This window comes from Emiliania huxleyi (genome assembly GCF_000372725.1).
Source record: "Emiliania huxleyi CCMP1516 unplaced genomic scaffold EMIHUscaffold_27, whole genome shotgun sequence".
NCBI lineage: Eukaryota > Haptophyta > Isochrysidales > Noelaerhabdaceae > Emiliania > Emiliania huxleyi.
The window spans coordinates 712,270-776,918 of NW_005200011.1; the positions used below are offsets into that span (position 1 = coordinate 712,270).

General features: G+C 65.2%; 14 protein-coding genes across 14 annotated transcripts; 8 read left to right on the forward strand and 6 right to left on the reverse strand.

The window, feature by feature from the left end:
• Positions 1-10,933: 10,933 nt before the first annotated feature.
• Positions 10,934-12,780, forward strand: EMIHUDRAFT_206767 (hypothetical protein; the record flags this gene model as incomplete). The annotated part of the gene is made up of 7 exons (XM_005777056.1): positions 10,934-10,985; positions 11,057-11,165; positions 11,461-11,554; positions 11,835-11,914; positions 12,119-12,150; positions 12,491-12,558; positions 12,685-12,780. The coding sequence occupies 7 exons, from the start codon at positions 10,934-10,936 to the stop codon at positions 12,778-12,780; spliced, it is 531 nt and encodes a 176-aa protein (XP_005777113.1).
• Positions 12,781-17,722: 4,942 nt separating this feature from the next.
• Positions 17,723-18,133, reverse strand: EMIHUDRAFT_58485 (hypothetical protein; the record flags this gene model as incomplete). The annotated part of the gene is made up of 1 exon (XM_005777057.1): positions 17,723-18,133. A coding segment is annotated over one exon (411 nt), but the record flags the coding sequence as incomplete, so codon positions are not given.
• Positions 18,134-21,775: 3,642 nt separating this feature from the next.
• Positions 21,776-23,182, reverse strand: EMIHUDRAFT_206771 (hypothetical protein; the record flags this gene model as incomplete). The annotated part of the gene is made up of 3 exons (XM_005777058.1): positions 21,776-21,790; positions 22,143-22,643; positions 22,772-23,182. The coding sequence occupies 3 exons, from the start codon at positions 23,180-23,182 to the stop codon at positions 21,776-21,778; spliced, it is 927 nt and encodes a 308-aa protein (XP_005777115.1).
• A 3,410-nt stretch (positions 23,183-26,592) lies between these two features.
• CRY1 (Deoxyribodipyrimidine photolyase/cryptochrome) lies at positions 26,593-29,618 on the forward strand (the record flags this gene model as incomplete). The annotated part of the gene is made up of 2 exons (XM_005777059.1): positions 26,593-28,922; positions 28,992-29,618. The coding sequence occupies 2 exons, from the start codon at positions 26,593-26,595 to the stop codon at positions 29,485-29,487; spliced, it is 2,826 nt and encodes a 941-aa protein (XP_005777116.1). The 3' UTR covers positions 29,488-29,618.
• A 386-nt stretch (positions 29,619-30,004) lies between these two features.
• EMIHUDRAFT_206773 (hypothetical protein) lies at positions 30,005-31,135 on the forward strand (the record flags this gene model as incomplete). Its single annotated transcript, XM_005777060.1, has 1 exon — positions 30,005-31,135. One exon carries the CDS (start codon positions 30,005-30,007, stop codon positions 31,133-31,135), a length of 1,131 nt encoding a protein of 376 aa, XP_005777117.1.
• Positions 31,136-32,411: 1,276 nt separating this feature from the next.
• On the forward strand, positions 32,412-33,596 carry EMIHUDRAFT_101082 (hypothetical protein; the record flags this gene model as incomplete). Its single annotated transcript, XM_005777061.1, has 1 exon — positions 32,412-33,596. The coding sequence occupies one exon, from the start codon at positions 32,412-32,414 to the stop codon at positions 33,594-33,596; it is 1,185 nt and encodes a 394-aa protein (XP_005777118.1).
• Positions 33,597-35,582: 1,986 nt separating this feature from the next.
• EMIHUDRAFT_354478 (hypothetical protein) lies at positions 35,583-36,791 on the reverse strand (the record flags this gene model as incomplete). Its single annotated transcript, XM_005777062.1, has 3 exons — positions 36,239-36,791; positions 35,898-36,007; positions 35,583-35,660 (listed from the first exon to the last, which is right to left on the reverse strand). Coding segments are annotated over exons 1-2 (647 nt in total), but the record flags the coding sequence as incomplete, so codon positions are not given.
• A 10,355-nt stretch (positions 36,792-47,146) lies between these two features.
• On the reverse strand, positions 47,147-51,150 carry EMIHUDRAFT_450583 (hypothetical protein; the record flags this gene model as incomplete). The annotated part of the gene is made up of 12 exons (XM_005777063.1): positions 51,067-51,150; positions 50,348-50,999; positions 49,863-50,030; positions 49,550-49,730; positions 49,321-49,375; positions 49,105-49,283; positions 48,800-49,038; positions 48,471-48,620; positions 48,215-48,319; positions 47,827-48,067; positions 47,547-47,653; positions 47,147-47,245 (listed from the first exon to the last, which is right to left on the reverse strand). Exons 1-12 carry the CDS (start codon positions 51,144-51,146, stop codon positions 47,147-47,149), a joined length of 2,256 nt encoding a protein of 751 aa, XP_005777120.1. The 5' UTR covers positions 51,147-51,150.
• A 2,323-nt stretch (positions 51,151-53,473) lies between these two features.
• On the forward strand, positions 53,474-54,435 carry EMIHUDRAFT_354481 (hypothetical protein). Its single transcript, XM_005777064.1, is given in 2 exon segments — positions 53,474-53,805; positions 53,807-54,435. 1 exon segment carries the CDS (start codon positions 54,024-54,026, stop codon positions 54,267-54,269), a length of 246 nt encoding a protein of 81 aa, XP_005777121.1. The 5' UTR covers positions 53,474-53,805; positions 53,807-54,023; the 3' UTR covers positions 54,270-54,435.
• Positions 54,436-54,489: 54 nt separating this feature from the next.
• Positions 54,490-56,734, forward strand: ARPC2 (actin-related protein 2/3 complex, subunit 2). Its single transcript, XM_005777065.1, has 8 exons — positions 54,490-54,978; positions 55,301-55,351; positions 55,457-55,545; positions 55,801-55,853; positions 55,928-55,998; positions 56,104-56,155; positions 56,303-56,358; positions 56,485-56,734. Exons 1-8 carry the CDS (start codon positions 54,502-54,504, stop codon positions 56,563-56,565), a joined length of 930 nt encoding a protein of 309 aa, XP_005777122.1. The 5' UTR covers positions 54,490-54,501; the 3' UTR covers positions 56,566-56,734.
• A 338-nt stretch (positions 56,735-57,072) lies between these two features.
• Positions 57,073-57,414, forward strand: EMIHUDRAFT_206781 (hypothetical protein; the record flags this gene model as incomplete). The annotated part of the gene is made up of 2 exons (XM_005777066.1): positions 57,073-57,209; positions 57,279-57,414. 2 exons carry the CDS (start codon positions 57,073-57,075, stop codon positions 57,412-57,414), a joined length of 273 nt encoding a protein of 90 aa, XP_005777123.1.
• Positions 57,415-57,672: 258 nt separating this feature from the next.
• Positions 57,673-59,770, reverse strand: EMIHUDRAFT_354485 (hypothetical protein). Its single transcript, XM_005777067.1, has 7 exons — positions 59,708-59,770; positions 59,429-59,545; positions 59,216-59,306; positions 59,045-59,155; positions 58,875-58,876; positions 58,460-58,816; positions 57,673-58,323 (listed from the first exon to the last, which is right to left on the reverse strand). The coding sequence occupies exons 2-7, from the start codon at positions 59,483-59,485 to the stop codon at positions 57,931-57,933; spliced, it is 1,011 nt and encodes a 336-aa protein (XP_005777124.1). The 5' UTR covers positions 59,486-59,545; positions 59,708-59,770; the 3' UTR covers positions 57,673-57,930.
• A 1,593-nt stretch (positions 59,771-61,363) lies between these two features.
• On the forward strand, positions 61,364-62,122 carry EMIHUDRAFT_206783 (hypothetical protein; the record flags this gene model as incomplete). Its single annotated transcript, XM_005777068.1, has 2 exons — positions 61,364-61,780; positions 62,114-62,122. The coding sequence occupies 2 exons, from the start codon at positions 61,364-61,366 to the stop codon at positions 62,120-62,122; spliced, it is 426 nt and encodes a 141-aa protein (XP_005777125.1).
• A 677-nt stretch (positions 62,123-62,799) lies between these two features.
• EMIHUDRAFT_463575 (hypothetical protein) lies at positions 62,800-64,481 on the reverse strand (the record flags this gene model as incomplete). Its single annotated transcript, XM_005777069.1, has 5 exons — positions 64,365-64,481; positions 63,951-64,283; positions 63,730-63,770; positions 63,603-63,658; positions 62,800-63,487 (listed from the first exon to the last, which is right to left on the reverse strand). The coding sequence occupies exons 2-5, from the start codon at positions 64,033-64,035 to the stop codon at positions 62,800-62,802; spliced, it is 870 nt and encodes a 289-aa protein (XP_005777126.1). The 5' UTR covers positions 64,036-64,283; positions 64,365-64,481.
• Between the last annotated feature and the right edge of the window lie 168 nt (positions 64,482-64,649).

Genomic DNA, 64,649 nt, shown 5'->3' on the forward strand with positions numbered 1-64,649 from the left:
CATCCCCCGGGTCGCTCGACCAGCGATCCGAAGAGTGGCCGCTATGCGAGGAAAGGAGCGGGGCCCTCGATGCCTCTGTCCGGCCCTCCGAGGGGGGGAAGGGAATTGCGGGGTCCCCACGGGCGCCTCAGTTCGGCCCTCCCGAGGGGGGGAGGGGAGCAAGGGGGTGGGGGGATCGGGGCGGTGGGGGAGGGGTCTCGGATTTCGTGTGGCTAATACTTGCCTTTCGGGGAGGGGCCTCGGGAAAGGCGCGCGCGCATGCAGCCCTACGTAATCCCATCCTCCCTCGAGGCAGCGAGTAGGCAGCGAGAGGAGGTCTCGAGCGCCTATGAAGGTATGTGAGATGGTGATGGGAATGGGCGGTCGGTCGGTCGGTCGGTCGGGCGGGCGGGCGGGCGGGCAAGCGGGGAGAGGCGGGCGGGCGGGGCGGAGCGGGCGGGCGGGGTGATCGGAGAAATCGTAGCCACAATCAGCAGCAGCGGAGCAGCAGCAGCAGCAGCAGCAGCTGCAGCAGCAAGCAGCAGCCTGCCGCAGATTGCTGCCGTTGTCAGCGCCGCGATCCGCCGCCGCGCCGCCGCGCCGCCGCCGCCTGCGCTCGCCGCCTTTACACTATGAAGAGAGAGAGAGAGGCTGACAAGCTGCCGAGCCCAAATCACTGTGAGAGTCGTGATTTCTTGTTGGTTTTCAAAAATCTCTCTGATGATGATGAAGATATCTCCGAGTTGCGTCAGATGCTGCAGATTGAAGGTAGGAGTACGGGTGTGGAGCCCATGGAGCTTGGCCTGTACGCCATATTCTCGAATATCTTTGAGAATATAGAGGGCCGAGCGCACTTTCGTATTCGAGAATATTCTCGAGAACATAGATGCCCCAGCCGGCTTCCCCCTCAAGAATATACGAGCTTTCCGCAGCCCTTGACCTTGTAGACCTCGAATCCAAAGATACTCTTAATATTCTTGACGTCCGCTGCGGCGTCTAAAACGGTCTTGACGAACAGTAGAGGTTTCGGGTCGATGCCGACTGAACTCTTTAAGTTTTGGAGGTTCTGAGCGGGTTTGGGAGCGACTTTTGGCACTTTGGAGCGCGGGTTTTGGGCCTCCGTTACCTGCCGCGTGGCAAAAATATTCTCAATATTCGAGAACATTCTCGAGAATATAGTATATAGAGGGCCCAGAGAGAATATGATGCAAAGAATATAGATAGCCTATGCAGAGAAAAGCGCGTACAGGCCAACATGGAGCACAATTCAGTTGGTTAATAAAAATCTCTCTCTCTCTCTCACAATTCTCATTTTTTTGTCGTGAGAAACATTGTCCCACTCGCTGCTGAATTCGCACGGCAGTTGTGCCTTTTGTGGTGCCAGTCCATGCCAATCTGCTGTGAGAGGGCCTTGCGTTGTTAATTCTTCACAAACTATATCTCAACCCCCCCCCGCGCGCCGCGGGGGGGGACGGGCGAGGCCCAGATGCGGATCCAGAAAACGCAGACCCGAACAGTGCACATGTAGCCTCTGCATGGGGGCATGGCGCCACGCCCACGGCACCACCGCACTTGCCACTGCATTTCGCTGTGCCCGATCCCGATCATCTGGCCCGCTGGGTGTGCTTCTTAGCCCCCCGGCCCTGGATGTGAGGCTGCTAATAACTGCCCACTCCAAGTGCTCCAAGTGCTGTCCGAGAGGGATCAGGAAGCTGCGGCGGCGGGCGAAAAGGCGGTCCTGGCGGAACTTAGGGCGATCGGCCTGTCGCTCGCAGCCAGCGCCGGCGTGCTCAGGCCAGTGCAGGCACGGGAAGTACGGGGCCTGGCCAGACGACTAGTTGGCTCGACAGACCTCTTCTTGAGCAGGTGTTCCGGTGGAGGGGGGGAGGACTACCTCGTCAACGACATTGCACCGGGACCGACGTCGTCGGGGGGGCAGGCGATGATGGCATGCGTCTGCTGTGTGAAGAAGCGAGTGGCATCGGCGGGCCCGCTGTCTGAACACAACTCGGCCTTCGATATTCGGGCAGAGTGCGGGAGCGGATCGAGGGAGATCGGGTGAACGAGGAAGCGACGCGACTGATAGACAGCCTGCGACCTAGCGGAGCGCGAGGGGGAGGAGAGGCGAGGCCAGCGGCGAGCCCGGGCCCTGCCCCCCTTCCTCCTCGGGGGGAAGCAAGGGCTAGATCCCCCCCCCGGAGCGCGGTGAAGCGTGAACGATCGGCGCGTGGAGCCGCGGCTGGAGAGGCCGCAGGGTCGTGGGGCCGCCCCCGAGGCTCCACACCAGGCGTCGCGGCCGCCAGTACCGCCACCGTACCCGCCCCCCCCACCTCCGCCTCCGCCCCCGCCGTTGGGACGACCGCAGGGTCAAGGGGCCGCCCCTGAGGCTCCACACCAGGCGTTACGGCCGCCAGTGCCGCCACCGTACCCGCCCCCCCCACCGCCGCCTCCGCCCCCGCCGCCGGCGTGGCCGTCACCGTACGGACCCGCACAGAACTTGGGGGATCTGGAGCCGCCCCGCCGGAGGCTGGAGAACCCGAGGGAGGGGACCGAGGGGGGGGGGATGCCGTGGGGGGAGACAGCGAACTGGAAGGCCGGGACCGGAGGGCCCCGGGTGAGACCTGGAGTCAACTGTCGGAGGGGGGTGAGAGTTGAGCTAGCTCGGCCCCTGCGAGTGGGGTCGGGACATACGAGCTCACCGGGGGTAGACCCGCCGCGGCGGCAGCCGGACCACCGTGATCTGCGACAAGGAGGGCCACGCCTCCCCGAGCTCGATGAGGGGCCAGCGGAGGGGAGGGGCGAGCCGAGGACGATAGAGAGGCCGCGGATGCGGGCGCGACTCGTCGACCAGGGAGAGCCGGCCCGACCTCCCTGGGCGGGGAGGCGACGCGACCCTATGCCACCGCCCTCGCCCGGGGAAACCTCGGCCGGGCCGTCGACACTCTCGGAACCGGTGGAGCCGGGAGAAGCCGGCGAAGACGAAAGGCGGCAGCGGAGAAACCGAGACCAACAACGAGGGAAACGACCACACCGGCCGCGTCGCATGACGCTCGGGCCTCGGCAAGCGAACAAGAGAGTGAATCGGGGAGAACCGGATCCCCGGGAGGATGGAAGGTGGAGCTCCGGGACCGAGGACTAAGCAAGTGTCTGTGTTTGGGCGTGGTGTACCGTGTAATGTCCACTAGCTCCGAGTAGAGGGGGCGTCCTGCAGTTAAGGGGAAACCCGGTATCTAGATGCGCGGGTCCAACCCTCGGAGAACCGTGTTTACTTTATGGCCCTTCCCCTGCGAACGCGCACCCCCCAGGGCTAGGGCTCTCTAGCCCGTAACCCGATCCCGATCATCTGGCCCGCTGGGTGCGCTTCTTAGCTCCCCGGCCCTGGATGTGAGGTTACTAACTGCACTCCAAGTGCTCCAAGTGCTGTCACGGGCGACAAAAGCTGTGGTCTGTGCAGTGGAGGCTGTAGGATCTCTTGTGGCGCAGCGTGGGGCGATCCATCGCGCGTGTCGCGTGTGCTGCTGCATGTGTGGTTCGTTCGTTTGAGGGGCTGCATGTGAAGCGGTGTAACCCCTCTGAAAGATCTCTTGCTTTTGTTTTTTTGATAAGAAACTCTCACTCGTGGACATTTAGAGAGAATGCAGAATTGAAATCTATATGAGTGAGATTGATCGGAATGTAGATAGAGCATGAGGTACTGTTATATGATAGTAATAGAGCAGTTTGGTCGGAGGGCGCCCGGGTCGCCATAGTGTAGAGAGGACGAAGATCGAAGAGTCGAAGAGAGACTCGTGTCTACTGTGCGTCCCTGGTGAGTGGTGTCTCGTCCAGGGGGAGGGGCTCCGCGCCGGCGGCGCTCGCCGGGCAGTCCCCTTACTGTCCCCTCCGGACTCCGCTTCAGCGCCGCGCCTCCGGGCTGGCCCCACTAAAGCTACTGCATCGCTTCACAGCGACACGATGCGAGTCCGTGCCGGCCAGCACTCGGCAAGCGCTATCCGCACGGCAGATGCACGTGTAACCTGTCATGGTGGACGACATGGCAATCATCTCAAAGCCCTGCGGCGGGCGGCCGCGCAGGCCGTGGGAAACGTTCGCGGCCCGCGCGTCGGCCGCCGCAACGGCACGGAATAGGGTCTTCCGAGCGCGTACATCGGGATGATTGATCGCCCACAGTGCGGCGCGCGTGCGCGGGTGCACCATCTGCGCGTGGAAGCCCAGCTGGCTGCGCGCCAGGGCGCAGTTGCCACCTTCTTCCGCTCGCTTCCAGAAGGCGACACTGTCGCGGGGCGAAAGTCGGCGGCCGCAGATACGCGAGACGATGTAGTGCCCAAGCACGCCCAGCTGTAGCCGCACCGCGCCCACCGTAGCCACACCGCTCGTCTGAGCGTTTTGCGTGTCGGCTTTCCCCCGAACTCGACTGGAGTTGCCGGCGACAGGCCGCCAGGGCGTCCTGCGCCACTCCTCCACGACTTGGTTCAGGACGAGCTGCGGCCACACGGGCTCTATCCGTGGGGCCTCCACAAGCCCCCCGTGCCGCTGTCCTCGCGGTGGCGTCATCAGGCGCGAGTGCACGCGGCGCACGACCTCCTCAAAGAGGGCGCTGGACGGCTTGCCCGGTCGTGCGAGCATCACGCCCGAATTGAGAGGGATCCTCGCGCCTCGCCCCCTCGAGGCGCCCCATGGCGGTAGTGGAGGGGGCTGGTCGACCGCAACGGCGACGCCGACGCCTGGCAGCGCGGCTGTGGCGACCGCGAGGGGGTCGGCTGACCAGTATATGTCTGTGTCGAGGGAGAGCATCGAGTAGCCGAGTCGCAGCGTGCGAGCGATCAACCGCCAGCGCTGAAGGAAGAGAACATAGTAGTGGCGAGATGTGACGCCCACGGCACGCCAACGCTCGTGTGGTGCGATCGCGTCCTGGAAGCCGCAGATCGTTTGAGTTTCGACGATTGCGATGCCGCCGCAGAGCCGTGCGGCCGCCTTGGCCTCGGTAAGGACCATTGGGCGGTGGCCAAAGCGACGCAGATTCTTCACTGCCAGCCGCACATACATTTGCACGTCGTTGCCCATGCTGACCTGCTCTGAGCCCCCGTCAGGGTACGATGCCGTGAAGAGGACAGCAGTCGAGGCCTCTCCAGGAGCAGCAAGGCGCACCGCCTGCAGCAGGTCCCGGTCCTGCGTAAAGTTCATGAGCCGCATTGCGTTGGTAGCCTGCGGACGCACGACGGAAGTACTACATAATTAGCATTAATTCTCCCATCAATAACAGTACGCGTACACAATTCCGACTCTCGGACTTCCTTCGGCTCAAGAGCGCCGCGGTGCCGGAGGCTGGCGACAGTCGATCCCTGCATGTACTTGCCCTCGTTCGCGTCCGGTCGCGTCCCGCGTCTCCGCGCCCGTCCCGGTCTGGTTGGTATGGATACTTCCGAGGCTGGCAGCTGCCCGAGAACCAAACTTGCCATGGGCCGAAACATGCGCGGCCGATGTGTTCGGGAAGACCGCTGAAGTACTCCCAGACATTGTGTTATTCCTATGATACAGAGTGGTACCGCGAGACACACGCTCGCACCCCGAGGTCAAAAAACAGGGGCGTGTTTGTGGACGCAAAACGTGTTTGTGGACGCAAAACACCCCCCTGTGGGGTTCGAACCCACGGCCCTTGGTTCAGAAGACCAACGCTCTACCTCTGAGCTAAGAGGGGATCGGCCTCGAACTGGCAGCCACTCGATCGCGAGAGCGCATTGGGCGGCGAATGCAGCAAGAGGAGCGGCAAAACAACCCATTCCGAGTCGAGCAGCACCTCTTATACGCAAAAAATCATAATTTCTTAGTATTGTGAGTGGGGTGGGGATGTGTGTTTATGTTAGATTTTTAAAATGTTAAATGAATTAGTCGTGTTGTGGGAAGAAAGAGAAAGAAAGAAATTAATAAATATAAACGAGGGATGGGGAAAGAGGTTATCTGTAGGAGTGACTTCTAGAAGTCACTTAGTGACTTCTCGAAGTCACTCGCCCCGCGCGCGCACAGTACGTGCTCTAGCGGCCGGCCCGTGCACCGTGCGAGCCCCCGCGGACTCGGCCCCAGTCGGGCCGCGATGGGAGAGGCTCCTGGAGCAGCTTGCGCGGGTTCAAACGGATCTGTTTTCTCCTTTATCGGCGAACTTCTCGATTGGTCCCTCGCGGCGGCGCGAGAGTCGCACACGGCGCTGCCTACGCACCGCTACGCGATGGCACTCAAGCGCCGCAACCCCGGCGACCCGCAGGCACCCACTGCTGAGCCGGAGGCTGACTGGTCGAGGCGGATGACCTCGTGTTGGCTCTCCCACGTGCCGCCGCCGCTTCTCGCGGACCGCTGGTTCGGCTCGGAGGCAGTGGACGAGAGGACCACCGCAATCCTCGGCACACCGCGGCCGACGCTGTTTGCGCTCCCACGCAAGCCCGTGCGCGCTGGTATCCAAGTCGACTGCACGCGTAGCTGCGCGACGCCGCCGACCGGAGCCTCTCAATAACCAATGCGCACTTTCCGGCATCGACTACATGGACCGTCTGCGCGAGCTCGATGCGCCGTGCGTCGATTGAAGCGGACCGCCCTCGGCGGATGGCGCCTGTGCTTGTGTTAGTTGTGCTGTAGATAGGCGTACTGATCAGTGATGGAGTTTAGGAGCACCTCTATCTTGTGCGGTCTGCCACGCACGGAGCCCTAAGCACTTCCAAGAACCGACCCTCGCTGCGGCACGCCCGTGACCGCGCAGCCACACGTGACACGAGGCTCCAGTTCATTGCTCTAGATCGACGGGGAGGAATGCCACTCGCCGTCAGAATCGTAGTGCGAGGTGTAGCGCTCCGGGCGCGGCCCTGTACGCTTGCCGCTCTTGTGCATCCCGGGCGTGCGTTGTGCGGCGGGGCGTTTGCGAGGGGACCTGCGTGGACCCGGCGGTGTTGCTGGCGTGCCCGTGCCTGCGATGGCAGACGGGCTAGTACAAAAAAAGTGTTGGCGTGCGTTCCTGTGTAGAACGTGTGCGAAGTATGAAACGTATGGCGCGCCGCCGATCGACGACGCCGCGGCGCGACTCGAGGAAGTGGAGTGTGTCATGCGCGGGTTGGCGGCGGGGCGCACGCCCACCTGGCGAGGCCTGATGAGGCTTGTCCGTCGACCTGCCCGACCGCGTCGTCACCATCTTTGCATGCACGCAGTGGACCAGTCACAACTTGCGGCCTGCATCAACTTCTGCGATTGGTCGCCGGCGTTGGCAGATGTCAAAGAGGAAGAGGCCGGCCCAGGCCCCAGCGCAGGCAGAGGAAGGGATGGCGGCTCAACCGGCGGCCGCGCCCTTCGGGCTGCCGCAGCCGATGATGATGCCTCATCTGGCCGGCGGCGCCGCCGGCCCGAGCGGCGCCAATGCGGCGATGGATCACTTTGCTGCGATGGTGCAGCCCGGCTACCAGCCACCAGCACGCGCTCCGGCTGCGGCACCGGCTGCGGCTGCGGCGCCGGCTGGCGCTCCTGCTGGCGCCAGGAGGCGCCCCTCGGGCGCAGCAGCACCGGCTGCTGCGCCCGGCGGCGGACGCAATGCGGCGGCTGATGACGGCGACGGCGAGTCAGACCCCGAGTACGAGCTGGAGGAGGAGCACGACGACGGCGACGTCCCTCAGGAGGACACAGTCGGGTGGCAGCGCGACGACAAGTACCAGATCTCGCAGCGCGTAAAGAGCCTTGGGCAAGAAGCAGAGTCATCCCCACGTCTCGAGTTTGGCTACGAGGGCAAGGGCATCTTCGAGTTTGCCAAGGAGATGCTGCCGATGGAGTTCATCGATGCGCTGGCGGCCGAGATGGACGCAATCGGGAAGGCCAAGCACGTCGACGGCATCTCCGACTACAAGAACTGGGCTGTGACTCGCGACGACGTCCTGCAGTGGATCGGCGTCTGGCTATACCGGCTCGCGTATCCCACGCAGGGCGGCGTCGAGGCGTACTTCAACCCGCCCGCGGGCGGCTTCGGCCCAACGCACAACCTCGCGCAGTGGCTCAAGGTTGGGTGCCCGAGCAAAGACCGAGGCATCTTCTGGTTCAAACAGATGCAGGCGTGCTTTCGGCTGCCGACGTACAGCAGGCCTGCCGACCCGTTTGACAAGACGCGTCGCTTTTGGGACGCCCTGCGCGACGCGTTCAAGAAGGCCGTCACGGCCGGCTGGGTCATCTGCGTGGATGAGAGCATGGTCAAGTGGCTCGGCCGCACATGCCCGGCTTCATGCACGTGCAGCGGAAGCCGACGCCCAAGGGGCTCGAGCTGCACACCGTCTGCTGCGGCATCTCGGGCGTGATGGTATGGTTCGAGGTGTACGAGGGGAAGGAGGCGATGACCAAGAAGGAGTACTGCGCGGAGATGAAGGCCAAGCTAAAGGACGGGCCGTGGAAGAGCGTCGCGCTCACTGCCCGGATCACGATGCCGTGGCACGGGACGGGGAGAGTGATTGTCGCGGATAGCTGGTTTGGCTCGGTGCCCTGCATCACGGAGCTCTTTGAGCGGGGCCTCTTTGCGGTGATGATGGTCAAGACGGCGCACAAGGGGTACCCAAAGAAGTCACTCCTCGCGCTGCTCGGGTACGACGAGAAGAAGAAGCTGTGCCCCAAGGATAGGCGGGGAGAACGCTTCGCCTTCACGCGCACCTGCAATGCCGGTAACAAGACGTGCGAGGTGCTCGCGGCCGCGCACAACTCAAAGAAGCCGGTGCTGCTCGTCTCGACCGCGTCAAACATGCTACCCGCGGCGGACTACGTGAAGAAGTGGACCACGTACGACACCGCCGGCAACCCACAAGTGCACGAGATTCGCGTCCCGACCACCAAGGTGCACGCGCTCTACCACGCCAACTTCCACCATGTGGACGTCCACAACCACCTCCGTCAGGGAGTGTGTGCCATGGCCGACGTCTGGGACACCAAGCAGTGGCCGCACCGCCACTTTGCCGAGGGCATCGGGTTCTGGGAGGTCAATGTCTTCAAGGCGCTCACACACTTCCACCCGGACTTTGCGCGCCTGCAACACCCCGAGTACCGCTGCCGGCTCGCGCACGCGATGCTCACTCTTGGCACGGCACCGTGGGGTCAGCCTGCGAACGCGGGCGCGGCGGCGGGGCCGTCGGCTAGCCACACCTACTGCACGCTCGAACGGTTCAAGACGGAGGGCAAGCACGAGTCTGAGAAGCACCAGTGCGGGTACTGCAAGGCGCGGTCCTACCACTACTGCGCAAAGTGCTTCCCGGACCCGAGCCAGGTTGGCTACGCGATCTGCAGCCCGGTCGGGACCAGAGCTGGCGTTGGTAACCGGCCCTGCTTTGCCAAGCACCTGCTCAAAGAGGAGCCGGCGCGTCGGGCGCAGCAGCGCCCCCCGCCGCGACGCGGCGATCGACCATCGCCGTTCCGGCGGCCTGAGCCTGCGCCTGCGCCGGCGGCGGCGGCGCCGGCCGCCGCGGCGCCCACGCCGCGGCGCCCCGGGCGCGGCGCGCGCAGCTAGAGGTGAGAGGGGGTGCGTGGCGAGTGTGCGGCGGCCGGAGGGCGCGTCAGACGACCGCGAGGGCGGCCCACATGCGGAGTGACTTCTAGAAGTCACCCCGTTTCGGGCGTCTCACCGGCGTACTTGAGGTGCTTCCGACGGACGCAGTGGGCTGTCGGTGAGGTAGGTGAGTGTCTAGGGGTCGTCTCTGGGATGGTTAGCCTTGATTTTGATCAAAGATCGGCGCAAGAAACGGTGGCGATGCCTCGTGTGAACGCTGTGAAGAGTGACTTCTCGAAGTCACTAGGTCCTACGGAGAGACTTGGCTCTCTGTGCTAGTCCATGGACGCCACTTCGCTCTCGATCTCACAGCTCAAGGCCGAGCTGGCGCGGCGCGGCATCAGCATCGACGGCTGCGTGGAGAAGCGCGAGCTCGTCCATCTCTTGCAGGACGCGGCGGCGCCAGCGAGCAAGCGGCGGCGGCCGTCGCCAGAGAAAGCGCCAGAGCCGCCGCCCTCGCCACCACCTCCGCCGCCGGCCGCCTCCCACGAGGCGTGCGTCAAGCGCCGGCTCGTCGACGCGCTGCCGCGCTCCTACCTCCCAAAGGAGCCAGACCCGGAGCGGCTCTTCGAGCCGCACTCTGCACCGCCGCTGCACGCAGGCGCGACCCTCCGCGTCGCGACCTGGAACCTCCTCGAGACCGTCAGCGGGCCCAACGACCCGCGCGGCATGCATGCCGTCTTTGACTTGCGCCGAGTCAACGTGCTCCGGCTGCTGCTCGCGCTCGACGCAGACGTCGTTCTGCTGCAGGAGCTCTAGCTGCCCGCCACACACGCCCTGGCACGGAATGCGGGCCCACACACCACCACACACGCACGCACGCACGCACGCACACACGCACGCACGCACGCACACACGCACGCACACACACACGCACACACGCACACACGCACACACGCACACACGCACACACGCACACACGCACACACGCACACACGCACACACGCACACACGCACACACGCACACACGCACACACGCACACACGCACACACGCACACACGCACACACGCACACACGCACACACGCACACACGCACACACGCACACACGCACACGCACTCCGACACAAACCGGAGGCACACCGCCACTCGGTCCGGGCTGCCGGACACACGCAGGAGCTCTGCGAGGCGAGCCGCTCCTTCCTCCGCGCCGTCCTGCCCTCGCACACGCTGGTCGGCCACTTCCTCCTCCGCACCGCCCCCTCGGAGAGGGGCGTCTGGCTCGAGCCGCTCGAGGAGCAGGGCAGGCACAAGCCCCGTCGGCAGCCAGAGCCGTCGCTGAGCCGCCGGACCCTTCCTCCGCGTAGGAGGCCGAGAGGCACGTGCTCGTTGGCCACGGCCCGCTCCCGCCCCGCCCCGCCGCCCGCTGCTGCCAGGCACAGCCTTCGCCGACCCGTCTCGCGGCATGGCCATAGGCCCGACCGGCCCGCCCCGCAAGCCGCTCGCAAAGCAGACAGGTCCGCGCGGCCGCGTCGCCCACCTGCCGGTGGCGCGATGGCGGGGGACACAGGACGGCATCGCTCGCTAGGTCCGCGCGGCTACGTCGCCCACTTGGTGGTGCGCGTGCGCGGGCTGGCGGCCGAGCGGGAGGCGGGGGAGGCGGAGGCGGAGGCGGAGGCGCCTCGGCTGGCGCTCGCGTCGACGCACTTGGCGGCCAACACAGATATGATATGAAACACACGCATCCAGAGATAACGCACCGCACACCTCCTCAGACGGGAATGCGGGGCACGCCGTCGCCTCTTCACGCGCCTCGCCGTGCGCAGGCCAACTTTACAAACGGGCAGATGGACAAGACGGACAAGGAGGCGCGTCTCTTCCTTGCCACGCTCGGCCGCCAGCTGCTGCGCCTCCCCGCCAAGCACCGCTGCTGCCTTGCCGCCGGGACGCGCAGCGAGCGGCCCGCCCTGAGCCCGGGCTTGGAGCGCCTAGGCACCGCGCGCCGCTGCTGCTTGGAGGAGATTTCAACGCCGGCAAGCACGGGACCGGCAGCTTGCACGACCTGCTCACCGGCAGGCGCGGGCACGTGCTCTGAACTGCTCTCTCTACCCCCCCCCCCCCTCTCTCTCTCTCTCTCTCTCTCTCTCTCTCTCTCTCTCTCCCTCTCCCTCTCCCTCTCTCTCTCCCTCTCTCTCTCTCTCTCTCTCTCTCTCTCTCTCTCTCTCTCCCTCCCTCCCTCTCTCTCCCTCCCTCTCCCTCCCTCCCTCTCTCTCTCCCTCCCCCCCTCGCGTGCGTGCATGTCCGTACTCCTCCTTCACCTCTCTGCCTCACCGGCAAGGCGCCCCCCCGAGCCGTACGACTCTGAGGACGAGTGGCCGGGCGACGAGGGAGAGCTGCGCTGGCCGCCCGACACGCAGCGCGCGCCCGTCCGCCTCGCGAGAGACTTGTGGCGCGCGAGATGCGCCGAGATGCGCCGAGATGCGCTTTGATGCGCCGTGATGCGCCGACACTCACCGAGGATTGGCCGAGGTTGGCCGAGGATCGGCCGAGGTTGGCCGAGGGCCGCGAGAGACGTGTCTCCCGACGGGGAGGGCAGCGGGCCTGGGACGCACGTCCGTGACGTGTCCTCGGCCCCTCCCTCGGCCCGCAGGAGAGATCCGCCCGAGGAGGAGCGGTACTTCGGTCGAGATTAGCCGAGATGGGCCGAGATGAGCCGAGGAGAGACCCGCCCGGAGCAGCGGAGGGAGCGGCTCCTCGATCGCCTTTGTTGCAGCGCGGCTCGACCCCCCATCCCGAGGCGCGCTTCACACACACCCCTCGCCGTGGACAGGCGGGTTGCAGCGCGGCTCGACCGCCATACAGTACGCGCAGCAGCAGGAGCCGGGCCAGGGGCTGAGGGCGCGCGCGCGGCGCCAGGGGTGGGCCGAAGGCGGCGCCTGCACCGACAGCGGCACGTCGCCTCGCTGCTCGCCGCGCACGAGGGGCGAACAGCGTCTCCTTCACAGCTCTAGGGTGTGAGCAGGCCACATCGACTGGCTGCTCGCCGCGCACGAGTTTGCAAAGGGGCAGCCGCTCCTGCGCGCGCTGCGGGTCGGCGTGGCGACAGAGATGATGGCGCCGCCCCGCCCGCCCTGCCGCGGCAGCCGGCGTGAGCTGTGGACGCCGTCCCCTCACGCCTCCCCCCGTGAGTAGGTGCCGCCCCTCCCGCCGCGGCAGCCGTCCGAGGTGCCCTCGCTGCCGCCGGGCGGCTGCATCTTCCCGTCGGACCACTACCCCGTCTTCGCCGACGTGCAGCTGGTGCCGCACGGGTGAGCGGGGGATCTCAGCAGCGGCAGAGCGAGGGGGGAGGCGTGAATTCTTTTTAGGTTGAACTCTTTGAATTCTTTTTAGTTTCAAATGGACGCCAATGGACGCATAATTACGACGGAAAGTATTCTCCACTTCCGATTTCGTCGGAAAGCGACCCACCGCGCGGTTTGGTTTTGTAGGTTTGTTGTTGGCAAAGCAAGACACAGCGCTCACACAAAATCACAATGGGCGGAAAAGCGAACGAGTCACTTAACAGGGGTCGATTGGGGCGGGCCGCCACCCTGTCCAGAGGCGGAGGGAGGTGCCTTTCTGGTTTGGTTGCAGTGACAGGTTTCATCAGAGCCAGGCAGTTTACAACCGAGAGAACACACAACAACGAACCTAACGACACAGTACAACGACTCGGGCAAATTCATTCCACAGTATGAGCGCGTTCTGGAAGGTCGGTTGTTTTGTTTCGGAGTTTACCGTACCTATCAAGCAGTCCCTCGGCCAAGTTCTAGGAGAGGCGCGCGGCGAATTTTCCTGCGCCCATGTCGACTGTCAGCCTCGCGCTCCGCGTGGCTGCGCTGGCGATCGCAGCTCTTGGGGCAGAAGACGCCGACGATACTACGAATGGAAATGGCGCAGGCCCCTTTGGTCTGGCGGCATTCTTGGCCGCCCTCAATCAGAACGACCCGCCTGACCCAAACTCGTACTATGACCCGTTTGACTATTTGGGCATCGACTTTGATAGTGTCACCGAAAACACGTACTCATACTACCCGATTGATGGCCCGGTTATCATACACCCCGATGCTGGCATCCCCTGCCGCTGCGTCTCTGAAAGCGACCCATTTAGCGGTGCCGGTGCTGGGTCATCAGACGTAAGAGTGGACACGTTCGGCTGCAACTGGCATGTGGATCAGGAGCGCTACTACTGCTACGTGCGCGAGTCGTGCGAAGGGAGGATCCCTTCGACCATCATTCCCGGCGCTCTCTACATCTTTGATTGCGACCCCGATCAATCCAGCTCGAGCGCCGATCCGTCCCTGCCCCCGCCCTCACCCTTGCCAGCGGCCGAACCCTCGCCCTCGCCCGACCCGTTTGGCGACCTCGTTGATGACTTTTTTGGCGACCTCGACCTCGACTATCTCTACACCATGATTCCTCCCTCCTCCCCGCCAGCTCCGCCCTTGCCGCCAGTCCCGCCCGCCCCACCGCCGCTGGAGCTGCTGATGGCACAAAACCCTGGCCCATTTGTCATCGGCCCGTGCTCCCTCACTCGCGGAGGCCTTTGCGCCTCCAGCCCAAGATTCCCCGCCGAGTACTCCCATGGCAACGAGTGCATCATCGCAAACGTCGCGGCGGTGCCGCTGACGGCGCTCGCGTTCAACGTGGAGGGCCCAATCGCAGATGACGACCTGTTCCACTGGAATCACTACGGCATCGAGGACCAATGGGGAGAGCCCGGCGCCGGCTGTGTGTACGACTACCTCACCATCGATGGGGTCAAGTTCTGCGGCACCACAGGCCCGGACGGTGTCGTCCCCATCGAGAGAGTAATTCGGTGGAGGGCCGACAGCTCTACTGGTGGCTCCCCTGGCAACGGTGCGATTGGCTGGGAGATATGCTGGTCTTCGGACGTGCCTCCTGCCCCCCCGCCCGCGCCGTACCCGCCTCTCCCGTCTCCGCCATTAATGTACCCCTCTCCCTCGCTGCCTCCGTCTGCTGTCACCGTGGCGCGGTCCACAGACGAGCTGAGGGCCGCCGTTGATGCAGCCGTCTCGACCGGTGAGAACGCTTTGATTGAGCTGGACCAGCCGCTCTTCGACCTCGGCGGCGAGCAGATCACCTGCGACGCCCCCATCACCATCGAGATGAGAAGCGCCAGCGATGCAGGTGCCGTCACCGCCAGGCGCGAGTGGAAGCCAAGCCCGCCTCTTCTGACGCGCCGGTCCTTGCGCAGGCGCCATCATCGACGCCGGGCGCGAGTCGCGCCACTTCAACATCAAGAACGGCTGCTCGCTGGTGTTGCGGCGCCTCTCCCTTGTAAATGGCAGGGTGGACATAACCACACCTGGTTCCGATTGCCCCTTGACGGGATGGATCAACCCCTGCTCGCAACTTGCGGCCAATGAGGCGAAGAGCATGAGTGACGTTCCCATCGTCCCTCCCAACTGCGGTGGGGGTTGCGGCGGCGGCTCCATCATGGCCTCGGGCGGTGGGTCTCTACTCCTGGAGTCCACCACAATCTCGAACTGTGAAGCGGTGTCGTCAAACGGCGGCGCCATCAACGCGGACGGCATGAGCGACGTGACTTTTCGCGACTCAAGCATCAACTTCTGCTCCGCAGAGCATGTGCGCTGGCCTCGCCCCGCACGCAATCATCCCTTTCGTGCCCCCCGCCCCCCTACAACCCCCCCCCCCTCCTCCCTTCCCTCACCTGCTCCTTGCCTCCCCGTTCCCCAGATGGGCGGCGCAATCAAGATCGGAAAGGGCACCAAGCTCACGCTGCTCCGCTCCAACATCACCAGCGCGGAGGCCAAAAAGGGGGCCTGCATCGCTCTCGGGGGATCAAACGAGGAGAACGTGAGGGAGGAGTACGAATACGTGAAGGTGCGGGCAGGATGGACGGATGACACCCTTATTGCATCCTTCATTGATTCGCTTGGCCCCATCGGCAACTACGGCAGCTACAACACCCTGCTGCTCAAGCATTCGAGCCTCTCCGATCGAGTCGACGGGCGATGCGGTTGAGGCTGGTCCGCTGACGCCCGGGCCCCCTCCCTCCTTTGCGATGACTGTGACGGGCGAACGAGTGTCCATCTTGGTGCCAGCCGAGACGGGAGAATGATGGGAGACAGCTGCGCGGGGAGGGGTAGAGAGACGTGGGGACAAGCCACGCGCATGCACATGAAGTTCAAACCTCCCCCCTGGGGCGTTCTTGGGTACTCTTGGACGTGCTGTCGTTCTCGTTGTGTGCGCGGAAGAGGTCTTTTCAATGTATGTGGCTCTTACGTACATTTTCTGATTATCTAAGATGTGAGACTATGGGTATGATATGTGCAACAGGATAATGTTTGATCTTTCTCCGCGCCCCCCGCCGTCCAAAAACACCGAAATATAAGTATTGTGCGGAGGGGGGGTAACGAAGGTGAGAGGGCCCCTTTTATCTAGAACTAGACCCCTTTTTGGCGACATCTCTCATGATTCTCTCTTTTGTTTTAGTTTCATGCGCGACATTATACCTCCCCACCGCGCGTGCTCACGATGCCACCCGGTGCAACACCCATGGCAGAGGTCGCGGCAAATGCTCCCGGCACTTTGTCCAGACCCAATTCGGCACGGCGCTGTTGACCTGCAGGCTTGCCGCGGGGGCCGCGAGCGCTCGGACGAGCATGAGCGGCAGGCAGCTCCTCTGGGCGCCGCGGAACTCGGAGCGAAAGAATGGCAGAGGGTGGGTGCGGTACAAGCGGAGAAAGCCAGGCAGGGTCGCATTGCTGAGGGCTCGCCAGAGCAGCTCGAGCCGCGCGTGCACATACGCGTCTCGCGAGACAAAGTCGCCCCCCAGGGCGGCCTCGATGGCGGCGGTTGCATTTCGAAACGTGTACCGTGCATTTCGTTGCTCGAAGAGAAAGAGCAGCCAGGACACCTCGAGCCAAAAGCCGACATCGATGCACCCCCGCTGCGCGTTATGTGCCTGCACGACCGCATCGTAGAAGCCTCTCCCGCTACCCCACGCGGCGCGCACGGCGCTCCAATACTCACGAAAGGCCTCGCGCTCATACCAGAAGCCCATGTCTTCGAAGAGCGAGGCGGTGAGCGATGGCACCCGCTTCTGCAGCGCTCCGACCGTGAGGCCGCGCGCGTCGCGAAAGAGGTGGAGCGAACACCACTTGATTTCGATGGGCGCCTTGTCGTCTTGCCGTCCCGGGCCGGGGGCTAGAGCCGGGGCGTCCGCGTACCACACTTCCCGTCTCGAGGCGGATGCCTCAAACAGGCTGGCTATCGATACCCTTTTCCACACATAAGCCTCGCTGTCGGTGACGAGCACCCGCACCGCGCCGAGCACCTCGTGAGCGTAGCGCGCCGCATAGGCCTTCTTGGTGCAGACGTAGAGCTTGCCGAGCCTTCCCCGGTTCTTGGCGACGGGGAGACTGGTCGACGAGGCCACGCCGTCCAGCCGAAGCACTGCGTGCGGCAGGTCAACCACCGTCAACATTGGCAGCACCGAGACTTTGAAGCGCTGCTGGTTGCGCGGCAAGCCCGCCTCGTGCGCACGGAAGAGGCTCCAGAGCGCTGCAGTCTCGTTTGGGCTGCTTGTGATCACCAGAAGTCTGCAGGCGGTCGGGTCGGCAACATTGGCGGCGTACGAGAGGAAGAACTGCAGCAGCACGCGGAAGTGGCCCGCGAACGTCGCTATGGCCAGGGCGATGGCCATCACGGCAGCACGCGGAAGTTGCCCGCCAACGTCGCTATGGCAGGGATGGCCATCACGGTCGTTTCGGGCACAAGTCTGATCAGGGACGCTAGGCGCTAGTGATGAGCGTGAATTCACACCGCCCTAAAATAAATTTAAATGCGTTTAGCGCCCTTCTTACCGCTTATTCCATATTCGAATGTCTTCTTACGTTGCTTCTTACGTTGCTCTGATCAGACAGCTAAGAAGTCTGATCAGCAAAGAACAGCGAGCAGTGACTCAAGAACAACCAACCCTGCCCTAACCATCGGACGCCAACTAGAACCAGCGTGGGGCTCTGACACAGAGGTGAGCTGCCTCCACGGGGAGCTTGGGACTGCGCGGCACTGCGCCTCACGACGCCCAAGGAAGCCTCGCGGCCAACCCGTCCCCAATTCCATCCAACAATCCCACCGCGGGCTTTCAAATTGCCCAGCGCCACCCGCCTTGCTACGCCCCCCCCCGCCTAAGTCCACCCTGTCACGCCGCCTCGAGGATCTCGGTGAGCAGCTGCACAAACTCGGCGCGGTCGACGTCGCCGGAGTCGTCCGCGTCCATCCGCGACACGATCTCGCTGATGTCGTCGTCCGAGAGGCCCGTGTGGAGCGAGGCGAAGGCCGCCTTGATCTCGGCCATCGTGAGGTTGCCCGAGCCGTCCGCGTCCATCATGTCAAAGATCGCCTCCGCCACCTCCTCGGCCGACTCGTCCTCCTCGTCGGTGAGCATGTGCGAGGCGAACTCGACGAACGAGACGGCGCCGTCGCCGTTCGAGTCGAGCTCCTCGACCAGCTGCAGCAGCTCCGCCTTCTCGAGGCTGGTGCCCATCGACTTCATCAGCTCGCCCAGCTCGCGCAGGTCGAGCTGCCCGTCCGCCTCGCCGCCCGTGTCAAACGCCTCGAAGACCTGCTTGAGCTCGAGGCCGCGCTTCCGCTTCTCCTCGGGCAGCGAGCGGAGGAACTCCTCGACGCTTTGCTCGGCGCGCACGCTCTGCGACGCCTCCTCGCGCTTCTTGGCCGCGCGCGTCTTGGAGCGCATGCCTTGCAGCAGCTTGGCGGCGGCGGCGAACTGCGCGAGCTTCATCTCTTGCATCACCTTCTTCGTGCACGCCTTGTCCCAAAACTCCTCGACAGAGAGCGTGTAGATCATCGGCGCGAGCGCGTCGGGCACCGTCAGGATCATGAGCGAGAGAATCGGGTAGACGCCGATGGCGATCCGCGGGTCGAACCAGGCGGGGAACGTGTAGCCGAAGAGCGTGTACCCCTTGGCCGGCTTGATGAAGATGACCATGATGGTGAGGTAGAGCGCCGAGAAGAGCAGCATCGCCTGCACAAACAGCTGCCCGCCGTGCACCGCAGCGTGGCGCTGGTCGTGACCGCCGCCGTGCCCGCCGCCGCCGCCGCCACCATGCCCGCCGCCGCCGCCGTGCCCGCCGCCGCCGCCGTGCCCGCCGCCGTGCCCGTGCCCGCCGCCCTTGACGCGCAGGCGGTAGAGGCCGAGCTGGCGAGAGACGCCCTTTTGGACGCGGGTGAGCTTCCAGGTGCCGGCGCTGAGGGTCTGCACGGGCGTCGCGTTCACCTCCTTGATGAGCGGCGCCTCGAGCTCCGCGTCGTCGTCGATCGGGCCCGAGCCCGCGAACGAGCGCACGAGCCGGAGGGAGGGCGCGTCCGACACGGCGCGCACCTGCTCCTCGGGCGGCTCGGAGGAGGGGCCGATCGGGAGGAGGCGCTCGAGGACGACGTTGTAGTGCTCGAGCACCACCTGTTAGCCGCGAGCACCCGAGATCACCCGAGATTCCGCGAGATCGTGTCGCGGCGCTCGAGCACCGCCTGCGCGGCGCCGAGCACGGCCCAGCCGAGCGTGATCAGCAGCCACAGGGTGAGCGGCTCGCCAAAGAGCGTCACCGTGGAGAGCTCCTCGCCGCACTCGATGAGCGCCGTCATGACGAGGAGCGAGACGAGCCACGACGAGTTTGCGAGGTGCAGCGTGTGCTCCAGGAACGACTTTGCGCACTCCTGCTGGTAGTTTGAGAACTGGAAGTCGGCGGGCAGCATCTCGCGCCCGCCCTTGCCGCCGCCCACCGGCGCGTCGCCCAGGATGAACCGGTGGCGCAGCATCTGGAACCGCGCCCGCTGCTTGGCCTCGGCGAGCAGCCACTTGCAGCGGACATACGCGCACGGCGAGGGGCGGCGCAGCCGCTGCGGGCCACTCACCTGCGGCGGCGTCTCTGCCGGCTTGGGCGCGATCCGCTCCTCCATCGGCGCGCGCTTCACCTTGCCGTTCTCGAGGGTGACGTACCGCGCCGAGCGCGTGAAGCGCGCGATCTGCGGCTCCTGCTCGGGCGAGGCGAGGGGCGGAGAGGTGGGTTGGCAGTGGGTCGGCAGTGGGCCGGGAGCGGGACGGGAGCGGGCCGGGAGCGGGCCGGGAGTGGGTCGGGAGTGTCACCTGCTCCGGCCAGACGTCGCGGATGGTCTGCCCGGTCTGCAGCGCGAGCTGTCCGGCGGCGTGCCTGAGGTCCTCCTGGCAGACGAGGTAGCCTACGCGGCTCCGAAGACGGTCCGGCGGAGGGGGCGGCGAGTCTGAGGTCCTCTGGCGGGGCTCAGGTGGTGGCCGTAGTCCTCAACGGAGGGGCCCTCGGAGCCGCCCTTCGCCTTTGCGAGCCGGCCGTAGTAGATGATCTGCGTCTCGTGCGCGTCGAGGATCTGCTCGCGCTTTGCGACGCAGGCGAGCAGCCAGAGGGCCCACATGAGGAAGAGGACGAGCACGAAGAAGAGCGCAAAGTGGATCTTCTCGAACATGTGCACCAGGTGCTCGTCGTCCTCGAAGACCGCCTCGGAGATGTGCTGCAGCACCTGGTGGGCTCACAGAGAGGCGCCTCAGAGTGATTGCTTGCTTGGCGGATGAAGACCGCGTCCCTGTGTGGTGCGTCGCCTCGGACTGCAGCAGGATGAAGGTGACGAGGGCGAGGAAGCCGAGCACGGTCAGCTCGCCCCAGATGCGCTCGAGGACGGGGCGGTACTTGCGGAACTTCTCCTCGACCACCTCCTTGCCGTTCTCGAAGATGAGCGTGAAGATGACCAGCACGATGATGATGGACAGCTGCGCCTGCGCCTCGACGAACCCCTCGACGTGGTGCGCCGCATGGTGCACGGCGGCGTGGGCGGCGTGGTGGACCGCGGAGGCGGTGCGCTGCACGTGGTGGTACCAGTGCGGCTTCTTGCACGTGCCGCAGGTGAGCGGGCAGTAGAAGGCGACCGTCTCCGCGTTGTGCTCCGCGTCGCAGTCGGCCGAGCCAATGAGAGGCGTGAGGTCTTGGCATGTGCGGCTGTCGGACGTCGGGTCGGGACCGTCCCACTTGTAGTGGGGGTCGTCGTAGCAGCCGCCCTCCTCCTCCTCCTCGCCCTCCTCCTCCCCGTGCCCTCCCTCCTCCTCCGCGCCGTGAGCCGACAGCCGCCGGTGGGCCGCAGCCTCAGGGTGCGAGGCGGCAAAGCTGGTCGTGGCGTCGTGTAGGTTGTGCGTAAAGGTAAAGATGGCGTCTCCGCCGTGGGCCGCCGCCTCCGCGTCGGCGCCGTGGCCCGCGACCGCCTCGTGCCCGCCGTGGCCCTCGGCGTGCCCGCCGTGACCCTCCGTTTCTGCCGCGCCGTGCCCGTGCTCGCCGCCGTGCTCGCCGTGGCCGTGCGCATGAGCCTTCTCAAAGGCGGAGAAGCCCCAGCAGACGAAGGGCAGCGCGAGCGTCAGGATCAGCGTCCACGCCTGCCGCTTTGCCCACCACTTGAAGATGGATGGCATCGGCGATTTGGCCGAGTAGCGCCGCCGCCGGTCGGCGTCGAGTTGAGCCTTGAGCTTGGAGTTGCCGATCTGCAGGCGACGCGCGAGAGGCGGGCTGTCACGCGCGGGCGCGAGGCTGGGGCGCACACGGGCCGTGCTTTGCGCGCCTGGCTCAGTTCGTCGTCGTCAGCTGTCCTCATGCTTGGTTATCCTGCCCCCCCTGGGGCTTTGTGGTGGCAGCCTCCCTGATGGCGCCGCGTTTGGTTTTTCTCGTTTTGGGAGTCTGTCCAGTCCTGGCTCAGGTCCTGGCTGTTCTTCACCTTTCTACCTACCTACGCAAGTGTGCAGTATTTTTGCTTGGCCGTACATCATGATGAAATTCTGCAAAAACCTGGCCGGCCCCTGCCCAGCCCCTACCTACCTACCTACCTACCTACCTTACTTATGGGAAACTAAAAAAGCATTGCTGGGATGGGTGAAGGACTGAAGGTGGGGTATACTGACCAACAAAGTGATGGCTGGTGGTACTCTCCTGCAACCACAGTCCTTCCTGTGACATGGCAGGCCACTCTCAAGAAGGAAGAGAACTCTGTGTGACACATTTCTTGTTGGCTTCTAAAAATCTCTCTCTCAAGCCCTACAAGCACCAGATCACACACTTGCAAAACACACACACACTTGGGGAGGGTTGACATCGTGATTTCCGCGGAAAATTTCTTTTTCTGCTGTGAAATTTCCGGCGTGAAGAGAGGGAACCCCCGACGGGAGGCCCAGGCCTACCCTACCTTGTACCTACCCCGTCATGTACTGTACGGCCAAGCAAAAATACTACACACTTGAGTCTCGTGGGATTTCGTGGGGCTAAAGCGTAAACGAGGTGGGCACGACGCGAGGTGGCACGACGCGAGTCGGGTGGCGCGTGGAGCCTCCTACCTGGGGTCCTCTATGGTACGGGACGCCTTCGTTGTTTGTTTGAGTTGGCTACAGCCTACACCCCAAAACGGGCAACGGCCAACGGCAACGCCCGCGAGAGATGCGAGAGAAGCGATGAGCGAGACACAGAGAGTGAGAGAGAATCTCATTCACAACCGTAAACACAAAAAATCTCCGCAGAAACTGTGTGCATTTATTTCAACGTTCTTGCATGCTCCACACTCACCACGGCGCTCCCGACGACCGCGTCCGCCCCGCCAAAGTACAGCCTGAACCGATCGTGGCCGATTGCGTGCGCCGCCTCGACAAAAGCGACCTGCGGCATGTTGCACGTGTACGGCTTGGCTCCCGCCATCCAAGGCAGCGAAGCCGGCGACCAGAGAGGTGACGCCGCGCTGGCGAGCACGCGTGTCGGGTCGTCGCCGTCGAGGACGGCCCACGCCGGCTGGTAGGCGCTACCCGCTGCCTTCCACGAGTTGAAGAAGAAGACGTAGTTGCCGTCCGCGAGCCGCAGCGGCGGCGGGCCAGCCTCGACGTTCGCGTTGCCCCACGCGGTCCCGCGGAGAAACGGCTCGCCGGGCTGCCAGCGAAGCAGGTCGCTCGAGCGGGAGACGCGGATCTCCCCCGCGCCGTAAAACAAGTAGTGCGGCGGCGCGGCGCGGATCAGCAGCGCCGCGCTCTTGTGCGGACCCTCAAAGACCGTGCCATGCCGCGTCCAGCTCGATGCCTAGCGTATCAAACAACAGTGAGCCGAGCGAGGAGAGCGGCACCGAGGAGCACACACATATACATGCAGCGCGGTGCCGAGGTGGGGTCGGGCGTGGTCGCGAGGCTGAGCCGAATGTCGCCGCTGACCGACCAGGCCGTGTAGAACATATAGTACATCCCAGTGCGATCGTCGTAGGCCAGCCTGGGATCCTCCGTACCTCGTTCGTCCGCTGCATCGTGCGGCGCAAACACGACGTCCGAAAGCTTGGCGAAGACGGGCGCGCTGCTGGTGTGGTTGTCGTCGCTAAGGAGCGCGGAAAATGAGAGGGCCGACGCGTTTCGCGGCCCGCTGCCAGCGCACGCCACGCACCGACCGCCAGCGACCGCAGAGCAGTTTTGGCTGCGCACGAGGAGGCCGGACGTCCAGCGTGTGGAGGCCGATGGCGCCACCCAAGCCGGGTTGAAGGATTGCTGGAATCGCGACGTGCCGTCGACAAAGCTGAGCACAGGAGTGGCGTCGACAGTCGCAGAGGCTCGCCAGTGGCTGGTGTTGGTCATCCGCAGAGAGAGACAAAGTTGTTCTTGTATCCGGGCGTCTGTTCTCGGCTCGCCACGAAAGATTTCGCGCGGCCGAACACAGCGTTTCGTTTTTTCTCACACCACGTGCCTCTGCACGTCCGTTCTTGAAAAAGTGGGTGGGTGGGTAAACGCTTCGTAGGCCCCGGATGGTGAGTGGGTGGGTGGGTGGGTGGTGGGTGGGCGGGTGGGTGGGTGGGTGGGTGGGTGGGTGGGTGGGTGGGTGCATTTGTCGTTTCTCTCTCCGTTCGCGCGCGTCTTCGAGGCACAGCTCTCGTCGTTGCCACAGCATGTCGTTCCTCGCACCGTGCCCACGCGACGGCACCAGCTGACCGAGATCGCGCTCCCTGACGGCTGCCGCGTGCCTTACGGGGGCGGCTTACGGCGCGCTCAACAAGTGTCAAGTCATCCGAGGGCGGACTGCTGTTACGCTCGACGGAGTGCGACGCCGCTCCAGCAGCTCGAGGGGTTCAAACGCGAGGCGACCATCGTCTCCGCCGAGCTCGACGACGAGGCGGCCGTTATTATCTCCTGTCCTCGGGAGGGCGGCGGCGGCCCGGTGCAGAGTCGGAGGCGCGCTCCCGATGACAAATATTCGCCTCACAGTCAAACACGGCTGCTCACACGCCCAGCCGTGCTCTGGTGCGTCGCTTGGGACGCCTCTGCCGCCGAGATGTCGAGGCCGGGGCGCACTCTTCGACTTGGGCTATTATCTGGCCTCGGGAGGGCGGCGGCGGCGGTGTAGGGGCGGCGGCGAGCTCCCGGTGGCAAATGCTCGCCTCACAGTCCAAGATGGCGGCTCGCGCCCCCGGCCGTGCACCAGCATGCCTCTCTAGTCCCGCCTGCCACCCAGATACCGAGGGCAGGGCGCACTCTTCGACTTGGGCTATTATCTGGCCTCGGGAGGGCGGCGGCGGCGGTGTAGGGGCGGCGGCGAGCTCCCGGTGGCAAATGCTCGCCTCACAGTCCAAGATGGCGGCTCGCGCCCCCGGCCGTGCACCAGCATGCCTCTCTAGTCCCGCCTGCCACCCAGATACCGAGGGCAGGGCGCACTCTTCGACTTGGGCTATTATCTGGCCTCGGGAGGGCGGCGGCGGCGGTGTAGGGGCGGCGGCGAGCTCCCGGTGGCAAATGCTCGCCTCACAGTCCAAGATGGCGGCTCGCGCCCCCGGCCGTGCTCTGGCGTGCCTCTCTAGCCCCGCCTGCCACCCAGATACCGAGGGCGGCGCGCACTCTTCGACTTCTCTTGGGCTATTATCTGGCCTCGGGAGGGCGGCGGCGGCGGTGTAGGGGCGGCGGCGAGCTCCCGGTGGCAAATGCTCGCCTCACAGTCCAAGATGGCGGCTCACACGCCCAACCATGCTCTGGTGCGTCGATTGGGTCGCGTCTGCTGCCCGTGTCTCTGTCTTATCGGCACGACGACAACAAGCTACCCCTAACCCTAACCCTAACCCTAACCCTAACCCTAACCCTAACCCTAACCCGAAGAACTCGGAGCATTCACCGAGAGCTCGCGTCAACGGACCGCTGGTTCCTCCATTCCGACCCGAAGCGGCCCGTTCTTAGGAGCTGCACAACGGCTTGAACTCTCTGACCCTACCCCTAACCCTAACCCTAACCCTAACCCTAACCCTAACCCTAACCCTAACCCTAACCCTAACCCGAAGAACTCGGAGCATTCACCGAGAGCTCGCGTCAACGGACCGCTGGTTCCTCCATTCCGACCCGAAGCGGCCCGTTCTTAGGAGCTGCACAACGGCTTGAACTCTCTGACCCTAACCCTAACCCTAACCCTAACCCTAACCCTAACCCTCGGCTGTGGGTCAGGCTGTGCTGTATAAGGCGCGCGAGGCTGGGTGCTTTGCTACCTTGCTTGTGTCTCCCGTGGCCGGGACGGTTGGTTGGGTGGTGGGGGTGGGTCGGTTTGTGTGGGTGGGTTCCTCGCCTCATCAGCCGGGCCGTGGGTGGTGCTGGGGGTGGGTGGGTGGTTCCAAGCCTCAGCCGGGCCGTGAGGTGGGTGGGGTGGGTGGGTGGTTCTAAGCCTCAGCCGGGCCATGAGGTCGGTGGGTGGGTGGGTGGCTCAAGAAGCTCGTGCACGTGAACGGAGGTGCAGAGGCACGTGGTCTGAGAAAAAACGCAACGCTGCACGGGACTGTCCTCCCATCCCTCCCGGGCTGCGTGTTTTCTTTCTTTCTATCCACACGTTCTGTCCAGCGTCCACCCATACCGCGTTGGTGTCCAGTCCGAGCCTGGCTGTTCTTCACCTTTCTACCTACCTACCTAGGTACATGTTTGAGATCACGACACGTGGTCACCAAAAGAAAGGGGGGATGCCAAGTGGTATAAGAGAAGAGAAACTGCAATTAAAATTAAAATCTTTCTACCTCCTCGTGATCCAACCCGCCACCCCCCTCGCCTCGTCGCCCTCCCGCAGCCTCGCCCCTACCTCGCCCGCTCGCGCCCGAGACTTTCTACCTCCTCGTGATCCAACTCGCCACCCCCTCGCCCGTCACCCACCCGTCGCCTCGCCGCTACCTCGCCCGCTCGCGCCCGACTTTCTTTCTACCTCCTCGTGATCCAACCCGCCACCCCCCTCGCCTCGTCACCCTCCCGCCGCCTCGCCGCTCCCCTGCCCGCTCGCGCCCGACTTTCTACCTCCTCGTGATCCAACCCGCCACCCCCCTCGCCCGTCACCCTCCCGCAGCCTCGCCGCTACCTCGCCCGCTCGCGCCCGACTTTCTGCCTCCTCGTGATCCAACCCCGCCACCCCCCTCGCCCGTCGCCCTCACCCCCGCCTCGCCGCTACCTTGCCCGCTCGCTCGCGCCCGACTTTCTGCCTCCTCGTGATCCAACCCCGCCACCCCCCTCGCCCGTCGCCCTCCCGCCGCCTCGCCGCTACCTCGCCCGCTCGCGCCCGACTTTCTACCTCCTCGTGAAACACCCCGCCACCTCACCCTCCCGCCGCCCCGCTGCTCGCTTGCCCGCTCTGCCCAGCCGACCGACGCCCCGCCATCCGTTGCCGTTATGCCGCCGCTCCTTACTGTCCGCCGTGCCGTCGTTCTTTACCATACCGCGCCGCCTTTCCATACTTCCTGCTTCGACGGGGTTTGTGTTGAGGAGTGACCCGTGCCGCCGTGTGCCCCGCAGCGGCCTCGCTGGGCCAGAAAGTCGGCCCCGAGTGCCAGCAGCAGCCTCGTTGAGCCAGAACGTCGGCTCGCGAGGTGGGTGCTAGTATGAGCCCGATCCGTCGCAGTGCTCTTGCAAATGCAACTTGAAAATGAAAAGAATTTTAGGGGGAAGAGAAAGCTGCGGAAATTTCTCTGCCTTCCATGGACGCGTTCTTACAACAACGTCGGCGACGGCGCTAGACACCGACACCGAGCCGACCCAAAATGCGCGCAGAGGTCTTCGCCAAGGACACACAGTCCCTCGTGACCGCGTCCAGGCTGCTCTTGAGCGTCGGAGCGCGAGGCATCAACGTGCCCAACAAGGCTACCGTCGCGCAGAACCCAGAGCTGGCTCCCGCGGCCGCGCTCCATTCTCTTGCTGCGGCCCTGTCAACGACCGAGATGAAGGGTGTCTGCCCACACTACTCGCTCAAGTTCAACAACGACGCACGTGACCCGGCCTCCACGCTTCGCCGATTTGAAGCCTTCTGTGAGGAAGCCGCAAGCCTGCACGTGCGCGAGATCCTGCTTGTGAGCGGCTCTGGGTCCCGCTCGTTCGACTCGCTCGCTTGCCTCAAGGCTCTGACGCTGCCGGCGGAGCGCCGTCCCGCCATCGGGGTGGCCTTCAACCCCTTTTTCCCCGACCGGGCGGCGCGCATGCGGGAGCGCGCCCGATTGCGGCAGAAGCTCAACACCGGGGCTGTCTCCGCCATCTGGCTGCAGATCGGCTCCGACGTGCTGCTCCTACGCGAGGCACTCGCGTTCCTCGCCGAGCTGCGGGGGGTGCATCCGGCCCTTCGGCTGTACGGCTCGGTCTTTCTGCCCTCACGCAAGCTCCTCGCGCAGCTGAAGTTCCGGCCATGGAACGGTGTCTTCCTCTCAGCCGAATACCTCTCCTCGGTCGAGGTGGCGAGCACGATCACGTGCCGCGTGCTCGACGCTTACGCGACGCACGGCGTCGAGCCACTCCTCGAGTCGGCGGTCCGGTCTCGAGCAGAGTGGCGAGCCGCTCGTGAGCAGCTCGGGCTCTCTCCCGACATCCCTGCTGCCCTGTCCACAGCCGAGGACCCTGCTGCCGATGCCACGGAGGCCACCGAGCCCGGCCTGTCGGAGCCGCCCCTCTCCAAAAGGCCGCGTCGCCAAAGCAATCCCATCGCGCCGGTGGATGCGGAGCCAGCAGCGGCGGTGTCGCCGGCGACCTCAGCTGGCGCTTCCGGCGCGGCCGCACCCACTGCTTGCACCCTCGTGTGGTTCCGGACCTTCGACATTCGCCTCGCCGACCATGCGCCTCTGCGCGCGGCGGCAAGCGCAGGGGCGGTCTGTCCGTGCTTTGTCTGGCCCGCGAGGCGCGGCACATGGTCGCTTGGCGGCGCGGCTCAGGCGTGGCTGCGAGAGGCGCTTCGCAGCCTCGCGGGTGGCCTGAGAGAGCACTACTCCTCACGGCTTGTGCTGCGAGCGCCGTCGGGCGGTGGCGACGCCAGTGACGAGTACCTGGCAGCAGCAGCCGCCGCGTCGTCCAAGGTAGCTGTGCTTCGTGGGGCGGATTGTGCGGCCGCAGAGGCGGAGGCTGTCACGACCGCCGCGGAGTTGCTCCGCCTGGCCGACGAGAGCAGCGCGAGGGCGGTGTACTGGCACCGCAGCTACGAACCCGAGGGACAGCGAGTCGAGGCGGTCGTGCGCGAGGCGCTGCGGGGCCGGGGCATCGCTTGCGTCGCAATGGCGGGCGCGTTGCTGTACGAGCCCGCTGCGGTGCACTGCCCGGCTGGCTGGCAGGGCGGCCACTGGGGCACTCTGATGCCGTTTCTGCGCGCGTGCGAACGCTCCGGGCCGCCGCCGACGCGTCCGACAGAGCGCCCAGTGGCGATGCAGCCTCCATGCGCGTGGCCCGCAAGCGGGGCGCTAGAGGACCTTCGCCTGGCCGCTCCGCCGGTGCTGTCCGGTGGCTCGGTCGGCCGCGACTGGAGCGCGGCGATGATGGCCGGTTGGGAGGTGAGCGAGGCGGCCGCGGCACGGGCGATGGAAGATTTTGTCGGCGGCGGCGGGCTGGCCGGCTACGAGGCGCGACGCTCGCGGGCAGACGAGCCCGGCGCCGTGTCGCGCCTCTCCGCCTTCCTTCGGTTCGGCCAGCTCTCTCCGCGCGCGCTGCACTTTGCGGTGCGCGACGCGGGATTGCCGCGCGAGCAGGTCAAGACGTTTGCGCGCCGACTGCATTGGCGCGACCTAGCATCCTTTCACCTCTCTGTCTTCCCCGAGATGCCCTGGCGTCCGATCCGCGCGCACTACGCGTCGCACGAGTGGTCCGGCGACGCCAGCGCGCTGCGAGCGTGGCAGCGTGGCAACACCGGCTTCCCCATGGTGGACGCTGGCATGCGGTGTCTTTACGCGACAGGGTGGATGCACCAGTCGGTCCGCATGGTCGTCGCGTCGTTTCTAATCGAGTACCTTGGCATTTCGTGGGTGGACGGCGCGCGTTGGTTCCACGACACGCTCGTCGACGCCGACTTAGCCATCAACTCGATGATGTGGCAGAACGCTGGCCGATCGGGGATAGACCAGTGCGCCACCGCCCACCGCCCTTCGATCCTCTGTATGTGAGCACTGACAGCCCTTGTTTCAACATGCAGGTGGAACTTCGTTCTCTCCCCCGAGACGGGATCGCAGGACCCGAGCGGCGGGTACGTGCGCAAGTGGGTGCCGGAGCTCGCTGGTCTGCCGACGAAGCACCTCCACGCGCCGTGGAAGGCGCCGGCGGCGACCCTCTCTGCGGCGGGAGTCGAGCTCGGCGCAACCTACCCGCACCGCATCGTGCCCGACCTGCCGGCGGCTCGGCGCATCACCGTTGCGGCGCTGCTTCGGATGCGCGCTTCTTCGCTTGACTTCAACGACGCAGGCGGCTACGACCTGGTCACTCTACCCACGGGTGAGACTACGCGAGTGTTCACCAAGCAGGAGTTCAGGCTCACCGCCTCTGGCCTACTCAAGCCGCCCCCGAGCGGCAGCCGAGGTCGCGGCTCGGCACGCAGCCGCCACACGAGCGGCGGTGGCCGAGCGAGTGGCCGAGGCGCGCAGTTGCAGGGCAAGGTGTCGACCGGGCAGAAGAAGATCTCGTCGTTCTTTTGACACCACACGCGTGTGTTTGATTGAGAGCAACCTCTTGGAGTGCACATGAGCGACGCCACTCATTTCTCTGCTGGGTGCGCCTATAATGTCGCCTTTTGCGGCCCCTTTGAGTTTCTCTTTAACAAAGAAAGAAAAATATCCCGCCGCGGGCGTCGGATTTCTCCTAGCTAGCTTCTTAGACTTAGTTTGAAATATCGGGCGCGTGTGAACGCCTTAGGCCCGCGGCCCACGGGAGTAGTCCCTCCCCATCCCCGGGGCCTCCAGGGCAAGCCACACTGTGCACTGACTGACTCAAAGGACAAAGCCTAGCGCGCAGCGCCGGGAGATGTGTCTTTTGACGGCACGCCGCCACCACACAGGGTTTAAAAGAAAGAAAGAAAACACACAGGGGTTTTAATCCGGTGCAGGCGTCGTGAAATTCTTTTTCCGCGACGGGCGCCGACGGGCACGACCTGTGCGATATGCCATGCCCATTCACACCGCCACCTCTTCGCAGTCCGTCCACGCGGCGCTTGCTATGGCACGCGCTGGCGACACCGTTCTCATCCCGTCTGGCGCATTTGTCGACTTGCGTTCGCCGATCAATGTGACCACGTCAAACATAACTCTGCGAATAGATGGAACCTTGGCAGCGAGCACGCCGCCTCGAGAGGGGTGGCCTGTCCTCCCTCCACTTCCGACATACGGTCGAGATCGCGATGGCGCCAAGTCGCACCGACACCACCCAATCCTTCTTACGCATCGCGCAGAGCATGTGAGAATTATCGGAGAGGGCAACCTCGATGGCGGCGGCTCGTGGTGGTGGACGCACCGTCACGCGCTCGCTGCCGGCAGGCCACACCTGATCGAAGTCTACTCGTGCACACATATCGAACTTTCTGGCCTTCGACTCAGCAATTCGCCATTTTGGACCGTTCATGTCTTCAACTCGTCCCACGTGCACGCGCGATACCTCACGATTCGCGTCTCGCCTCGCACCGCGCCTCAAAGGGCTTGGACGTATGAGGGCATGGCACCGCTCTATGCACCAAACACGGACGGAATAAATCCAGACTCTTCGAGCAACGTTCTCATCGAGCACAACGACATTTCCTGTGGCGATGACCATGTGGCGATCAAATCGGGTATGAATCAGGTAGCTCGCGACCCTCTGCACTCCTATCGCACCTCTAACATCACGGTGCGCCGCAATATATTCCGCCTTGGAATGGGCGTGTCTATTGGTAGCGAGACGGCTGGGGGGGTCAGACACGTCCGTGTGCTTGACAACGTCTTCACCGGGGGCTCGTGGGGAATCGCATTGCACGTCAAGACTGCTGCACAGCGCGGGAACTCGATCGAGGATGTCTCGTTCCACCACAACATGGTGCACAACATGACTGCGTTGATGCGCCTGTCGACGTTCGGAAAGAGCGTCATGCCCACTAGCCACGCGCCGACGAGCGTCAAAGGGCTCGCCTGGGAGCACAATGTCTTCGCGGGCAAGGGCAGCAGGCGCCTTCGCTCCAAGTTTCTGTGCCCGTCACATGCCCACTGCGCCGATGTGCGCGTGGCCAACAACACGCTGCCGCCCGGCGCTGTATGGCGATGCGCCGCCGTGAGGCTAGAGGTTGGAGCAGGTGAGACGCGGCCTCGAGGGTGCGGGTAAGCTAACCAAAAGTGGAGGAGGGGTGTTAGTATCTCAGCCCGTTGAAGCGTGTAGACCAAGGGGGGTGTAGACTCGTACTGTAGAGTCGTGTCGCTGTGTGTCGATAGATGATGCTGAACACGCACTGAAACACGCAAGCACGACACAAAAGCCGAAAAAGCCCGCGCGCGTGAAAATGGTGAATGCTGCACATTTTGTTGCTGTTGCGATTTTACGACCATAGCACACAGTCACGGAAGGTGGGCTGCATTGTGTGCGGTTGCAATATTTAGGAAATCCCCAGCTACACGGCCTGAGTGCTAAGAGGCGCACACTCCGCACACACCACACAGCGCGGCCAGCGACTGCAGACGAGAGCGGCGCGGCGGGTCACGGGACTCACCGCGTGCCAGTCTCTCGCGCCTGGCCTGTGCTGCAGGTGCAGCGCTCTGTGTCCGACCCTGCGAGGCAATCAGTACTTCCGTAGTGGTTGGGACTTGTACACCAGTCCTGGGAGCACTGGCCCGCCATGCACACCGCACGCCGTGTGCGGCGCCGCTGCGCGTTCGTTTTTACCTGGCCCTGCATTCGTTTTTCTTCCCAGGAAAGGAAGAAGTCCGACGCAATGCGAAAAAGGCAATCAGAGCTCATAAAATGTACAAAAAAACACCTTACTTTCTGCACGACCGAGTTTGCGCTGATGACCGAGCCGCCGGGTGCCCCGCAGCGGCCTCGCTGGGCCAGAAGAACCGGTCCGCGAGTGCTCCGCAGCAACCTCGCTGAGCCAGAACGTCGGCTCGCGAGGTGGGGTGCTAGTCTGGGACCCATACGTGGCAGTTCCCTTGCTCCAAGCGCTTGCGCTTCGGCGGTAGTGATCTGATCACCCGAATACCACGTTCGGATCGCTCCTCATCGCAAACCCTGTCAGCAGTTCACCCTCGGATATGTTCGTAAATAAATAAATAAAACGGGCACGCCAAACGAGGGGTGGGAGAAGGACAGGGTCCCCACCTGCACGAGCAGGATCTTGTAAGGACGATCAGGGACACAGGGGAACGGGAGCGGGGAGCGCATCGCGACACGGAGGGGGGCTGGGCAGGGTTCACCCACACGACAGGGTCCCAGGGATTCCTCTCTCGTATAGGACAGGTTGCACCCGGATTGTTCCGGATATGTTCGTTTAAGAGCTACGTAAACTGAAAAATACTTTTCATGACAGGAGGGACTTGCGGCGGCGGGCACCTCCACGCGGCGCCGGGTCCTCAGCGCGTGGAAGTGCACGAACCGTCCTGTGTGTATGTCCCTCTTACTGCAGCTCAGCGCCGTGGCGCAGCGCACGTTCGGTCCTGTGGGAGGGGGCCACGGCTGGGCAGCCGAGCACGGGCAGGCACCGTCTGTGAGTCACGGCGCACTGACTGTGCACGGTGACTCCCGGCTCTACCTTGTGCGCGACTCGGCGGGAGAGGACTGGGCGAGGCACTCCTACGTGCGCCTCGACCTGGGTGCGTCTCCCCTGCGCTTCACGATCGACACGAGCAACGTGCCGTGCGGCTGCCTGGCATGCGTTTACTTGGTGTCAATGCCTGACCCAGAGGCTGGCCGATCCAACTATTGCGACATGGCGGAGAATGTGGCGCCTGGCTACCGTGGTCAGACCTGCATTGAGATGGACATACTCGAGGCAAATTCGCACGCGATGCAGGCGGCAATTCACACTGAGGTTGGGGGCGAATACGGCTCGGGAAATTGTGATCGGAATGGGTGCTTCATGCGCGTTGGCGGGCCGCAAGCCGACCGGCCCCGGCAAAACAGCTACGGCGTTGGCAATGACCGGCGCATAAACAGCGCGAGGCCGTTCGACGTGGAGGCGAGCGTTGACGTGCAAGGCCGCACGACGATCATGTTGCGCCAAGAAGGGGTGCGGGTCACGTCGTTTGACCCTCGCCTCGCTGGGAACCCGCAGGGACAGGGCGTGCCGGCAGCGGCATTGCAAAAGACTCTGAGTGCGCAGGGCACCTTGGCGCTCGTGGCTTCCATGTGGCGGGCGAATGACCTCGCGTGGCTGGATGGCGGCTGCGGTCAATGTGACCTCAGCCGCGCCTCCTTCACTATCTCGAATCTTCAGTTCTCTGGAATGGCTAAGCCGCCGCCGCCGCCACCGCCGTCACACCCTCCGCCGCCGCGGCCAAAGCCCCCGCCTGCGCCGCCGGATCCCGTCCAGCCACCGCCGTCACCACCACCACCATCGCCGTCCCCTCCGCCGCCACTGCCGCCACTGCCGCCGCCGCCCTCTCCATTTCCACCGCCCTTGCCGCCGCCGCCGCCGCCAGTGTCGCCACCCTTCTTGCTTGGAACCACACCCGCAAATGCAGCGCTCGCCGCGCTGAGCGGTGCCCTACTGATTGGCGTTGCAATAGCGGCCATGCGCATCAGTCTTGGCTCGAAGCCGCCACCACCGCCGGTGCATGAATTCGCCATTTGATTGTTGTGCGGTATCTCCCCTCAGCTAACCAAGGATTGTACCGGCAGGCGTCCGGGGAGATTGACGATGGCGCTGCTGTGCAAACTCCTCGCGCCGTTGAAGTGGGCTGGGGACGCGAGCCGCCGGCCAGAGGGGTGTCGGAAGCCGTGACGAAAGTTCACTCTGGCATCATCTTCATTGTAGGCCGCGACGGGATGGATGACAGGGGCGAGGAGATGCAAGCCCTGCAAGCGTTGCTGCGAGCGCGGGAAAGCAAGTATGGGCGCCGAGGCCGACGGGCTGTTGCTCTGGACGAGGGCATACGCGAGCACGGAGGGGCTGGCGAGTATGACCGCACGAGCGAGCGGTCGCGCGGCAGCTGGCGCGAGGGACAGGGCAAATCGACTGCAGACCGCGATGCCATCGACGACGCGCTGCGCGCCGCATCCTGCCGCGATGGTCGGCCCCCCAGGCGGGGGGGCGTGATGAGAGCGAATGATGGGGTGATGGACTAGGTGCTAGACTACGTGGAGCACTTGCCTTCGACGTTTTTTTACTTGTGGCCGGACGTTACAATCGACGTGCGAGAATCGATGCTTTGCGCGATGAGGATGGGGCAGGCCGCGGGGGCCACTAATGATGCACCCATCCAAAGCCTCGCGCTCACAACAAACCGAACTCGACTGTACCGTCGGGATGGCAACGGCTCTTGTGCATGGCTTGTGACATCCCGTACAGAGCCGGATGCGGCACATGCAGCGGCATGCGAGGATCACTATGTCGAGTTGGCAGGAGAAGACAGCGTGGCGGCGGCGTGCAGCGGCGGCTGCGTCAAATGCGAGTACGTGCGCCTTCCCACGTCTGGCATCGACAGTGCTTGGGGCTGCCGTGAGGCTGACACTCTCTACACGCCTTGTGCCCTGCCTCCATTCCCACCACCGCCCGTGCCACCGTCCGTGGTCAATGTATCTTCGGCGCCGACAAGCTCACCTCGGACACCACCCTCGACGCCGGGCCAGCCAATCTCGCCTCCATCGGCCATTGGATCGCGGTCACGGCTCCGGCCGGGACAAGTGGGTGGCATCACAGTGGCCTTGCTCCTCTGTCTCGCCGGCTGCGTGGGCTGCGGGATTTGGTACAGAATAAGGTGAGCAGAGTCTGCAGCCGTCCGCCCATGGGAAGCAGAAGCCCGATGACCAAACCGATCCACACCGCACTGCATGCCCCGTCCACAGGCGCGACCCAAACCGAGACGTGTGTGTCTTCCCGACCTGCATCTGCCGCTTCATCGCGTTGCACGCATTCCGCTACGAGCTCAACCGCGAGCAAGCAAGGTGGGAGAGGGACGCTCGCCGGGCGGAGGCGGCTCGAGAGGCAGCAGACATGAAGGCCCCGCCCTCGACCGCGCCCGCCTCACCCGAGTCCAGAGACACAACCCCAGGTTCGATGCGATGGCCAGCCCCAGCTCCTTGTTCACCCGGGTCCGTGCGCTCGTCGCTATCGGGGCCGCGGAGTCCTGGGCAGGGGCATCCCCAAAGACCATTGGAGCCGGAGCGGGACGGACTGAGCCCGGACGCGATGAGAATCGGAGTGGTGCGGTCGTCGCAAGGCCACGTCGTCGTCGAAACCTCAGACGGCATGACGCGTATTCGTCGAGTTTAAGCATGCCTTTTCGTGCCCGCCGTCCCTACGCAAAGCAGTCGCGAATCCCGACGCCAGAGAGAGTGAATCCGACCATCGCGCTGACGCATTCTCCACTTTCGGCTACCACAACCACATGAGCCCGGCCTGCACTCCGACGGAGCACGACGGCTGTCTAGCCTGTCGCGCAGAGGAAGCCCAGGCGGCCTCACCAGAAGTGCGCACTTCCACCAGGCGACGTCCGAGTCACCCATTTTGTCGTCACAGGAGGTCTTCTGCGTGAAGAGCGGATATCGCGAGGAGGTGCGGTTCAATTATTAGCGAGCTCCCACTACAAAGTTAAGTGGATCGGTTGTTGTACACGAGGTGCGCTGCTTCTCCGAGTCCAATGAGGCGGCGGGGAGGGGGCATGAGGGGACCACGCCAATGTATTTGACGTACCAGGTGAAGGCTGAGAAAGAGACCCTCCGCGAACGCCCCTTAGTCACCCCACATCCCCCCTTTTGAGCAGAGCTGCGAATATCGAGAGCCGGAGTTCTTCGCTCTGGCTCGCTTCGAGGTTGTGATGGCCATCCTCATGTGTGTGGTAGAGCCTTGCGTTGTAGAAGAGGAGCAACTCGGGCATGACTCTTGGCGCCTGCAATAGGTTTGTGGCTTTGTTGAGTGCGCAGCGGCGCAAACGGATCCTCAGCCGCGATCAGCAATACCGAATCCAACAATACCTGAAAGGATAACGTGACGTGTAGTGTAACGCGGAAGGTGTGCGCACACCCGGCGGTGCTCCGCTGCGCCTCGTTCCAGGACCCAGCCCAGGACCCAGCTCTCCCAGCACGCATATGTGATTCTGTTACGAGGTACTATTGAGAGAGCAATGGGAAGAAAATTTTGTCGTCGCTACATCACGCACAAGTATTAATTTGCTTTCATGCACCTCTCACTCACTACATGCACTGGACTCTCGACGCGTAGCCGGCGAACGGTATATACTCTCACGACCGGAGCTGCCAACTCCCCGTCCACAGGCGGCTCACTGCAGCTGGCGGGGCTCCTCCCCAACGCCACGGAGGTGGACCCTTGAGTAAGGAGATGAGCTCGAACCGCTCGCTGTCGCTCAGCCCGACGCTGCGCGCGAGGCCACTCATCTCCTCTTCGGTCCACAGCTCGCGCATCGCTTGCACGTCGTCGGACGAGCAGCCGCCATTCTCCGGCGTATCCCACAGGTCGAACTGCGCTTCGAAGGCAGCGCCATGCTTCTCCAGCCAGCCGAGCGCCCGCAGCACCTCGCCAAGCGGCTGCGCCGCAGCAGCGGCGCCACCGCTCCGCTTCCTCTTCCCGCCCCTCTGCGCTGCTCGCGCTCGGCCCAAAGCCACCCTCGCGCCAGTGACGCTGCGAGCTCCGGGTGGCGGCGGGGGCGGCGGCAGCCCGGCGGTGCCGCCGCGCGCCTTGTCGCACTCGTGGCAGTACCAGTCGGTCTCGGGAACACGGCTCAGCGGCGGGTCGAGGCAAAAGATGTGGTATGGCGCGTCGCAGCCGCTCTGGCCGTCGCCGCACAGGATCATCTGCTCCTCCTTGTCGGGCCGGTCGCACACGCGGCAGCGCAAGTCGTCCTCCTCCTCCTTCGCCTCCGCCTCCTCCACGGCCGCCTCCGACGTGCTGTGCTGCGGGCAGAGGTACGAGCCAGCCTCCGCCTCCGCTTCAGTCTGGAAGCCAGCGCAAGCGAGGCACGCCCAGCGCGAGCAGCCGACGGCGTCACACCCAATGGACGCCGTCATCACCTCGCCTGCCTCGTCGTCGAGCACCTCGCCACACTCGCAGCAGTCGAAGCCCTTGGCGTGCGGCTGCGCCGTTGCCGGAGCCGCTACCGTGGCGCCGGAGGTCGGGCGAGGCCGCTTTTTCGAGCCTCGGTCGGACCGGCCGGCGGGCGCAGGGGCAAGAGAGGGAAGCATGGAGTTGCAAAGGCTGCACCGGGCCTGGTGTGGGTCGTCGCAGCGCAGCGTGCACCGCGGACACGAGCGGGAGCGGGAACTGTCGCTCGCTGCCTCAATGCCGGCGGGAGGCTGGTCGCTCGACGGCTGAACCAGCAGCACGGCGGGCGGCGGAGTTGGCACAGAGTGAGGCCGGGTGGTGGTGGTGGCGGTGGCGGCGGCGGCAGCGGACACCGGCGGGGCGGCGGGCAGCGGGGCAGCGCTGGGCTTCTTGAGCCTCTCCGGCGCAGCAGTAGGGACGACGTTTTTGCGCCGCTTGGTGGCTTGAACCGCCGCCGCCGCCGCCGCCGCCGTTGCCGTCGCCACCGCCGTCGCCCCTGCCCATGCTTGAGCCGCGTCAAGATCGTCTCGACGCTTTGTGAGGCGCTGAATGCGTGCCCGCGCTGCGGTCATGCCATCCTCGATCGACCTCAAGTCATCGCGCAAAACCTTCTCGTAGTCGTCGATCTGCTTGAGGCGATTGCCGTCGGCGGCGGTCTGCGCCGCGCTGCGCTTTTGCGGGAGCTTGCCAAGCAGCTTGATGTTCTTGGCCGCCTTCTTTTGTGCCTCAGCCAGCTTCGCTTGTGCCTCACTCAGCATCGCCTCCACCGCCTCCAACGACGCAGCGTCACCCGCACCGCCGTTGGCATCGCCCGCGCCGCTGCCGGCGTCCGTTGTGGCAGCGGGGAAAGAGGCGCGGGGCTCTGGGCTCCCCGCCGCGCCCTTGGACTCCCGCCTCTGCAGCCTTTGCTCAAACGGCTCGGGGGGCGGCGGGATGGAGGATTGGCCAGAGGAGGGAAGCAGACCTGGACGCGCTGCTGGACGTTCCGCCGCTGGCGCCGCCGGCAGCACCGAGGCTTTGGATGGGGGCGCAGATGCCGCCGCAGCGGCCGAGGCCGGTGCATGTGCCGGCGCCGCTGCCACCGGTGCTGCTGTCGGCGGCGGCGCAGTTGCCGCCCCCGCCGTGATGGGCGCTGACGCTCTCGCAAGGGCCGTGCCTTCCGCAGGGAGGGCCGCTGCGGCCGTGCGCCGCCTCTCGAGCACGCTGGCGGGGCAGCCGCCGACGGCGAGGCGGCGCGCCTTGATGGCCCGCGCATACTCCAGCGCGCCCTCCTCAGCGGTGTGGAACGCGCCAAGGGAGCAGCGTTGCTCACCGCTGCGCGTGCCGACAACCACGTGCACGCTGAAAGGCGGGTCTCCCGGCGCAGCCGCGCCGCTCCAAGTGACGCCGCGGAAGCCGGCACTGCCGCTTCCTCGGAGGAGGCAGAGCCCCTCCGCCTGTGCCGCGCCGTGCGGGTCACGGTCAGGAGAGGCAGCAGCAGGAAGCGGAGAAGAAGCCACAGCAGCGGGAGGAGGAGGCGCAGGAGGAGCAGGAGCAAGAGGACGAGCGGGAGCAGGAGCAGGAGCAGCGTAGGCGGCAGAGGCAGCGGCGGGTGAGGCAGCGGCGGGTGTGGTAGCGGCGGGTGAGGCAGCGGCGGAGGAAGCAGCGGCGGGTGAGGCAGCGGCGGGTGAGGCAGCGGCGGAGGAAGCAGCGGCGGAGGAAGCAGCGGCGGGTGAGGCAGCGGCGGGTGAGGCAGCGGCGGAGGAAGCAGCGGCGGGTGAGGCAGCGGCGGGTGAGGCAGCGGCGGGTGTGGCAGCGGCGGGTGAGGCAGCGGCGGGTGAGGCAGCGGCGGGTGAGGCAGCGGCGGAGGAAGCAGCGGCGGGTGTGGCAGCGGCGGGTGTGGCAGCAGCGGGTGAGGCAGCGGCGGGTGAGGCAGCGGCGGGTGAGGCAGCGGCGGAGGAAGCAGCGGCGGGTGTGGCAGCGGCGGGTGAGGCAGCAGCGGGTGAGGCAGCGGCGGGTGAGGCGGAGGCAGCGGCGGTGTGCATCGTAGGAAACGAAGGCAGCTTCGCCGCCGAAGCGTTGATCGCTCGCGCTTGATCCCACTCCTTCGGCACGTCAAAGAGGCTGTCGTCCCAAACCGCAGCGGTGGCGTCCGGCGGCGGCGGTTGGTGTGGCGGTGGCGGTGGTGGCGGCGGCGGCGGCGGCGGCGGTGGCGGTGGCGGCGGCGGCGGTGGTGGGCGGGGATGCAGATGAGGAGGCGGTGGCGGCAATGTGCTCCGGTCAATGACATCCAAGCTTGACCCGGCTCTGGCCTCATGTGAGCAGGCCGTTCTGGGCGCCATTGGCGGGGAGGAAGTCCACTAGTTTTTTTTTCTTAGCTCCTAGCTCGGCCGTCAGTCGGCCCGACCGATGTGTGTTTTTCCTGCTCCTTCTTCTTTCTTTCAGGCCCGCTCATCCCCTTCCCCCTCCTCGCCCTCCCAGCACTTCTCCTCCTCACGCTCCTCCTCCCCTCGCACTGAACCTCCTTCCTCCTCCCTCCTGCTTTCCTCCGGCGTGGCACCACCCAAGTCCAACGAACCTTGGGAGGAGGAGGGTGGGCGAGTCGACCGCGCGAACGTCCGCCTGACCTTGACGGTGATCGGCCTGTCGCTGGCTGGCACGGCGCCCAGATTGCGCAGCAAGTGGCGCATCTACAGCACAAGGCGCCCGTGTTAATCTGTGGGGACGAGGGAGACTCCCTCCGCGCGGCCGTCGGTGCCGAGGTCGTGCGGTGCTCCAAACCCGGGTAGAGTGCCACCGCCATGGTGTCGAAGAGCCTGTACGGATGGATCTGCAGCTCCCGCGGCGCCTGCTCGTACACCTGGTCAAAGGCGCATGCGCCCTTCGCCAGGTCTTGCTCGTGCGCCATGGCGATCGTGATGTCGAGATCCATGGCCTTTTTAATGGTGCTCGCCATGATCTCAAGTGGGTCGAGAAAGGCGCTCTCGTTGAGGTAGACCAAGAGGACTGTCTTTCCGCGCACAGGATTGCTGTGCGCGAGCACGGGCGCTGCCTCCCGAACAACCGCGCTGCCGGAAATGTCAGCGAATCTCAACTCCCTCGCCACAACCCGCGCGCCGGTATTTTCGTTAGAGAACAGGATGGTGACGGGCTCAACAAAGCAGTGCGGCCCGAGCTCACCAGCCACCTTGAGGCCGCCATCAAGGGCGCTGGGGCTTCGTTGGTAGGTCGGAAGGTGAGCCAACGCTCGCAAGACGAGCATCTTGAGCGAATCGAGCTGTCGGGAGAGCGGGGGCGCGTGAGAAGGGGCCCCGTCAAGTCTCAGGAACGGGCTGGCGGGAGGGCCGCCTGGAAATCGCCGATGCGTGCCCAGACAATCGGATCTTGCGCAACACCTTCTCGATCACCTCGTCGGGCCCGCCATACTCATGGTAGCCCGCCGGCGACTGATCGACGCAGTATTGGCGGCACTCACACATCATCTCATCGGCTGTAGCTCCTCCCTTCTGCTTATCCGTTTCAATCATTGCCACGATGTGCTTTTTCAGACCGAGAGATGCGTAGACCTCGCGCCTACACACCGAGGGGAGGGGGGGGGGGGCTGTTCGCCTGCTGGCAAGCCCAAGCGCAAAGGAGGGGGCAGCCGGGGCGAAGCCTGCAATTATTGCTCCTAAAATACCCCGCAGTGAGGAACATGACCACGATCGCCGCTTCCTCCACCGCCTTCTCCAGATCACTGATCTGTTTCAAATTCACGACGTCGAGCCAGACGCGCGCGCCCGGGAGAAGCAGCTGTAATTGCCGGACGAGCACGTGTGTCTACGAAAGGCGCGCTGCAGGAGGTGAGGGACAAGGCAGGGAGGGGAGAGCGGCTCGCCTAAGGCACCTGGTCTTGGCCAGTGCTCCACACGTGGGACATGAAGAAATGGAATCGCGTCCTCTTTGGTAGACTCAGCACAGGTGGGCGGTCGTTGGAGGCGAGCCTGATGATTGGCTGCTGAACGGCCATCCAGGCCTTGGAAGCGACCACGAGGCAAACGACGACGAGCATTGCAATCGTGAGAGCGACAACGAACACGCTGGTATTGTACGCGCTGTCGAGGCCAAAGAAAGTCGAGCACGTGTCACTCCACCGCCGCTCCTCGCACAACCGGAGTACCATGCCCCCCGTGAAGAAGCAGACGAGCAGTAGGTTGGCCGTGATGGCCAGGTTGTGGTCGGCGACGCCGTTGTACGGGCGGGCCACGGCGACCATGGCGAGGTAGAGGGCGCAGACGACGATGGCAATGACGAGACGCAGCAATCTGTTGGCCCCGTTCGCCGTGTCGATGAAGAGAACAACGGCTGTGAGGAAGATCTAGCGAGCACCAGGGGGGGAAGGGGGGGGATGAGCGCATGCTCCATCTGTCTACTTTCGGGCGACGGCACCTTTCGGTACATGTCGATAACCTCCCAGAAGAGGAGCGCGGGCTCGTAGTCTCGCCACAGAAACGATGACGCCCGCGCTAGCATGGTGATTCGCTTCCTCCGGAGCGCTGATCGGGTAGGGAGGAGCAGCATAAGGAACCCGATCGGGACGGCAACAGGCCAAATCACGAAGAGGGGCCAAAAGTAGGCTTGCAAGCCTGCCGACTCGTTCGACCAGCCCGGCCCGCTGTTGCAGGTGAGCGAGAGGTCGGCCAGCAAGAAACTGATCCGCCGACCGGTCTCGTCGTCGTAGGCAAAGGACTCGCACTGCCGCGCCTTGAAGATGGAGCGCGAGACAGAGGGCAACACCAAGTAAAAGACGAGAACAAGAGCGTAGAGACATCTCGCGCGCACAGCACGAATAAAGTACTTGCTGCTGCGAAAAGAGAGGCTGACCATAAGTGACGTGTCCGTTGAGAGTTCTGCGCCTTGACTGCTGAGGGATGTCGACTCATCGGTATGTGGCTCCGATCCTTTCGATCGACGCCTGACGTAACGCTTCACGAGCGCATGGGCAGTGATGCCGACGGTCGTCGCAAGCACGAGGGCATACGGCCAGAAGGCGGTAATCAGGAGACGTGTCTCCATGGAGCCGACGCATGTGGCAGGGAAGCTGAGGTCGACCAGGTCCAAGTTTAAATCGTCCAAGACATCAAGCCAGCTGGTGAAAGCAGGGTGGAGGCGGATGCCGTACACGTCGGTCAGTGTGGCCACTACCTGGTAGAAGCTGACCAGGATCTTAAATTTGGGCTGGAATCCGATCGAGCGCTGGACGTTGCAGACGCGATCAAGGTAGTAGTGCGGCAAACGCTTGATCGCAATGTTGAGCCCGGCAAGGAATAAGACGGCGCCCACCACAACGCCGGCCATAATCGCGAAGCGGGAGCGGCTCGGGCAGTCCACGCACCGCCCGCTGCCGCGATTAAAGTGCTGGCCTGACTCGACGCACACCTCACAGCGCGGCCCGGTGTGGCCCGTCTTGCAGTACATGCCCTCCGCCGTGTGGTCGGCCTGGGCACGCCGGCGCGAGAAAGCAGGGTTGGCGGAGCCGGCGCAAGCTTCCGAGTCGAGGCAGGGGTAGAGCTTCGCAGTTTTTACCGACGCGCGCCAGTAATTTTCAGGCACGCCGAGGAAGGCGAGCGATGAGTTGAAGGCGCTGCAGTTGGCAAACGGCGGGCAGGGCTTGCAGTGCTGGTCGGGGTTGGCCATCATGTCGGCCGAGTTGACGCCCGGGTCCCTCATGTAGAAGTCCTCCAGGCAGACGGGGCAGTCGACGCTGCCGATGGGGCTACTCAAGGGATGTGGACACGTCACACATGCGCTCTGACCAGCTTCGGAAGCGTACTCGCCCTGTTGGCACAGCTTGCACTCTGTGGCGCCGGCGAGGGAGGAGGCTCCCGCGGGACATCGCTCGCAGGTGCTCTGTCCAACGTCAGCCGTGAACGTCCCAGGACGGCACCGCTCGCATATGCTACTGTGGTGTTGTCCCGTGGCGGAGCTTGCCGTGCCGGCCGGGCATTTGAGGCATGCGTCAGGCGAGTCCGAGCCGCGGTCGGGGTTGAAGGTGCCGGAGCCGCAGGGCTTCCAGACCTTGCTGGTGGCGGCGCCCGCCTCCTCGCAGTACCCTCCCGGCGGACACTCGAAGCACTCAGTCGCGCCGGCTCGCTCAGTATACGTGCCTGCCGGACAGCTGCTGCAGGCAATCGACCCCTTCTTGGGCTGGAAGGAACCCTGGTCACATCTGATGCACGCAGCCAGGCTGGTTGCACCTTGGCTCGGAGTGTATCTCCCCTCCGGGCAGGGCTTCGGCTCGACTGTGCCCTTCTCGCAATAGTGGCCGGCGGGGCAGAGGCCGCCGCAATCGGAGCTGGTGTGGTCGGGCCTCGTTCCGACGGTCCCGTTCGAGCACGGTTCTGAGCACCCCGTAAAGTCGCCCTCGAATCTCCCGGTGGGGGGCATCCAGCTGCCAAGCTGGCACCGCCAGGCGACGGGTCCGGTCGCCACAACCGTCGTGTTGTCTCCGGCGCGATTTCCGATGAATGTCGACCCTTGAATGGAGGCGGCCCACAGCTGGCTCGAGGTTGCAGTTCGCCCAGTCACAAGAAGAGCAGAGGCAAAGTCAGCGGCGTTGCTTTCAAAGGTGACGTTGCTCAAGCTGCTCAGGAGTGTTCCCGTCGCAGACAAAACGTCAAGGTACAAGTCATGCAGAGCCATCCCGCCTCCGTCTTGAACAGCTTTACAGTCCCTGAGGGTGGAATCAGCAACCTTGACATTGCTCTCGTAGGTGGCAATAGCCCCACCCACCTAAAGTAGCGGAGACGGGGCTCATTCGGGAAGCGAGCACTTCAACACCCCTCACAGAACATGCACACGCGCCATCGCCGAGCAGCCCAAAAAAGTTGAATTTGAGATCTCGGAGGCAAAGTATGCACCACGAATGCTGATCGCCCCGCCTTGCTCTCCAGCCGAGCATCCGGAGATCGTGCAGTTCTTCAGCACCAAACTACGATCTGATCCGATCGCTCCGCCCCTGAGAGCTGAACAGTTTGAGATTGCACCGGAAACCATCTCGAGCCGGCCATCACTGACTCGGACTGCACCTCCTTCACACAGCCCTTCGTCCATTAAGCACTCGTCGGTGGAATAGGCTTGCTGCGCATTGCCGTTGATCAGTGTCAGACCGACAAGCAAAACATCACAACCTCCCGAGACGTCGAGGATGCGTGACTGTCCCTCGGCGTCTAGCGTGGCAGAGCCTAGACCGTCAAGCTCAATTCGAATGGAAGAGCTGCAGCGGAGCGCCTCGCCACCGAGACGGAAGTGTGATTCGGGCGCCAGGCTGATCCTTGGTGGAGCCGCCCCCGCCTCGACCTCGGTGATGCGTTGTCGGAGCTCACCGAGCGATGCCACAGCCGACGCTGGCGACGCAGGCGGTGGCGTTGGTGGCAGGGCCGGCCTAGGTGGAGGAGGCGGCAGCAGAGCGGGTAGCGGCTGCAGCGCAGGCCCGGCTGGTGGTGCTGGCGAGGTTGGGCGCCAGCACAGCTCCCAGCCGCGGTAGGTCTCTGATTCTGCGGCATCTGTGCACAGGCCAGGTTCTGCAGCATTCCATCGGATCATGCCGTCGTTCGGTGTCTCGCCCTGCGGAGAGCTCTCACACCACCTCTCGTCGTTGATGACCACAAAGTCGCACCGGCATTGTACGAGCCTGCCATCATCGTCGAGGTATCCAGCATCGTACGATACCTCCTCCACCCGTCTGCCCCTGTCCACGAAGGGTGGCTCAATCTCGAAAGCGAGTGCCTGGAGAGGAACGGCCGGCACGTTGAAGACCGTGCAATCATGAGGGCCGCCGTATGGTTCAGGGTAGTTGGGGCTCGCCACACACGCCCCTCGGTGAGTCAGGCGGCAAGGTCCCGTCACATAGGGCTCCATTAACAATGCGAAGCGAACGGCCGACGTATGTGACGTCCCTCGGCCCCGCCGCCTCTCTGATCCATCCAGGCGTGAATTCTCAGGGTTTCCAGGCAGTTTATTATTCCTGGACACGAACATCTCAGCACGGCAAGCTAGTATACACCGGATGCAGGTTGTACAAGCATCCCCCATTCACGCACGACTTTTTGCAAATCTCGTACCCGAACGCCGCACACCTCTCCACCGCCTCGCCATAGGTGAGAGGCTCAATGTAGTCTGGTAGCTCTCCGGCGAGCGGCCGCGAACGCGTTTTCTGTCCGCCGTTTCATCGAGTTTGCCCGAGGGGTTGGCCGACTGGTCTGGGGGCAAAAAACCAAAAAGGTTGGCTTCCAAGAGCTAAAGGTCAACATCCCCTCCGACACAATGTGAACGTGATCTGGTCCTCACGGGGTTGACCCGTCTCCTCCAGATCGAGACGGACTTCATGAACGGCCGAGCAATATTTCTTCGTTAATATTATTAATTGATGCTTTTTGCACGGCTGAGCCCCCCCCCCCCCCCCGCGCCCATTCCCTGCCCTCTCCCGCCACACACTCCGTCAGAGCCCTCTCCCCTCTTGCACGACAGGAATTTTGACAAACCTGTACCCACCGAGGCACAACTCAGAACGATGGGCTTGCCCATCCCGGAGTGGTTCGATCCCACACAAACCCGAGACGGTGACGGTAAGCGTCGTGCGGTCTCAGGCCCAGTGAGGTAGAGTGCGCCAGACCAACCCGGATCCTGCTGAACAAGCTCCTCTTGTAGCTCGATCGGTCACACCGCCATCGCCGTCGGGGAGAGGGGGGACGACACTGCTTCAGCAGCGTGCACCTCGATCCTGTACCGTGTTTGTTATGACCCCCCGCAATGAACACACCAGTGAGGGTGGGCGAGACGATCGAGGGGTCCCGTACCATGGGCGGAATCGACCCTATCAAGCTGCTATCAAGTGCTCAAGTGCTCGAGTGCTCAAGAGTCAAAGACTATCGTCGAGCGCGTCGGAGAGGTGTTTCGACACCGAGTGTTTGAACGTTTCTTCGCAGAAGAAACGTCGAGAGAAAAAATCTCTGGCCGGTGTTCACAGAGCTCTGTGAACACCGGCTACTCGGCCTTAGCCGCCGGTACGTCAACAGTGCGATAGCCAAGTATCGCACTGTTGGGTCCCGATGGTGTCCCATCACAAATTCGTGCTGTCGACAGATCATGTCCCTTGGTCGACTGCACCCGCCTTTGGACGGTTCTCCGACATGCTTAGATGAGTCTTTTTGTCTTTTTTGGCTCGCCTGGCCTTCACCAGTGCGAACATATTCTTGCTCGTAGGAGCCGCTCGTCTTTCGTCCGAGCAAACGTGCGCCCGATCGCCCCATTAAGCACGTGCGAAGGGTATCCGAGCGCCGTAAACTCCCTGAGCTTGCTCGTCACGCTGAGTGCGAATCCCTCGTCATCGCTTGCCATCGCGACCACCTTGAGCAGGCATCCAACCACGATGCCCGCCTTCATTTTAGCGCATGTGAAGCTATCCCAACGATGGTAGCGCCACGCTCGCGGTGCCGTCTCGCAGCCCTCATTAACGTTCTTGAGTCTCGTCCGGAAACTTCCGCTTGGGTCGAGCTCAAGAGTCGTTTCCAAAAAATGGGTGCTCTCGGCGGCTTCCAGCTTCAACGGGGCCCAGTAGCACTCCGAACGGCGGAAATCTTCCCGGAAACGATCAACATCCCACGTGCTATCGTCCTTCGCAGTCACTGTGATCACATCGTCCATGTAGCGCTTCATACGGAAACGCGCTTTCGCATCATCGTCGAGTGTTTGCATCCACTCGTGCTCCATCCACGACGCAAGAGAAGTATACGCTTACGGCTTTTATGGAGAAGTCAGAAGATCTTCAACTTCATCTTGTCCTTGAGCGCGGCCGCCAAAGGCAAAGCACATGCTTTTTCTTAACAGTAAATATTCATTCCACACAACACCGCGGCACCAGTCACATCGAGCTGTTAGAGCCGTACGTAGCGAGCCCAAACGGACATACAGTGACAGTACGCCGCTGCCCGGGGGTGCAGAGAGATGCTAATTCTCGAGTCCCCCACTGACAGAGACCGGCCCACATACTCATCCCGGGCGAAGTGCCCGCGCGGCAACAAGGGGCTATGACAGCACGTTTCGGTCATGAATGGCAAGGCGGCAGAGCAGCACCAAAGCGTTGGTCACCGGCCCCGTCCCCGCACTCACCTCGCCTTTTTGGCCCCGCCGGCGCCAGCGGCGCCAGCCTTGCGCTTAGGCGCCTTGCCCGTGCCGCCCAGCTCGAGGACAGACTTGCCGGTCGCCTCGTCCGCCGCGCGGGCAAACGGGTTGAGGAGCGTCGGGGCGGCGCCGCTGCCAGCCGGGGCCGCGGCCGCCACCGCCTTTTGCCTCGGCGGCGCGTCGTTCTCGTTCGCGCCGCTCTCCCGCTCGTCATCCGCGTCGGCGGCGGCCTCTTGCGCGGCGGGCGCGGCGGGCGCGGCGGGCGCCCGGGCGGCGGGCGGCGCGCGCGGCGGCGCCGACTCGAGGTCCTCATCGGGGTCAGCGTCGTCGTGCCGCGCCTGCTCGCAGCGTCACCCGGTGAGGCGGACCGTGAGGGAAGGGAACGGTCGGCTCGACGCCTCTGGGGGCGGGGGTGGCGGGCGCCTCGAGCAGCCGCGAGAGGCGGTCGGCGAGGGGGCCGAGCTTGAAGTGGTTTGCGAGCTTGAGTGCGCCTGGCCGAGAGCAGGAGGGGACGGCGCTTAGGGCTTGAACAAGCGGCAAGGCGAGGGGCAAGTCTGCGGCGCCGTGGAGCGACTTTGGCAGCTGCAGGCTGAGGGCGAGGTCGAGCGCGCGCGCGTTGCGCTCCGTCTTGTTCGCCTATGACCTCGGGCCGTCACGGGTAAACCTCGGGCCCTCTCGGCGGCGTTGCGCTCCGTCCCGTTCGCCGTCTGGAAGAGCTTGAGCGCGAGCGAGTCGATCTTGGTGACGAGCCGCATGGTGTGCTCCGCCGTCTCCTCCTCGCCGAGCCCCGCCTCGGTGGCGGCGAGGCGGTACTCGTCCAGCTCGACCATCGCCGCGATGCGCTGCGCCTCGAGCTGCGGCTCGGCGGGCTCGGAGCACGCAAGGGGCATCGCGAGCGGGAGGGCCTGAGGGACACGTCGAGGACGTGTCGGTGGCCACGCCGTGCGAGGCAGGCGGGCGCCCCACGCCACTCAAGAGTGCTGGCGAGGAGGGAGGCGGGCCTCCTAACGCGCTGTCTACGAGGCGTCTAGGGAGTGTCTGGGAAGCGTCACCGTGAGGACGGGCCGCGGCAGCGTGGCGGGGTACTTGTCGTCGCCCTTGCACAGGATGCACATGAGCTGGGCGCCGGTGAGGCCGACCACCCAGTGATGCTCCGCCTGCAGTCCCAGAGGGGGGGGGGCGTGGGATGGGCGTGGAAGGGGACGAGCCCAGCCACGGGGCGGGGGGGTCCGCCTTCGACTTTTTGGCGCTCGCGCAGTGCAGGATCGGCATCCACGTCAGCCCCGCCGAGCGGACGCACTGGCGCACCACGCCCGCCGAGTCGACCGTCGAGAGGGCGCCCGCCTCGGAGAAGCCGACCCAGTCGAGGGTCGCGCCGGGGGAGAGGGGGAGGAGCTCGCTCGCCAGCCGCACGGGCCGCGCGGGCTCGCGCAGGTCGTACAGCGTCACGAGCAGCGCCTGGCCGTCGGAGAGAGGGGTCGGGCCAGGCTCGGGGCGGAGGGGTCGGGGGGGAGGGGTCGGGGGCTTAGGCGGGCAGAGCGCCCGGCTTGGGGGGGAGGGGTTGGGGCTAGGTGGGTGCAGCGCCACGGCGGCGGCGCCTGGTCGTCGGAGAGTGCGCCGCGCCCCGCGTGCGTCACGAGGGCGGCGAGGCCGCGCGAGGCGGCCAGCGCGACGAGCGGGCCGCCGTGGCAGAGCAGCGAGCGCGGCGCGCCCGTGTGCGAGTAGACGCGCAAGTAGCGCGCGCTGGTCGCGACGAGGGCGAACTTGTGGCCGACGGCGACGGCGACCGCCTCCTCGCCCTTCTCTAGCTGCACCTGCCAGTCCGAGTTCGGTGCCCACGAGGCGAGCGGCCGGTACACGACGGTGGACGGGTTGCCTATGCGAAGGCTCCGCGAAGGCTCCGCGGGACAGCTTCTCTGCAGGAGGACACACGGCGGTGGACGGGTCTTGCCGTGGTTGGAGCGCGAGGCGAAGAGGACGGCGGCCTCGTCGAGCGCGGCCATCGAGAAGCCGTAGTGGTCGGTGAGGCGCATCGTGCGGTGCTTGGTCGCGTCGTTGAACTCGACCTCAATGGCGGAGTACGTGTTCTCGTCGCGAGAGAGCACCATCCCCGTGAGGTTCCTGCAAGCGGGGGAGCGGGGCGCGGGAGGGGCGCGACTGGCGAGGCGGGCAGGCAGAGCGGCGCGGCTCTGAGGCTGCGGGCGGCTGCGGCCCTCACCACAGCAGGAAGCGGCGCGAGTTGCGCAGAGGCGTCGCCGACGGCTGCAGCACCTCCTGGACCGGCGCGGCGGGCGCCGCCGCGAGCAGCGCCGCCGCCGCCTTGGCCGCGCTCAGCCCCGCAGAGCCCGCGCCGCCGCCGGTGGCCGCGTCGGCGGCGGCCGAAGCACCGTGCGTGCCGTGCATCTTGAGCTGCGCAGCCAGCATCGCCGCCTCGACCGCCTCGTCGTCGTCGTGGTCGGAGAAGCCGCCGTCGTCCGAGTCATGGACCACCTTGCGCAGCCGGCGGCGCCCCCCCTTGGACTCGTCCCCGCCCTCCTCGCCTCCGGCGGCCGCCGCCGGGGTCGACCCCTCTGGCGCAGCGCCATCGCCGCCCTCCGCGGCGGCGGTGGCGGCGGCGGGCGCCGCCGCCGGCTTCGCGCCCGGAGTCGGCGCGGCGGCGGCGGCGGCGTTGGCCGCCGTCGCCGTCTCTCCGTCGCCCACCGGGGGCGGGTAGTGCGCCGGGACGGGCTGCGACCAGATGCCGAGCTGGCCTGAGTCGTCGAGGAAGCAGAGCGTGTTTGCGGTCGGGGACCAGCAGAGGCCGCAAGGCGTTGCGTCGCCGCGGTGGCGGTCGAGCGACTCGCCGCACGCCGCGTCCCACACGAAGATCTGCTTGTCGAGCCCCGCCGTCGCCAGGTACCTGAGACGGGGGAGTGGGCTGAGAGGGGTCGCGTGTGGGGAGGGAAGGGGGGGGGGGGGAGGGGGCGGAGGCTGCCGGCGGCGGCCCGGCGCTGCCAAGCGAATCGGGTGGTGCGTGGTGGGCGAAACGGGCATATGGGCGGGAGGGGCGGCGAGGCCAGTGAACGCTCGCACAGGAGAGAAGAGGGGCGGCGCGGCGGCGGCGGCGGCGGCGCGGCGGCGGAGGCGAGGGCCCGCAAGAGAGGCGGCCCTCACCGGCCGTTTGGCGAAAAGGCTGTGGTGGAGACGTCCCGCGAGTGGCCGTCCTTGCCCGCGCCGCCCGACTCGAAGGTCGCCGTCTCCTCCCACGTCCCGCGGTCCAGAAGGATCGCCCCCGCCCCCTTTGGCACCGCCAGCGTCTCCCCTTGCGGGTGCCAGCACACGCCGAGCTGCTGCGCAGAGCCTGGCAGCACGCGGCCGCACACGGAGAGCGTCTTGACGGTGGTGGGGTCGTCGCGGATGTCCCAGATGCGGACGGTGCCGTCAGCCGACGACGAGGCCAGATACTCGCCCTTCGGGTCGAACGCGAGGCACAGGACCGAGTCGGTGTGCCCCTTGACTGAGACAAACTGCGACGCGCCGGCGCCGCTCGCGTTGACCATGCACATGCGAATGGCGCCGTCCTCGGCGCCGACGGCGGCGATCCGCCCCTTGGGGTCGAGCGCGATGCACCGCACCGCCGACTGCATCCGCGTCAGCATCCGCATCCCCTCGCCCGACGGGTAGGAGAAGACTGAGGCGATGTGAGCGTCGGTGCCCGTCACGACGCGCGCGCCCTTGCGGTCCATGGCGAGCGCCGTCACGGGCGCGTCGTGGATCTCGAGGGTGCGCGGCTCGGCGCTGAGCTCCTCCGCCTCAAAGATCTTGACGAAAGTGTCCTCGCCGCACGTGACAATGTGCCTGGACAGGGGAACGGGAGGCGTCGGACGAGGCGGGCGGCGCACGGGTTCAGCAGAAGGAGGAGCACCGTCCGTCGGGGGCGTAGGAGATGGCGCCGCGCCCCTCCGTGTGCGCACACTTGAGGTGGACACCCTTGTCGAGCGGCATCCGACTGGCGACTGCCCGGGCTCTCGCTCTCGATAACGGCGGTTGGTGTAGCAGGCGCGAAGACCGATTTGATTTCTTCTTTCACTTCCGAATGATTCTCTTCTTCTTCTCCTTCCTTTTTCCTTTGATTTTTTTCGCTTGTCCCGCTCCGCCGCGCTCTGGTCCAGCGCGCTCTCTGGCCGTCGCTCTCCGGCCTCATTCTGCCCAAAACCGGCGGCACGATGATCGATGTCACCGGTTGACCCTCCAAAGGATGCTTCCGATCTACTCGAAGCAAACAGCGGGTGGCTGCCGATCTCTGCCGAGGAAATCGACAGAATCAGCGGGACCGGAGCGATTCGGAAGCTGCTCGGAGTTTTCGCGCCGAGGGCGGCAGGCGGCGGATTTTTCTTTTGATAGGAAACAAAGCAAGGCGGGACATGGCATGCTATCATTTTTCTTTTGTTGAGGGCCAGATCGACTACTTAGTAACTTACAAACTTCTTGGTGCTGGATCTTCGCCCCGAAAGGCGCGTTCAAATGCCCGGAATGGCCGTCTCTCTGGTGTCCGGCCGGCGGGGAAGCCGGATGAGACGCTGGTTTCTTTGCCTAGGCCTGGCCTACGACCCAGGCTTGATCAGCTGAGCAAGGTTTGCGCTTGTTACAGATCTTCCCTCCGATATTTTGTTGACGGATGACGAAAATGGGCAAAAACGGGGCTTGAGTTGTGGTGCGCCGACGACGTGGTGTGCGAGGTGGAGAGGAGGAGCGCGGTCATCGGCTGCATTCTTCGTCTGCTGCGGTGGAGCTGGACGTCCCTCTCTTGTGTCCCGCCGCAACGCGCAAATCGAAGTCCGGGTTCTTAGCTCTGAGATGGACGACGACGGCGGTGCGGAGTTCGTCCGTGAAGGGCCTGCCACGAGGCGTTCTGGCCTGTCTGATCGACTGACGGGCTCAGACGTGTGATGCCGATCACGACGAGCGCTCTCGACAGATGCCAATGTGTGCAGATGCTGCGCAGCCTCGCACACGTCACCCACCTGATGTTGATCTGCCCGTCGAGACTGCCGTCGACGTGCATGGTGAAGCGCACGGTGGCCGCGCCGGTGCGCTCGGTGTGTCCCATCAGCAAGCTGATGAAGGACGCCTCGCGCGCCGTGAGCGGCTCGCCGGCCTTCATGCACCGCTCCGCGTTGCGGAGCCGACTAGCGTTGTCTCGCTTGAATGCCGGCATTCAAGCGCTCTCTGTTCTTCCGCCAGAAGAAAGAAAGAAAACAGACAGCCAAGGGAGGGATGGGAGGACGGCACGCCGCCACCAGGCCGCCACCACACAGGCAGGGATTTTAAGGAGAGGGGTGTGGTGCGCTAGCCGTCGCCCACCCTAACCCTTGGGCGTCCGCCTCTTGCTCTTCCTATCTCTCTTCGCAGTCTCTCGCCGATTCTCGCTGCAACCTTCATGCCACCTCGCGGTCGTCCCACTCTCGTCGTTCTTTCCCTTGTCGCTTCTTCTTCTGTCGCGTCGCTCTCCTCTGCCTCGTTCTGCGACGCCGCCGCCGCCTGCCGGTCCCTTTTGTTCTCGCTGCTTCTTGCTCCTTTCGGCGCAGCTCCGTCCTCCTCGCTGCATATCCTGGCCCCTCGAGTCTATCGAGCTCTCCTCGAGCAAGGACGAGTCTTCTGACGCCCACTGCGATCATTTGCCACCCAGTCATATCGTTGCTCAGGTCCACTCTCTCTTCGAACACTTGTGCCTTCACTGATGATGCCGGCGCTGGGGTCCCCTTCGGGTGCATCGTGACGGCTGACAACGGGATTTCCACTGGTTCGTCCTCCTCGGAGTCGTCTTCCCCCTCTTCCTTCCGCTCGGCTCTACGTTCAGTGCGTTCGGCGTGGCTCACCCTCCATGCCGTGAACAGGCGCTTTATCCACCCTATATTCTTCTCTCGTTCCTCTGCCCGTGCCTTGGTCTTGTCGTTGTTTCGCACCCATGTCTGTATGGCAATCGAGGCTGCCTTCCCCACTACCTGTAGTTCACTAGTAGGTAGGTAGTAAGGTGAAGAACAGCCAGGCTCGGACTGGACACCAACGCGGTATGGGTGGACGCTGGACAGATGATGACGACTCGTCACGTATCCCGCTCTTCGTTGTTCTCCCAGTATGTCGCTGACCACGCCGATTGAGCACCGTAATAAATAAAATAAATAAAACGGGCACGCCAAACGGGGGGTGGGAGAGGGACAGGGTCCCCACCTGCACGAGCAGGATCTTGGAAGGACGATCAGGGACACAGGGGAACGGGAGCGGGGAGCGCATCGCGACACGGAGGGGGGCTGGGCAGGGTTCACCCACACGACAGGGTCCCAGGGATTCCTCTCTCGTATAGGACAGGTTGCACCCGGCGGCACGGGGGCAGGCGCGGGCCTCCTACTGGTTGCGCTCTCCTAGTTCTCCTGCTCCTGACAAGGGACAGCGACAGGCTTGCAGCACGGTGGACTCCCTATTCCACTGGCGATCTCTCTCGACTAGCGACCTTCCTCCGGCTTCTCACCAGCAGTCTCTCACTACCACGGGCACACTGACAGAGGCGGCCAAAAGGCTCACGTGGGTGGCAGGGCGGTGATAGGAGTCTCCCACTCTGTGGGCTTCGCTAGAGGTGCGGCCCCTGCGCGTGTCCTCGCCCTTGCGTGTGTGTGTGTGTGTGTGTGTGTGTGTGTGTGTGTGTGTGTGTGTGTGTGTGTGTGTGTGTGTGTGTGTGTGTGTGTGTGTGTGTGTGTGTGTGTCTGCGGGCGCTGTGCGAGCCGCCCTGAACGACCACAATGTTGAGCGCGCTCGAGCACCGAAGCACCGCGAGCGCCGGCGAGCACCACCGCCCCGCGCCTTGGCGTGGGTCGGTAGTACACGATGCGGCGCCCAGCAGCTCTATCATGCGTCGCACCCGCAGTGGCCGAGCCGACCGCCGCTCGAACTGGCGCCGAGTGGCTCCCAGATCGAGCGTGGCAGGCTCAGTCGCACCGTCGCGGGGCGAACGCGAACCGAGCCGTCGCCGTTCGCCGCAGCCGCCGGCCGCCAGCCGTCAGCCGTACAGCCGTACAGCCGTCAGCCGTCAGCTCGCAGTCGCCGTCGCTGCCGCCGCCGCAGCAGCAGTGAGCGAGCTCCTGCGTCGTGTTGCCGACGCAGTGTGGACGCGCGCCGCCCAGCGGCGAGCGAGCGTGCTCGGAGTTGGGTCGGCGCGCGCGCGGGCGGACGGCGCCTGTAAACAGACAGCCTGCACGCCCACTCCTTCAAAATCGTAGACACTGGGCACCGTGAGCGGCTCGCCAAGGCGACCAAATTCTTTTCGCCGCCGACTCTGTCGGCTTTGGTGCCTTGTTGTTGGGCGATGCTCCACCTCGAGCCGGGGCACCGGATCATGGCCGAGGCGCTCGCCGCGCGCATCCACGCCCCGCCCGACCGGCGCGAGGCCGTCGACGTCCGCTGCAGCGACTTTGGCGTGCAGTACTACCTCTGCGTGCCTCCGGAGCAGCAAAACGTGCTCAAGCTGTCGGTGTGGGTGCGCTGCTTCGCTGAGGTGGTGGAGGGGGTGGGCGAGGCGTTCTTCGCCGAGCAGCTCTACCCCGGCATGGTCCAGCCGCCCGAGCCAGGCTACTCGCTCACGCTCGCGCTCGACCTCGACGCGCTGCCGCCAGAGGAGGAGGCGCGGAACGAGCTGGTGCGCAAGCTGTCGTGCGTCGGCCGCGACGTGCTGGGCGCGCCGCTGCGGGTGGCGCTGCTTGCGCTCCTCGGCGGCGCCGCGCCGCCGCGGCCGTATTACGCCGTCCACCACCGCGAGGGCGAGGCGATGTATGTCGTCCCAAAGGCGGCCACCACCCGCAGCCCTCGCCCCACACCCTCGCCGGCCACCGCCCTCGCCGGCCACCGCCCTCGCCGCCACTGCCCTCGCCGCCACTGCCCTCGCCGCCACTGCCTTCGCCGCCACTGCCTTCGCCGCCACTGCGCCCCTGCCCTCGCCAGCGCCGCCCTCACCGCCACCGCCGCCACCGCCGTCGCGGCAAGTCGGCTGGCCATCCCTCCTCCTCCCACCCCCCGGCCCCGACCACCCGCTGCCGCCTGCCGGTGCGAGCAACCCTCGACACGCGCACTCTGCGCCGTGAGCCGCCCGCCCGCCCGCCCGCCGCCAGGATGACGTGGTGATCGTGGTCTTTGGCATCGCCTTCGCCAGCCCCGTCGAGGCGGGCCACCGCACTCGTAGCACTCTCACGTCACTGTCACATCACTCCATCACCCGCTCACGATCCCCCATCCCTCTCCCGCCCCTCTGCTTCTCTTCCCCACAGGCGGCCATCGCCAAGGCCTTCCTCCACGAGATTGAAATCTCGCGCCGCCAGTCGCGCGATCTCGCCACAGCGCCCACCGTCAGCTACACGTACCCCTTAGCCGGGAGATAGCCGGGAGTCAGCCGGGAGATAGCCGAGATAGAGCTCAGATGCGGCACACCGTCAGCTGCACGTGCCGCTACAGCCGACATGTTGCCGGGACGTAGCCGAGACGTAGCCGAGCTGTAGCCGAGCTGTAGCCGACGCGCAGCTGCCGAGGCGCTGGGACGGACGCCCACGCGGTGTGCACTGTCGGCGCAGTTGGGTGTCTTGTTTCTCATCACCTTCTGTGCACGCCCTGCTAGGCACGAGCCGCCGCTCGAGCTCAAGCAGCTCGACGGCGTCCGGCCGCTCCAAGGCGCCTCCCCTCGACCACCGCTGGCGGCTCTCTTCTCCTCTGGCTAGGTCCCAGGTCGTCCTCCCTTGTGTTAGGCGCCGGCTTCGTCGGCCACGTCTCGCTCGCGCTGAGCAAGCGGAACGTCGAGGGCGGCCGGCTCGAGAAGGTGCCGAGATACAGCTGAGATACAGCCGAGATATAGCCGAGGCATAGCGGCCAGCTCGAGAAGGTGCGCACCGCCACCCCCTCCTCCTCCCCCCCTCTGGGGCAGGTGCTTGCTCTCGTGGTTGGCTACCGAAACTACCTGATGTTTCATGTCATGGGCGCGCACCCAGACACCTGCCAACGAGCACTTACACCCCTGCCCCTCGCCCCTCGCCCCTCGCCCCTCGCCCCTCGCCCCTCGCCCCTCGCCCCTCGCCCCTCGCCCCTCACCGCTCGCCGCTCGCCGCTCGCCCCTCCTCGCGCAGGCGCAAAGTCGCAGCTCCACACGCGTATCCGCTCGCGCTCCTCGAACTGGCTCCAGGCGCCGCCACAGCGCCTCGCCGCCCCGTCGCCGCCCCCTCACGCCGCCTCGCGCCACTGCCGCCGCGTGTCTGCACCGCATATCGCTGCCGCCGGCAGAGGGGTGAGGCGCCGGCCCGTGGCGCAGGTGCTCAACCGTGCGATGCCCGAGAAGCTCGACAAGGAGAAGAAGACCATCACTGGCCGGACCTTCAGAAAAGGGCCCTGAAGTTCACTGCTGCTGCACTGGCTGGTGGCTCCCGCACGTTCGCGCGCATGTACTTTTCGATCTTGTGATGTCCGGGACGCACGATAGGGGGACATAGCATAAGAGAGGGCGGATCTGGGAAAACAGAGTAAACAGTGTGTACCTGTATGTTAAGAGCCGTACGCGCAGTGGTGTCACCACACACACCCCAGCCCCGTCGCGTCCCCCGACGACCCACGTGTGCGCCGCGCGTGCCAGCGATGAGCGAGCCGCGCGTAAAGACTAAGAGCCCCCGTAAGACTAAGAGCCCCCGCGTGTGCGGGGGGGCGTGCAGGGGCGAAAACGGAAAAGTCAACTGTCAATATAGTTAAAAAAACACCATAACAAAACAATGTCAGGGTGGTGTCACAGACACCATTCGCGAAGTGGGTGCCGGGAGACTGATGATGCTCCTTCGACTTAGGGAGCGGTTCAGCTCGGCTGGGCGGGCTTCAGGGTGTGGTGCTCACGCGAAAAGGAATCGACGCGATGTGCAAAGCATACAAGAAGAGGAGAAAGAAGAGGACGGACGCCGGTGGTGACGAAACAGAAACTAGCGCGGACGAGAGCAGCGCAGACCCGGGGACTGGGGAGCCGGAGCAGACGGCATCGGCCGCCGAGGGAACGTTGGGAAGAGGCACAAGGAGGGCGGCGACCTCAACCGACTATGGAGGACCCGTCGCCAGACGACGCAGGGCAGACGACGGTGAGGCGGAGCAGACGTGCAGGGCGAGACGAGGGAGGGAGCAGGACTTTGCGGAGATCAGCAGGAGGATGTACGAAGAGATTAAGAGCAGCAGGGACCCGAGGGACCATGTGGAAGACGGCTAGTGCTAGTCCCCCATCGGGAGGACGACCCCGGCGACGTCGCCGACCACACCCACAAAGAAACCTGCACAAAGATCGCAAGGGCGGGGACCTGTTCCTTTTTACCCATCTCCCAGTAGCGAGGTGTCCGTGTTACCATTCTTGAAACGCAACACGCGGTGGCCAGGGCCCGGGGCCCACGCCATGGCCCACGCCAGCTCCACTTGGAGTGTGAAGTGCTTCGTATACTTTAGCCCTCCGGTCTACTCAGCGTACTGTAAGACCATGACCAGAGGGCTGGAGCGAAATCAAAAAAAGCAAGCGAGTGGGCCCACGCGAACTCTAGTTACTAGTACCTCCGTAGTAGTAGCCTATAGCTGGGGTCGATCCCAATAGACAGTCCGACCACCCTACAGTACTAGCCCGCCTCAACCCACTTTACCCATGTACATACTATTATATTACCAGTACTCTAGTCTGATCTCTGTCTGCCGGCCCGCCCTGACACTGACACACGGCGCTGGGGCGGTCCCCGTCTGTTCAGAGCCCAAGCACGTCGCTGCTCGAGCGCGCACGGCCAGAGCGCACGCGGCATGGGCCCGGCGCAGACAAGGGCTGCGCCGCCTTTGGCGCGTCGTCGTCGCGCAAGCCGTACAGAATCCGAGCCTGCTCGCAGCTCTTGCGCCGCCGGCCGGCCGCCCCTCCCGGAGGGCTGGCGGCGGCCTGCGGCAGCGACCACTCCGTCGCTTCCAGGGAGAAGACACGCGTAACTTCGGCGACAAAATCGCGGAAGCTGACCCGCGGGGGTGCTGGGTCGCCGCGGCCGCCGCGCAGGGGGATGCCAGCCTCGTCGGGGAGGCCCCGAGAGAGGCCAAGCTCCTTGAGGGCCACCATGACGTCCTCTGCCGCGATGGTGCCAGTGGCCGCGTGCTCCTGCGGCGGGGAGGGGTTCGGGCGTGGGTTCGGGTGCGGTTGAGCTGCTGGCGGCCACCGCTTGCACGCATGATCTAGCCGAGCATCGTGCACCCTTAGGGTGGGGCTCGTGCGGGGTTGTGTGCGGATGCGATACGGCAGTGCGGCAATTGCGGCGGCGCGGCGGCGCCTTGGCCTCGAAGAAGGCGCGCAGCGGCCCGATGAGCGGCTCATGTGCTCCGAGGCGCATCGACGCCGCGTGCACCAGATCGCCGCGCGAGAGGGTCCACTCACGGAGCGACTTCTCGCCCCGGACGGCGCCCGCGCGGCCAAGCAAATTGCCGCTCGGCGCAGCGTCGTCCGCGCAGCTGCTGTCCCTGGACGAGGCGATCGTGGCCAAGCTGGGCGGCGAGGCTGAGAAGTCGTCCATCGACGCGTTCCTGTGCACCCATGGGCGCGCCAGCGGCCGATCGAGCGCCCCCCCGCGCCATTCGGGCGGGAGGAGGTCTGCCACCTGATCAAGAGCACACAACAGGGGAGAGGGATGCTGTAGAGTAGAAGGCAGACGGAACACCTCCTCGGCACCCGAGGGTAGGGCGGGAGGGGCGTCGGACGCACCGACGAGGCGACAAAGTCGGCGTGATCAGTGGGATAGAACGTCTGCAAGTCCTTCGAGTGGCATCCCGACTCGACCAAGCAGGTGCGCAAGCCAGCGCCGACGCCTATCGCAACCGCAAGCCACGTGCTATGAGGCGCAGAACCGAGTCGCTTGGGCCGCCTCCCGCAAGCGCGATGCCAGCGCGGATGTCAGTGTCGAAGCGGTCGCCGACGATGAGGATCTCGTGCGGCTCGCCTGCAGGGCATGTCACGGGTATGTCATGGACGCGTCTCCCGGACAAGTGTCTCGCTGAACGGTCAGGTCTCGCGCCGTCGAAGCCCTGCAGGCGCAGCATCTCGATGGCGTGCCCAACCATGTACTTGCCGCCCTCGGCCGCGCCGCCGCCCTGGTACAGAGGAAGGGTGGTGGTGAGGCAGAACGAGAGAGCCCCCCGAGTTTAGCTACGAGCCACCCCTTCTAGCTATCCTGTCCTCAGGCTGTCCTCTCCCCTCGCTGCTAGCCGTCCGCCTTGCCCAGGACGCGGTGGCGGTGGCGGCCGAGCGGCCAGGTCACCTTGCGGAACATGGCCGAGAACATCCCTGGCCCGGGGAGGGGGAGGCCCTCCTTCGTCGGGTTGAAGGCGTCCTGTGCGGCGGGATGGCTCAGGCGGTGAGGGGGGTCCGCGGGGGTAATGGGTGGGTGGGTGGGGGGGGGTTGAGAGGGGGAGGCACAGCGAAAACGCGAAAGCAGGGGAGGAGGGCAAGGTGCGGCGGGGCAGTCCCGAGAGGGCAAGGTGCACACGCGCGCCTCGGCCGTGCACACAAACTCGGCGCCGTGCGTGAGCAGCCAGGTCGCCTTCTTGATGACGTCGAAGGACCAGTCCGCAGTGATGGACCCGTCGCTGAAGAGGACGACGAAGACAGACGAGCTCGAGCCGTGCGCGTGCGCCGACGCGTCCGCCGCCCACTCGCGCGCCTCGTCCTCCGTCAGTGTGGTCCGCACCTGCACGTGGGGTGTGAATGTGGTGCAAGCATCAGTCATGTGTGAATGTGGTGCAAGCATCAGTAGTGTGTGACTGAGCACAGGGGGGGAGGTTTGTATTGAGGTGAGGTGTGCGGTGTAGCGACAGAGAGGTGTGGTCTTGTGCGTACGTGCGCCACCTCCCACGAGCGGACGAGGTCGGCGCCCGCCGCGACGAGGAGCCGCCACCACCACGCCTCCTCGACGTGGCCGTGGTCTGCCCCGCCGGCGATGACAAAGACCCGCCCGCCGAGCGGGACGTGGTCGACGAGGAATGCGCACTGCGCCTGCGCGGCGGTGTAGATGTGAGTGGCCGGGCAGGCGGCGGCGAGCATGCCCTTGGCCTCGAGCTTGGACTGCACGCCGCTCGCGCACTTTGCGCCCGTGTTGGACAAGAAGACGAAGGGCACGCCGTGGTGCTGCATGCGGGGCGGGGCGCGGCGGTGGGCTCGGAGGCGGCGGCGAGGGCGGGGGATGAGGGAGGCGGTGATGGGGCGGCTGGTTAGCGGGGCGATCACCCTTAGGTATTGGTGAAACGCATCGGCGCCGCGAATGCTGCCCGACGGACTGTACATCGTCCCGTCCAGATCAATCAGCAGCGCCTTGAAGCCCGCAAGGAAGCACGACTCGCCGGCGACGATGCCGTGCGGTCGAGGGGGAAGCTCTCTCGGGGGAAGCTCGGCGAGCCGATACATCCGCCTCGGGCATGAGGCGCTCGCAGCGCCCCCTCGGAGGCCTGCTTTGGGCTGATTATCGTCACAGCTCTTGGCAAGCCCAGACGTCTGCAATGGCGTGGCCTGCCGGCCGAGCGCCTGTGTCGGCTCGTCCGGAAACGGCAAAAACACCGTGTCGGGACTGCCGAGCTGCCGTGGAGAATCGTGTTGGGACGACTCGCCGTGCGACACCCGGCTGGTCCGCCCGCCCGTGGAGAGGCCGAGGATCTGCCCAAGTTTGTTGGCCGCTACTAGCACGCTTGCGACGGCCGAGGACACCTCAGGGTCGTCATGGTAGGGCAAGATTGAGGCAACGCGCGATAGGACGGCCTGTGCCTCGATCACGCTGAGCTCCGCCATCGCCGCCGCGGCCCGGTCGGCCAAATGCGAGCACAACACCTCGAGACGCCCGAGGAAGGTGTACCCCGAGGCGTCGGCGTTCCTGCTCGAGCAGCAGAGACCGACGGCGTCTGCGTCTGTCTACTCGCTTAGTGTGGGTAGAAAAAAGTATTATCCTAACGGTGTGGGGGCGCGGAGGGCTTGTTGGCGAGCCAAAATGGTGATGTCCGAGGCGCTGCGCTAGGCACAGAGCGAGTTCGCGCTGCGCTAGGCTCAGACGGCGAGTTAGTTCGCGCTGCGCTAGAGGCTCACAGATGGCGAGTGCGCTGCGATAGATTTGCGCCGCGATGAAAAGACCCCATTCTATAGGAGCCGATAACCCAAGGGAGGAATGCTGCGTTTTCTTCTTGCGTCCAACTCCGGCAGTTGGTCCACATGGCAGCCTCCAGCGACCTGCAGCTTCAGGCTCTGCAGCTTCAGATTCGGAACCTGCAGCAAGCTCGACTGGAAGCAGCTCAAGATCAACCAGCGCGACAAGCACATTCGCGATCTCCGCGACGCGACGCCGGCGCGCGCCGCCGACCTCGAGCGCCTCGAACGGTCGATCTGCCGCCTCTCGCTGCAAATGGAGCACATGCAGCTCGTCATCAAGAACCCGGAGTGGTCGTTTCACACCTTTGCGATGCCGGAGAAGACCGCCTCCTCGGCGCACACGATCTTCGTCCGCCCGCCCAGCGGGAACAGGATCGAGGTCACCATTCCACCGGGCAAGCAGCCGGACGAGCTCTTCACCGTCATGCTCGAGGACGTCCACGCGTACCCGCCGGACTGGCCGTGGTTGGCGGCGCCGCCCGCGCCGCCCGCGCCGCCCGCGCACTCCGCGCCGCCGCCGTGGGCGGAGCAGGAGGAGGAGGAGGAGGAGGGCGAGGACGGGGAGGAGGGCGCAGGCGAGGAAGGCGCAGACGAGGCGGCCCACCGGAAGAAAGCCAAGGTCAAGGTCGAGCGGCGCAAGGAGCAGCGGCACGCCGCGGCCGCGGCGGCAGGCCGCGGGCCCGGCCGGCGTGGCAACCCAAACTGGTCGAAGAGCGACGCGCGGCCGGCAGCGGCACGGCCGGAGGGAGGGTCCTCCTCCTCCTCGGAGGCTGAGTGAAGCTCCGAGGGACCGCGCAGTCGGCAGTTCGCACCGGCCGCGGCGAGAGTCGTGAACGGCACGCCAGCGGCTCTCTTCTCAGATCTCACAAACGTCTGTGGGTACACAAATACATTGGGCGTACCGTTCCGCACCTGTGCGACTCAAACACACCTGACCGTCGACAGTGACAGGGTGGGCGGGGCGAGGGCGGGGCGAGGGCGGGAGGAGCGGGGAGGGAGGCCGCAGGAGCGCCCCCCGGCCAGGCGCTGACGGCAAGCGCCGCGCTTTCTCGGCGCGGCGCTGGTCGCCCCACCGGGCACCTCGACGCAGCTTGACCTGCGGCGTGGGAGAGCTCTCTCGGCAGGAGGGGAGGAAGAGAAGGGGGCGAGGGAGGGCGGAAGGTGGGGTGGACGGTCGCGAGACGGGGGGGGGGGGGCGAAAACCAAAACGGGGCGAAGCCTCTCTACTCGCCAGGGACGCGCCTGGGGGCGCGCCCCCCAAACGAATTCGGGGATATCACGAATGACAATCTCCCATCCACTGTGTTCGTGCGCGTCGCCCATCTCTACTGGAGGTGACTGCTCTATTTATTTATTAATCTCCCATCCCTCCCTTGATATTTGTCTGTGGTTTTCTTTCTCTTTTAATTATTTTAAATGACAGAAGTCAGAACTCGGGACAACCGCGTCACCCAATCAGACGGCGCACTTGTCCTCCCGCTTCGGCTTGCGCGGCCGGCACGGCGCGCCGCAGCAGTACAGCAGCGCCGCGAGCGCGAGCGCCGCCCCACCGCACAGCGTGGCGCTCCACTGGCCCGGGCCCCCGCCTAGCAGCCCAAGCTCCGCCCCGCCGGCCGGCCCGTCCAGGCCGCCCTCCCCTCCCGCCTCGGCGCCGCAGAGACCGCACGAGTACCGGCAGCGCGCGAGCGCCTCAGACAGGGACTCGCGGCAGCCGCCCCGCCGCGCAAAGGCGACACACGACGGGCTCTTCCGCTCCGTGAGCAGCGCGTCCGCGTCGGCGCAATCTGCGCCCTCCTCTGCCTCTCCTTCTCGGTCCGCGTCGGCGGCGGCGGCCGCCTCGCCGCCGCCGACGCCGCCCGCGCCACGCTCCGCAGCCTTCCTCGGCCCGATCGCCTCCCGCTCCCGGCCCGCGCGCAGGGCGTCGAGCGACTGGTGGCGCCCCTCGGCCTTCTCCCTGGCCGCCCGGAGCGGGTGGTCGAGCTCGTCGTCGGAGAGGCCGCCTAGCTCACAGCGCGGGGCGTGAAGAGACGCCGTCCGCCCCGCAGAGGCGCGTCCGTCGAGGCACGCCGCGCCCTGCGTCCCCGCCGTGAGCTCCTCCCCGTCCTCCTCCGGGTCGCGCGCCCGGTGCCCCCGCGCGTGTGGCCTGCCACGCCAAAGGGGGTTCGGGCGGTCAGGGCAGCCTCTGCGGCCGCCTCGGGCAACCATGTGTGTGTGCGTGTGTGTGCGTGCGATCTTCGTGTGTGTCGCAGCGCACGCACTTTGAGGGTTGCTGCCGCTGCGCCGCTGCCCACTTCCAGTCGCCGAGGTGGCGCTCCTGTTAATCCATGATGAATGGGTCAGCTATACCTGATAATGAACACACCTCCAGTCGCAGAGGCGGCGCTCCTCCGGCCGAAGCAGCTCGTCGACGGGCTTGTCGCAGGTGCCTGGAGGGGGCGGCTCAGTCGAGGTGGCGAGAGCGGACGAGGTGGGAGGAAGGGGTCGCCCCGCGGCGTGCGCGTCATGACGTGGACCACGCACACCCGCACACGCAGCTTGGCTGCCCACGCCCCTGGCTGCCCGCACCTCGGCCGCGCCCTCTCGGCGCTGTCTCGGCTACCTCACACCGCACGACTTTGCGCACGAGCTGCCCATGAAGAAGGGGTTGTTCTTGCACTCGCCCGTCTCCGCCCACGAGACGCAAGCGGCCATCGAGTCGACGCACACGCCAAACACCGTGCGCGAGCCCGCCAGCGCGGCGCGCGCGGCGCCGTCGTAGTCGCCGGCGCAGTAGGGCAGCCGCGCGCTCGCGTTGCAGCCGCGCGCCTTGAACGCGCTGCAAGAGCGATGTTACAGTGCTCCACAAGATGTTATCTGATCCAGATATTGTGGCGCGCCTCGTACGTGCGGCAGAGTGCGCCGTCGAGCATCGCCAGGTGCTCGATGCAGAGCGCGTCGCGCTGTGGAGCGGAGGGCGACCCGTGGGAGGCGTGAGCTGGCGAGCCGGGCGGGGAGGGGAGCGGTGCTGCTGCTGCTGCTGCCTTCGAGACGGCGGCCCACCTGTCGGCGGGCGGCGTGAAGGCGCCAAAGAGGAAGTCGGGGCAGTCGCCCAGCGCGAGGTTCACGTGGTTCATCTTGTTGAAGTAGATCTTGGACGCCTGACCTCGGCCCGTCTCGGGTGATCTCGCGTCATCTCGCCTCGGCGTTGAAGTAGACCTCGGGGGCGATCTCGGGTGATCTCGCGCCTTCTCGCCGGGCTCGAAGGCCGGGCGGCCGAGCGTGTAGTCTGCGCCGTAGTGCAGGATGGGCGGCGCGCGGCCAAGGAA

What these genes read in the sequence shown, in the direction of transcription:
- EMIHUDRAFT_354481 (XM_005777064.1), top strand. Translation starts at nt 54,024, where the DNA reads ATGCGGCGCCCAGCAGCTCTATCATGCGTCGCACCCGCAGTGGCCGAG.
- ARPC2 (XM_005777065.1), top strand. Translation starts at nt 54,502, where the DNA reads ATGCTCCACCTCGAGCCGGGGCACCGGATCATGGCCGAGGCGCTCGCC. An exon ending in CCTTCGCCAGCCCCGTCGAG is followed by an intron (nt 55,352 to 55,456) that starts GCGGGCCACCGC and finishes TCTTCCCCACAG; the next exon opens with GCGGCCATCGCCAAGGCCTT. An exon ending in GCTCCTCGAACTGGCTCCAG is followed by an intron (nt 56,359 to 56,484) that starts GCGCCGCCACAG and finishes CCCGTGGCGCAG; the next exon opens with GTGCTCAACCGTGCGATGCC.
- EMIHUDRAFT_354485 (XM_005777067.1), bottom strand. Translation starts at nt 59,485, where the DNA reads ATGTTCCGCAAGGTGACCTGGCCGCTCGGCCGCCACCGCCACCGCGTC. An exon ending in CGACGGCGCGAGACCTGACC is followed by an intron (nt 59,156 to 59,215) that starts GTTCAGCGAGAC and finishes CATGCCCTGCAG; the next exon opens with GCGAGCCGCACGAGATCCTC. An exon ending in GCCGCAATTGCCGCACTGCC is followed by an intron (nt 58,324 to 58,459) that starts GTATCGCATCCG and finishes TCCCCGCCGCAG; the next exon opens with GAGCACGCGGCCACTGGCAC.